Below are 72,089 nucleotides of genomic sequence, written 5' to 3' on the forward strand. Positions count from 1 at the left end.
AGACACCGAGTGACACAGATTGTAATGTGTGTCAGTGAACAGACCCGGAAAACAAAGTCCGAGAAAGGAAAGAAATAGAGAGATAGAAAAGAGTCATAAAAAGAAAGAAAACCCTTTCTCCACCCCAACAACAACAACAACTTGCATTTATATCGCGCCTTTAACGGAGTAAAACGTCCCAAGGCGCTTCACAGGAGCGATTATCAAACAAAATGTGACACGGAGCCACATAAGGAGATATTGGGACAGGTGAGGTAGGTTTTAAGTGTCTTCAGGGCGGAGAGAGAGGTGGAGAGGAGGGGAGGTTTAGGGAGGGAAATCCAGAGCTTTGGGCCCAGTCGGTTGAAGGCACGGCCGCCAATGGTGGAGCGATGAAAATCGTGGATGCGCAAGAGGCCTGAATTGGAGGAGCTCAGAGATCTCGGAGGGTTGTCGGGGTGGAGGAGGTTACAGAGATAGGGAGGGGCGAGGTCATGGAGGGATTTGTACACGAGGAGGAGAATTTAAAATTTGAGATGTTGGTGGACTGGGAGCCAATGTAGGTCAGCGAGCAGAGGGGTTCTCCTCCTGAACGGTGGTTTGAATGTTTGGGGGGCGGGGCTGTGATAAATATCTCGATTTAATATAATGATGCCACTTTTCAACTACCCCGAATTATTACAATGCTGACCTGGAACAATCTAGAACATACCGCAAAACAAGACATTAAGATCAATGGTCACTTTAGCAAGGAGTTTAAAAGATTCTTCTAAGAAGGAGAAGGCTCAAGAAACGGACTGTGAACATTTCATGACGGCCTATTTATTTGTGTCCAGGGAGAGGGATGAGACACATGAAATGTTTCACACATTTCAAATCTCCGCGGTCAGACTGCCGATTGTTTATTGATCAGGAAGATGGCTGGTATTAATCTGAGACCCAGTGAAAAGGTGAGAACAGAGCAGCAGGGAATGATCCCAGAACAATAGGAGCCAGCAGCTCACCGTCTGGTCCCTGTGTCAGGGACAATACACAACACCTCAGCTCCAGACCAGGAACAGAGAGCTGCTGTTAACGTGGCCCAGCCCTCGCAAACTGCTGCAACTGTGGGATGGAAATCAGACTTTGGGTCTCGGAGGCTGCTTTAGGGGCTCAGTGGCTCATCGAAAGAATAATTTCCATTAAAGAGCAGGGCTCTGCTCCATCGCAGACTGATACTGTACAGTACATGGCAGAGTAAAGCTCCCTCTACACTGTGCCATCAAACATTCCGGGGGCAGGTGCATCAAGGGTTAGATCAAGATTAAATCTCCCTCTACACTGTCACAGAGGATGTCATTTGTGACTTTGACAAGGGCCGTTTCAGTACAGTGGCAGGAGTGGAAACCTGATTGGAGGGATTCAAACATGGTGTTGTGGGAAAGATGGACATGGATTTGGGAGGTGACAAGACTTTGGAGAGGAAAGAGAGGTGGGAGATGGGGTGGTAGTTTACAAGGACACAGGTGTCAAGGGTGGGTCTTTTGAGAAGGAGGGTGATGACGGCAGATTTGATGGGGAGGGGGACAGTACCTGAGGAGAGGAGACCATTAACAATGTCAGCTAACATGGGGCCAGGAAGGGAGGTTGTGTGGTCAGCAATTTGGTGGGAATAGGGTTGAGGGAGCAGGAGGAGGGTCTCATGGTCAAGAGAGCTCAGAGAGGGCATGAGGGGAGTTAGGAGAGAAACTTGGTGAGCTCGGGGAAGGGAGGGGAGCGGCAGAGGCAGCTGAATGGATGGTCTCAATCTCAGTGACAAATAAGTCCGTGAGCTCCTCGCACTTTTTGTTGAAGGTGAGGGTGGAGGAGTGATGGGAGAGGGGTTTAAGAAGACGGTTTGTAGTGGAGAAGAGAAGTCGGGAGTTATCTTTACATTCCAGGATGATCCTGGAATAGTGAGCAGTTTTGTCAGAGGAGACAGGACCCGATAGTGCTTTATGTGGTCCAGCCAGATTTGGCGATGAATGGCCAAAGCAGTTGTCCACCATAAACTTTCAAAGCTGTGTCCCTTGGACTTAAGGAAGCAGAAATGAGGGCAGACCCAGGGGGATTGACCAGGGTGAGGGAGAGTGATGGCTTTAATGGGTACAAGGGCGTCAAAGGTGGAGGTGAGGGTGTGATTGAGCAAATCAGTAGCTGCAGAAATGTCGTGGTGAATGGAGGGACAAAGTCCAGAGAGTTGGGAATTTGAAAGTGCCGTTGTAAGTGACCTGGGGGAGGGTTTTTTCCAGGGATGAACACAGAAGGAAGTGGGTTAGTCCCACTCCCCGGCTCTTTCCCCACAGCCCTGCAATTTATTGCACGTCAACTATTTATCCAATTCCCTTTTGAAAGTTACCATTGAACCTGCTTCCACCTCCCTTTCAGGCAGTGCATTCCAGATCATAACAACTCGCTGTGTAAAAAAATCTCTCCAAATCCCCCAATGATTTCTTTCAATTTATCTGAAATCTGTGTCCTCTGGTTATTAACCATTCCATCACTGGAAACAATTTCTCTTTACACACTCTGTCAAAACCTTTCATAATTGTGAATACCTCCTTTGAATCGTCCGTTAACTTTCCGGTTGTAGTCTCAGTGCCCTTCCTGCTGGTGTTTTATTTCAGTTCCCATGTGGTCTAGCCGTTAGGATTCTTGGTTTTCACCCAGGCGGCACGGCTTCGATTCCCGGTGTGGGAATAGTTAACTTTTAGTTTCAGCCTCCCAATTTGCCTGCAGTCCAGGCTGTGGCTGCTGAGTTCATTCTATGATGTGCATTGGGGGAGGGGGACCAGCTGGATTGATCTTGCATGGAGCCAGTCAGGACTCGATGTGCCAAATGGCCTCAAACCATGCTGTGACCTTTCTATGATTCTCTGATTCCATGTGGGTGGAGAGGGTGACAAGGAAGTGATCAGAGATGGCCTTATCCATGATTGACACGATCAGGAGAAGAGAGACCACGTGAGATGGCAAGGTCGAGGGGGTGGCCATGAATATGGGTCGGGGAGTTTCTGTGCAGGGAGGATAAAGTATCACACAATAGACTTGTTAGCAAAATTGAAGCCCATGGGATTAAACGGACAATGGCAGCATGGATACAAAATTGGCGAAGGAGCAGAAAACAGAGAGTCGTGGTGAACGGTTGTTTTTCAGACTGGAGGCAAGTATACAGTGGTGTCCCCCAGGGCTCGGTATTAGGACCACTGCTCTTTTTGATATATATTAATGACCGGGACTTGGGAGTACAGGGTATAATTTCAAAGTTTGCAGATGACACGAAACTCAGAAATGTAATAAACAATGTTGAGGATGGTAACAGACTTCAGGAGGACATAGACAGACTGGTGAAATGGGCAGATGAAATTTAATGCAGAGAATTGTGAATTGATACATTTTGGTAGGAAGAATGAGGAGAGGCAATTTAAACGAAATGGCACAATTTTAAAGGGAGTGCAGGAATCGAGAGACCTGGGGGTGTAGTTACACAAATCTTGGAATGTGGCAGGACAAGTTGAGAAGGCAGTTAAAAAAGCAAATGGGGCCCTTTGCTTTATTAATTGAGGCATTGAATACAAAAGCAAGGAATTGATACAAAACCTTTATAAAACACTGGTGAGGCCTCAGCTGGAGTATTGTGTTTAATTCTGGGCACGTAACATGAAGAAGGATGTCAAGGCCTTAGAGAGGGTGCAGAGGAGATTTATTAGAATTGTACCAGGGATGAGGGACTTCAGTTTTGTGGAGAGACTGATTAAAGTTCCATCTGAACTGCCCCATCAAACACTCCCAGGACAGGTACAGCACGGGTTATATGCAGAATGAAGCTCCCTCCACACTGTCAAATCAAACAATCCCAGGGCAGGTACAACACGAGTTGGTTTCCTGGACACTCTGCTGGTGTCTCTCTGTCTCTCTGCACTCAGTTACACCGCTCTCTACCTCCCTCTGCTGGTGTCTCTCTGTATCTCTGTACCCAGTTGCACCGCTCTCTACCTCCCTCTGCTGGTGTCTCTCTGTATCTCTGTACTCAGTTACACCGCTCTCTACCTCCCTCTGCTGGTGTCTCTCTGTATCTCTGTACTCAGTTACACCGCTCTCTACCTCCCTCTGCTGGTGTCTCTCTGTATCTCTGTACTCAGTTACACCGCTCTCTACCTCCCTCTGCTGGTGTCTCTCTGTATCTCTGTACTCAGTTACACCGCTCTCTACCTCCCTCTGCTGTTGTGTCTCTGTATCTCTGTACTCAGTTACACCGCTCTCTACCTCCCTCTGCTGGTGTCTCTCTGTATCTCTGTACTCAGTTACACCGCTCTCTACCTCCCTCTGCTGGTGTCTCTCTGGATCTCTGTACGCAGTTACACCGCTCTCTACCTCCCTCTGCTGGTGTCTCTCTGTATCTCTGTACTCAGTTACACCGCTCTCTACCTCCCTCTGCTGGTGTCTCTCTGTATCTCTGTACTCAGTTACACCGCTCTCTACCTCCCTCTGCTGGTGTCTCTCTGCATCTCTGTACTCAGTTACACCGCTCTCTACCTCCCTCTGCTGGTGTGTCTCTGTATCTCTGTACTCAGTTACACCGCTCTCTACCTCCCTCTGCTGGTGTCGCTCTGTATCTCTGTACTCAGTTACACCGCTCTCTACCTCCCTCTGCTGGTGTCTCTCTGTATCTCTGTACTCAGTTACACGGCTCTCTACCTCCCTCTGCTGGTGTCTCTCTGTATCTCTGTACTCAGTTACACCGCTCTCTACCTCCCTCTGCTGGTGTCTCTCTGTACCTCTGTACTCAGTTACACCGCTCTCTACCTCCCTCTGCTGGTGTCTCTCTGTATCTCTGTACTCAGTGACACCGCTCTCTACCTCCCTCTGCTGGTGTCTCTCTGTATCTCTGTACTCAGTTACACCGCTCTCTACCTCCCTCTGCTGGTGTCTCTCTGTATCTCTGTACTCAGTTACACCGCTCAGTCTGTCCCCGCAGCTCCTTCGGGAGTTTAATGATTTTGAAATTAAGTCTTTTTCCTCTGTGACTTGTGAAGTTTTGATCAGTGAAATGTTTGAGAAAGAGATGGAATGAGAGCTTTAAGTGTGGGACAGAAGTTGTTTAACGGAGAAGGCACACGATGCCTTAAATTGAGCAGTGGTTTCCCTCGTGCAGCGGTTATCATGTTGACATCACTCATGAAAGGTCTCTGATTCAATCCCGGGCGGGACCATTATTTGGGAAATTGCTCCGCGTGAATCTCCAGGATGAGTTTCTTCTCCTGTGAAAAGCGGGCGATAATTGGCTTTTCCTGTTAAATTTGGCAACCGCTGCACCACATTCCTTTCAGGGAGAAGGGATGATGGAAGAAAGTGCCCACGAACCTGATTAAATGAGGCCAAACACAAGATAATATTAAGATATCATCAGCTGAACATTAACATAACCTGAGCTCCGAGATCTGATCGGGTCCCATTCCCCCAGAGTGAGGAATGAGCGGGAGGGGAAATTCCACCCGGTTTATATTTTTGTCCAAGGTGATGTCACAAAGTCCAATTTACAGTGGAGTCGCAATAGTTGAGTTTGGAGAGCGTGAGATTGAAGATCGAAAGGTCTCTGGGTTTGATTCTGTGTTCGGTGATTTTTGTTGCTCTGTTCTCGTTCTTTGAGTCGATTCTCGCATTTATTTCACTGAAATTTTAACCGGCACAGAAAGGTTAGGGAAGAAATAGACAGGCATCAAGAATGGGAAATATTGACAGTGTCTTTATTGAGTTTTTATTTCTCTTTTCTCTTCTGCCTTTTTCTCTGGAATTTCTCTCTCTCGGTGCCGGGAGACCATTTGATTTGAGGCATTTGTCCTGAACTGATGTCTTTTCCACATCTCGGGGCGGTCAGACCCGCTCTGTCTGTTACTACTTGTGACCATTGACGGGAACAGGCCGCGAGTGAAACGTTTATTAGCAAACCGACAGAGAGATAACACAACGGGAATCAAACCCATTGGGCATAATTTTATCGAGGAGGGGGGTCACGGGGGTCATGAGGTCATGGGTGGGTCAGTCATCGGGGGCATCGGCGAGTCAGTCATCGGTGGTCAAGGGTCATCGCGGGGGTCGGAGATCATGGGGTTCGTAGCTCGTGCAGGGGTGTCGGTGATTTGGAGGGGGTCGGCCGATCGCCTGTGTGGGATCACGGCCGGTTGGCTTGTTGGGCCAGGGGGAAGCACTCCTGCTCCTCCGGGCCCACAAGCTGTGCGATAAAGGCATTTACCTGCTGTTTCGGGCCTTCTCGCCTCCTCTCATGTGGTGTGAAGGAGAAGGCCCAGGAATCCCGGCCCCCAAGAGTTTAAAATAAAAAAGCTGGAAAAATGGAAGCCCACATGCTAGCTACATAAACACTCACACACAGACATATACAGACCAATAACCTGAAAGTAACACAGGACTACTTGACAAACAGTGGAAGCAGCATGCTGTAGACAGAGCTAAACGATCCCACAAACAACGGATCAGATCAAAGCTCTGCAGTCCTGCCACACCCATTTGTGAATGATGGTGGATAATTAAACAACTAATGGGAAGAGGCTCAATGAAAATTCCCATCCTCAATGATGGTAAAGCCCAGCATGTGAGTGCAAAGTTTTAGAAACCGTCTTCAGCCAGAAGTGCCGAGTGGATGATCCATCTCGGCCTCCTCCCGAAATCCCCACCATCACAGAAACCAGTCGAACATCGAGGTGAAGAGTGAAGCTGAGAGCAGATTTTAAAACCGCTGGAATATCAGTGAAATTAAATCGGGGAAAGTGGGAAACTCCGAGTCAGTTTTACACTGTATATTCCGCATCGAATATTAGAGATAAATGAGAGAAAAAGCTTGAAAAGGCGGCAAGAGTTTAATCTCCAGTCGGGGAATTGAACCCCGGTCTCCCGCGTGACAGGCGGGGATACTCACCACTATACTAACGAGGAACTGCTGCATTGACTGTGCACTCATCCCAGATGGTGTTAGACATGCTTCACGTATCAGTGCATTTCTTTTAACTATTTATTTGATGACAGTTTGTTTCATTTTCCACGGGCCACTCTTGAAAGAACCATTTACATTTCCATCTCTTTGTTAGACAACGACAACTGACTCTGTCTTTCTCTCTTATCGTGGTGAGTTGCCCCACCTTAGTCCGGGGTTTAATACCCCGACTGGGAGGTAGCAGTTTTCAGACGCTAACTTTTAATTTTATGTCTTCGCCGACCTTCTTCCTAAACAAAAAGTACAGAGCAAAAAAACAGGTGATTGTCACTTTCAGAATATTATTGTACGGAGACTATTTGAGGACTGGATGCAGAGCAATTGTGATGTTTACTAACTGGTGGGTCAGGTGACAGATTCGAAATTCATTCATTTCCCCCGCGCAGGTTCAAATCTGACAGACTTCAGATCCCGTCATTCATCAACCTGTTTCATCTCTGCGTTTCAAAATTCAACAAGTTTCTTGTAGAATTAATAATTCTTAAGTGAATTAAAATTCCACAGCATTGAGTACCTCGAGTTTTATGCTCATTTTAATTGATCTGCAAGATTTCACGAAATCTACGACAGAAATGGAACAAAAATCAGCCAAATTATCCATATTCTGACTCTCAGTATTTCTGAGTCAATCCATGTGTATGTGTGTCTGTGTCTGTCTGTCTGTCTGTGTATGTGCCTCATATTTTCTATATTTTCCTGAGAAGATCTGTCTCACTCTCTCCCGCGTTACCCACATCATGATCCAACATGAGATGGAAAAGTGGTCGGTAATTCTTCTTTCAACAGTGGTCCGTGGAAAGTTAAACAAACTGTCATCAAATGAACAGTTCAAACAGATTCACTGAAACGTGAAGCATCTGTGGTGAATATACGGCAAATGTCTGCACGCATTCCTCGTTAGTATAGTGGTGAGTATCCCCGCCTGTCACGCGGGAGACCGGGGTTCAATTCCCCGACGAGCAGGTTATTGCTGCTTTCGAAGCTTCACTTTAATTTATCTGCAATATTGGATGTTGAAAATACAATGAAAAACTGACTCGGCCTTTCCCACTTCCACAAATTGATTTCACAGCGATTTTAAAAATCTGCTTTCTGCCTCACGCTTCAGCTCGATGTGAGAACCACAATGATGGGCAAGAAATGAAACGCAGAATCGCGCTGTCACCAGCCCGAAACAGAGAGAGACAGGTCTCGGAACAGGCGCAGACATGAAAGATCTCACATACAGCAATGAAAAGGATGCATGTTTCAGTGAATCTATTTTAACGACTTCTTTGATGACAATTTGATTAACTTTCCACATGCCACTGTTGAAAGAAGACTTACTTTCTATCTCTTTGTTAGTCAAGGTCCAGAGAAAAATTATTTGGGGAGCAGGTTAAAAGTGACAGATAGAAAGAAAGAGAGGGACACTCAGAAACGCATATAACAAGTGAGACAGACATAGTCATATTCACACATACACAAACACACACATTCCGAGCTACATAAACACTCGCACACAGACATATACACACACCAATAACCTGAAAGTAACACAGGACTACTTGACAAACAGTGGAAGCAGCATGCTGTGGACAGAGCTAAACGATCCCACAAACAACGGATCAGATCAAAGCTCTGCAGTCCTGCCACACCCATTTGTGAATGATGGTGGATAATTAAACAACTAATGGGAAGAGGCTCTATGAACATCCCCATCCTCAATGATGGTAAAGCCCAGCGTGTGAGTGCAAAGTTTTAGAAACCGTCTTCAGCCAGAAGTGCCGAGTGGATGATCCATCTCGGCCTCCTCCCGAAATCCCCAACATCACAGAAACCAGTCGAACATCGAGGTGAAGAGTGAAGCTGAGAGCAGATTTTAAAACCGCTGGAATATCAGTGAAATTAAATCGGGGAAAGTGGGAAACTCCGAGTCAGTTTTACACTGTATATTCCGCATCGAATATTAGAGATAAATGAGAGAAAAAGCTTTAAAAGGCGGCAAATGTTTCATCTCCCCGTCGGGGAATTGAACCCCGGTCTCCCGCGTGACAGGCGGGGATACTCACCACTATACTAAGGAGAAACTACTGCATTGACTGTGCACTCATCCCAGATGGTGTTAGACATGCTTCACGTATCAGTGCATTTCTTTTAACTATTTATTTGATGACAGTTTGTTTCATTTTCCACGGGCCACTCTTGAAAGAACCATTTACATTTCCATCTCTTTGTTAGACAACGACAACTGACTCTGTCTTTCTTTCGTTCTTTCTCTCTTATCGTGGTGAGTTGCCCCACCTTAGTCCGGGGTTTAATACCCCGACTGGGAGGTAGCAGTTTTCAGACGCTAACTTTTAATTTTATGTCTTCGCCGAGCTTCTTCCTAAACAAAAACTACAGAGCAAAAAAACAGGTGATTGTCACTTTCAGAATATTATTGTACGGAGACTATTTGAGGACTGGATGCAGAGCAATTGTGATTTTTGCTGACTGGTGATTAAGGTGACAGATTCGAAATTCATTCATTTCCCCCGCGCAGGTTCAAATCTGACAGACTTCAGATCCCGTCATTCATCAACCTGTTTCATCTCTGCGTTTCAAAATTCAGCAAGTTTCTTCTAGAATTAATCATTCTTAAGTGAATTAAAATTCCACAGCATTGAGTACCTCGAGTTTTATGCTCATTTTAATTGATCTGCAAGATTTCACGAAATCTCCGACAGAAATGGAACAAAAATCAGCCAAATTATCCATATTCTGACTCTCAGTATTTCTGAGTCAATCCATGTGTATGTGTGTCTGTGTCTGTCTGTCTGTCTGTGCATGTGCCTCATATTTTCTATATTTTCCTGAGAAGATCTGTCTCACTCTCTCCCGCGTTACCCACATCATGATCCAACATGAGATGGAAAAGTGGTCGGTAATTCTTCTTTCAACAGTGGTCCGTGGAAAGTTAAACAAACTGTCATCAAATGAACAGTTCAAACAGATTCACTGAAACGTGAAGCATCTGTGGTGAATATACGGCAAATGTCTGCACGAATTCCTCGTTAGTATAGTGGTGAGTATCCCCGCCTGTCACGCGGGAGACCGGGGTTCAATTCCCCGACGAGGAGGTTATTGCTGCTTTCGAAGCTTCACTTTAATTTATCTGCAATATTGGATGTTGAAAATACAATGAAAAACTGACTCGGCCTTTCCCACTTCCACAAATTGATTTCACAGCGATTTTAAAAATCTGCTCTCTGCCTCACGCTTCAGCTCGATGTGAGAACCACAATGATGGGCAAGAAATGAAACGCAGAATCGCGCTGTCACCAGCCCGAAACAGAGAGAGACAGGTCTCGGAACAGGCGCAGACATGAAAGATCTCACATACAGCAATGAAAAGGATGCATGTTTCAGTGAATCTATTTTAACGACTTCTTTGATGACAATTTGATTAACTTTCCACATGCCACTGTTGAAAGAAGACTTACTTTCTATCTCTTTGTTAGTCAAGGTTCAGAGAAAAATTATTTGGGGAGCAGGTTAAAAGTGACAGATAGAAAGAAAGAGAGGGACACTCAGAAACGCATATAACAAGTGAGACAGACATAGTCATATTCACACATACACAAACACACACATTCCGAGCTACATAAACACTCGCACACAGACATATACACGTGTACACCAATAACCTGAAAGTAACACAGGACTACTTGACAAACAGTGGAAGCAGCATGCTGTGGACAGAGCTAAACGATCCCACAAACAACGGATCAGATCAAAGCTCTGCAGTCCTGCCACACCCATTTGTGAATGATGGTGGATAATTCAACAACTAATGGGAAGAGGCTCTATGAATATCCCCATCCTCAATGATGGTAAAGCCCAGCGTGTGAGTGCAAAGTTTTAGAAACCGTCTTCAGCCAGAAGTGCCGAGTGGATGATCCATCTCGGCCTCCTCCCGAAATCCCCAACATCACAGAAACCAGTCGAACATCGAGGTGAAGAGTGAAGCTGAGAGCAGATTTTAAAACCGCTGGAATATCAGTGAAATTAAATCGGGGAAAGTGGGAAACTCCGAGTCAGTTTTACACTGTATATTCCGCATCGAATATTAGAGATAAATGAGAGAAAAAGCTTTAAAAGGCGGCAAATGTTTAATCTCCCCGTCGGGGAATTGAACCCCGGTCTCCCGCGTGACAGGCGGGGATACTCACCACTATACTAACGAGGAACTGCTGCATTGACTGTGCACTCATCCCAGATGGTGTTAGACATGCTTCACGTATCAGTGCATTTCTTTTAACTATTTATTTGATGACAGTTTGTTTCATTTTCCGCGGGCCACTCTTGAAAGAACCATTTCCATTTCCATCTCTTTGTTAGACAACGACAACTGACTCTGTCTTTCTTTCGTTCTTTCTCTCTTATCGTGGTGAGTTGCCCCACCTTAGTCCGGGGTTTAATACCCCGACTGGGAGGTAGCAGTTTTCAGACGCTAACTTTTAATTTTATGTCTTCGCCGAGCTTCTTCCTAAACAAAAACTACAGAGCAAAAAAACAGGTGATTGTCACTTTCAGAATATTATTGTACGGAGACTATTTGAGGACTGGATGCAGAGCAATTGTGATTTTTGCTGACTGGTGATTAAGGTGACAGATTCGAAATTCATTCATTTCCCCCGCGCAGGTTCAAATCTGACAGACTTCAGATCCCGTCATTCATCAACCTGTTTCATCTCTGCGTTTCAAAATTCAGCAAGTTTCTTCTAGAATTAATAATTCTTAAGTGAATTAAAATTCCACAGCATTGAGTACCTCGAGTTTTATGCTCATTTTAATTGATCTGCAAGATTTCACGAAATCAACGACAGAAATGGAACAAAAATCAGCCAAATTATCCATATTCTGACTCTCAGTATTTCTGAGTCAATCCATGTGTATGTGTGTCTGTGTCTGTCTGTCTGTCTGTGTATGTGCCTCATATTTTCTATATTTTCCTGAGAAGATCTGTCTCACTCTCTCCCGCGTTACCCACATCATGATCCAACATGAGATGGAAAAGTGGTCGGTAATTCTTCTTTCAACAGTGGTCCGTGGAAAGTTAAACAAACTGTCATCAAATGAACAGTTCAAACAGATTCACTGAAACGTGAAGCATCTGTGGTGAATATACGGCAAATGTCGGCACGAATTCCTCGTTAGTATAGTGGTGAGTATCCCCGCCTGTCACGCGGGAGACCGGGGTTCAATTCCCCGACGAGGAGGTTATTGCTGCTTTCGAAGCTTCACTTTAATTTATCTGCAATATTGGATGTTGAAAATACAATGAAAAACTGACTCGGCCTTTCCCACTTCCACAAATTGATTTCACAGCGATTTTAAAAATCTGCTCTCTGCCTCACGCTTCAGCTCGATGTGAGAACCACAATGATGGGCAAGAAATGAAACGCAGAATCGCGCTGTCACCAGCCCGAAACAGAGAGAGACAGGTCTCGGAACAGGCGCAGACATGAAAGATCTCACATACAGCAATGAAAAGGATGCATGTTTCAGTGAATCTATTTTAACGACTTCTTTGATGACAATTTGATTAACTTTCCACATGCCACTGTTGAAAGAAGACTTACTTTCTATCTCTTTGTTAGTCAAGGTTCAGAGAAAAATTATTTGGGGAGCAGGTTAAAAGTGACAGATAGAAAGAAAGAGAGGGACACTCAGAAACGCATATAACAAGTGAGACAGACATAGTCATATTCACACATACACAAACACACACATTCCGAGCTACATAAACACTCGCACACAGACATATACACACACCAATAACCTGAAAGTAACACAGGACTACTTGACAAACAGTGGAAGCAGCATGCTGTGGACAGAGCTAAACGATCCCACAAACAACGGATCAGATCAAAGCTCTGCAGTCCTGCCACACCCATTTGTGAATGATGGTGGATAATTCAACAACTAATGGGAAGAGGCTCTATGAACATCCCCATCCTCAATGATGGTAAAGCCCAGCGTGTGAGTGCAAAGTTTTAGAAACCGTCTTCAGCCAGAAGTGCCGAGTGGATGATCCATCTCGGCCTCCTCCCGAAATCCCCAACATCACAGAAACCAGTCGAACATCGAGGTGAAGAGTGAAGCTGAGAGCAGATTTTAAATCCGCTGGAATATCAGTGAAATTAAATCGGGGAAAGTGGGAAACTCCGAGTCAGTTTTACACTGTATATTCCGCATCGAATATTAGAGATAAATGAGAGAAAAAGCTTTAAAAGGCGGCAAATGTTTAATCTCCCCGTCGGGGAATTGAACCCCGGTCTCCCGCGTGACAGGCGGGGATACTCACCACAACACTAACGAGGAACTGCTTCATTGACTGTGCACTCATCCCAGATGGTGTTAGACATGCTTCACGTATCAGTGCATTTCTTTTAACTATTTATTTGATGACAGTTTGTTTCATTTTCCGCGGGCCACTCTTGAAAGAACCATTTACATTTCCATCTCTTTGTTAGACAACGACAACTGACTCTGTCTTTCTTTCGTTCTTTCTCTCTTATCGTGGTGAGTTGCCCCACCTTAGTCCGGGGTTTAATACCCCGACTGGGAGGTAGCAGTTTTCAGACGCTAACTTTTAATTTTATGTCTTCGCCGAGCTTCTTCCTAAACAAAAACTACAGAGCAAAAAAACAGGTGATTGTCACTTTCAGAATATTATTGTACGGAGACTATTTGAGGACTGGATGCAGAGCAATTGTGATTTTTGCTGACTGGTGATTAAGGTGACAGATTCGAAATTCATTCATTTCCCCCGCGCAGGTTCAAATCTGACAGACTTCAGATCCCGTCATTCATCAACCTGTTTCATCTCTGCGTTTCAAAATTCAGCAAGTTTCTTCTAGAATTAATAATTCTTAAGTGAATTAAAATTCCACAGCATTGAGTACCTCGAGTTTTATGCTCATTTTAATTGATCTGCAAGATTTCACGAAATCAACGACAGAAATGGAACAAAAATCAGCCAAATTATCCATATTCTGACTCTCAGTATTTCTGAGTCAATCCATGTGTATGTGTGTCTGTGTCTGTCTGTCTGTCTGTGTATGTGCCTCATATTTTCTATATTTTCCTGAGAAGATCTGTCTCACTCTCTCCCGCGTTACCCACATCATGATCCAACATGAGATGGAAAAGTGGTCGGTAATTCTTCTTTCAACAGTGGTCCGTGGAAAGTTAAACAAACTGTCATCAAATGAACAGTTCAAACAGATTCACTGAAACGTGAAGCATCTGTGGTGAATATACGGCAAATGTCGGCACGAATTCCTCGTTAGTATAGTGGTGAGTATCCCCGCCTGTCACGCGGGAGACCGGGGTTCAATTCCCCGACGAGGAGGTTATTGCTGCTTTCGAAGCTTCACTTTAATTTATCTGCAATATTGGATGTTGAAAATACAATGAAAAACTGACTCGGCCTTTCCCACTTCCACAAATTGATTTCACAGCGATTTTAAAAATCTGCTCTCTGCCTCACGCTTCAGCTCGATGTGAGAACCACAATGATGGGCAAGAAATGAAACGCAGAATCGCGCTGTCACCAGCCCGAAACAGAGAGAGACAGGTCTCGGAACAGGCGCAGACATGAAAGATCTCACATACAGCAATGAAAAGGATGCATGTTTCAGTGAATCTATTTTAACGACTTCTTTGATGACAATTTGATTAACTTTCCACATGCCACTGTTGAAAGAAGACTTACTTTCTATCTCTTTGTTAGTCAAGGTTCAGAGAAAAATTATTTGGGGAGCAGGTTAAAAGTGACAGATAGAAAGAAAGAGAGGGACACTCAGAAACGCATATAACAAGTGAGACAGACATAGTCATATTCACACATACACAAACACACACATTCCGAGCTACATAAACACTCGCACACAGACATATACACACACCAATAACCTGAAAGTAACACAGGACTACTTGACAAACAGTGGAAGCAGCATGCTGTGGACAGAGCTAAACGATCCCACAAACAACGGATCAGATCAAAGCTCTGCAGTCCTGCCACACCCATTTGTGAATGATGGTGGATAATTCAACAACTAATGGGAAGAGGCTCTATGAACATCCCCATCCTCAATGATGGTAAAGCCCAGCGTGTGAGTGCAAAGTTTTAGAAACCGTCTTCAGCCAGAAGTGCCGAGTGGATGATCCATCTCGGCCTCCTCCCGAAATCCCCACCATCACAGAAACCAGTCGAACATCGAGGTGAAGAGTGAAGCTGAGAGCAGATTTTAAAACCGCTGGAATATCAGTGAAATTAAATCGGGGAAAGTGGGAAACTCCGAGTCAGTTTTACACTGTATATTCCGCATCGAATATTAGAGATAAATGAGAGAAAAAGCTTTAAAAGGCGGCAAATGTTTAATCTCCCCGTCGGGGAATTGAACCCCGGTCTCCCGCGTGACAGGCGGGGATACTCACCACTATACTAACGAGGAACTGCTGCATTGACTGTGCACTCATCCCAGATGGTGTTAGACATGCTTCACGTATCAGTGCATTTCTTTTAACTATTTATTTGATGACAGCTTGTTTCATTTTCCGCGGGCCACTCTTGAAAGAACCATTTCCATTTCCATCTCTTTGTTAGACAACGACAACTGACTCTGTCTTTCTTTCGTTCTTTCTCTCTTATCGTGGTGAGTTGCCCCACCTTAGTCCGGGGTTTAATACCCCGACTGGGAGGTAGCAGTTTTCAGACGCTAACTTTTAATTTTATGTCTTCGCCGAGCTTCTTCCTAAACAAAAAGTACAGAGCAAAAAAACAGGTGATTGTCACTTTCAGAATATTATTGTACGGAGACTATTTGAGGACTGGATGCAGAGCAATTGTGATTTTTACTAACTGGTGGGTTCGGTGACAGATTCGAAATTCATTCATTTCCCCCGCGCAGGTTCAAATCTGACAGACTTCAGATCCCGTCATTCATCAACCTGTTTCATCTCTGCGTTTCAAAATTCAACAAGTTTCTTGTAGAATTAATAATTCTTAAGTGAATTAAAATTCCACAGCATTGAGTACCTCGAGTTTTATGCTCATTTTAATTGATCTGCAAGATTTCACGAAATCTACGACAGAAATGGAACAAAAATCAGCCAAATTATCCATATTCTGACTCTCAGTATTTCTGAGTCAATCCATGTGTATGTGTGTCTGTGTCTGTCTGTCTGTCTGTGTATGTGCCTCATATTTTCTATATTTTCCTGAGAAGATCTGTCTCACTCTCTCACGCGTTACCCACATCATGATCCAACATGAGATGGAAAAGTGGTCGGTAATTCTTCTTTCAACAGTGGTCCGTGGAAAGTTAAACAAACTGTCATCAAATGAACAGTTCAAACAGATTCACTGAAACGTGAAGCATCTGTGGCGAATATACGGCAAATGTCTGCACGAATTCCTCGTTAGTATAGTGGTGAGTATCCCCGCCTGTCACGCGGGAGACCGGGGTTCAATTCCCCGACGAGGAGGTTATTGCTGCTTTCGAAGCTTCACTTTCATTTATCTGCAATATTGGATGTTGAAAATACAATGAAAAACTGACTCGGCCTTTCCCACTTCCACAAATTGATTTCACAGCGATTTTAAAAATCTGCTCTCTGCCTCACGCTTCAGCTCGATGTGAGAACCACAATGATGGGCAAGAAATGAAACGCAGAATCGCGCTGTCACCAGCCCGAAACAGAGAGAGACAGGTCTCGGAACAGGCGCAGACATGAAAGATCTCACATACAGCAATGAAAAGGATGCATGTTTCAGTGAATCTATTTTAACGACTTCTTTGATGACAATTTGATTAACTTTCCACATGCCACTGTTGAAAGAAGACTTACTTTCTATCTCTTTGTTAGTCAAGGTCCAGAGAAAAATTATTTGGGGAGCAGGTTAAAAGTGACAGATAGAAAGAAAGAGAGGGACACTCAGAAACGCATATAACAAGTGAGACAGACATAGTCATATTCACACATACACAAACACACACATTCCGAGCTACATAAACACTCGCACACAGACATATACACACACCAATAACCTGAAAGTAACACAGGACTACTTGACAAACAGTGGAAGCAGCATGCTGTGGACAGAGCTAAACGATCCCACAAACAACGGATCAGATCAAAGCTCTGCAGTCCTGCCACACCCATTTGTGAATGATGGTGGATAATTCAACAACTAATGGGAAGAGGCTCTATGAACATCCCCATCCTCAATGATGGTAAAGCCCAGCGTGTGAGTGCAAAGTTTTAGAAACCGTCTTCAGCCAGAAGTGCCGAGTGGATGATCCATCTCGGCCTCCTCCCGAAATCCCCACCATCACAGAAACCAGTCGAACATCGAGGTGAAGAGTGAAGCTGAGAGCAGATTTTAAAACCGCTGGAATATCAGTGAAATTAAATCGGGGAAAGTGGGAAACTCCGAGTCAGTTTTACACTGTATATTCCGCATCGAATATTAGAGATAAATGAGAGAAAAAGCTTTAAAAGGCGGCAAATGTTTAATCTCCCCGTCGGGGAATTGAACCCCGGTCTCCCGCGTGACAGGCGGGGATACTCACCACTATACTAACGAGGAACTGCTGCATTGACTGTGCACTCATCCCAGATGGTGTTAGACATGCTTCACGTATCAGTGCATTTCTTTTAACTATTTATTTGATGACAGTTTGTTTCATTTTCCGCGGGCCACTCTTGAAAGAACCATTTCCATTTCCATCTCTTTGTTAGACAACGACAACTGACTCTGTCTTTCTTTCGTTCTTTCTCTCTTATCGTGGTGAGTTGCCCCACCTTAGTCCGGGGTTTAATACCCCGACTGGGAGGTAGCAGTTTTCAGACGCTAACTTTTAATTTTATGTCTTCGCCGAGCTTCTTCCTAAACAAAAAGTACAGAGCAAAAAAACAGGTGATTGTCACTTTCAGAATATTATTGTACGGAGACTATTTGAGGACTGGATGCAGAGCAATTGTGATTTTTACTAACTGGTGGGTTAGGTGACAGATTCGAAATTCATTCATTTCCCCCGCGCAGGTTCAAATCTGACAGACTTCAGATCCCGTCATTCATCAACCTGTTTCATCTCTGCGTTTCAAAATTCAACAAGTTTCTTGTAGAATTAATAATTCTTAAGTGAATTAAAATTCCACAGCATTGAGTACCTCGAGTTTTATGCTCATTTTAATTGATCTGCAAGATTTCACGAAATCTACGACAGAAATGGAACAAAAATCAGCCAAATTATCCATATTCTGACTCTCAGTATTTCTGAGTCAATCCATGTGTATGTGTGTCTGTGTCTGTCTGTCTGTCTGTGTATGTGCCTCATATTTTCTATATTTTCCTGAGAAGATCTGTCTCACTCTCTCCCGCGTTACCCACATCATGATCCAACATGAGATGGAAAAGTGGTCGGTAATTCTTCTTTCAACAGTGGTCCGTGGAAAGTTAAACAAACTGTCATCAAATGAACAGTTCAAACAGATTCACTGAAACGTGAAGCATCTGTGGTGAATATACGGCAAATGTCTGCACGAATTCCTCGTTAGTATAGTGGTGAGTATCCCCGCCTGTCACGCGGGAGACCGGGGTTCAATTCCCCGACGAGGAGGTTATTGCTGCTTTCGAAGCTTCACTTTAATTTATCTGCAATATTGGATGTTGATAATACAATGAAAAACTGACTCGGCCTTTCCCACTTCCACAAATTGATTTCACAGCGATTTTAAAAATCTGCTCTCTGCCTCACGCTTCAGCTCGATGTGAGAACCACAATGATGGGCAAGAAATGAAACGCAGAATCGCGCTGTCACCAGCCCGAAACAGAGAGAGACAGGTCTCGGAACAGGCGCAGACATGAAAGATCTCACATACAGCAATGAAAAGGATGCATGTTTCAGTGAATCTATTTTAACGACTTCTTTGATGACAATTTGATTAACTTTCCACATGCCACTGTTGAAAGAAGACTTACTTTCTATCTCTTTGTTAGTCAAGGTCCAGAGAAAAATTATTTGGGGAGCAGGTTAAAAGTGACAGATAGAAAGAAAGAGAGGGACACTCAGAAACGCATATAACAAGTGAGACAGACATAGTCATATTCACACATACACAAACACACACATTCCGAGCTACATAAACACTCGCACACAGACATATACACACACCAATAACCTGAAAGTAACACAGGACTACTTGACAAACAGTGGAAGCAGCATGCTGTGGACAGAGCTAAAAGATCCCACAAACAACGGATCAGATCAAAGCTCTGCAGTCCTGCCGCACCCATTTGTGAATGATGGTGGATAATTAAACAACTAATGGGAAGAGGCTCGATGAACATCCCCATCCTCAATGATGGTAAAGCCCAGCGTGTGAGTGCAAAGTTTTAGAAACCGTCTTCAGCCAGAAGTGCCGAGTGGATGATCCATCTCGGCCTCCTCCCGAAATCCCCACCATCACAGAAACCAGTCGAACATCGAGGTGAAGAGTGAAGCTGAGAGCAGATTTTAAAACCGCTGGAATATCAGTGAAATTAAATCGGGGAAAGTGGGAAACTCCGAGTCAGTTTTACACTGTATATTCCGCATCGAATATTAGAGATAAATGAGAGAAAAAGCTTTAAAAGGCGGCAAATGTTTAATCTCCCCGTCGGGGAATTGAACCCCGGTCTCCCGCGTGACAGGCCGGGATACTCACCACTATACTAACAAGGAACTGCTGCATTGACTGTGCACTCATCCCAGATGGTGTTAGACATGCTTCACGTATCAGTGCATTTCTTTTAACTATTTATTTGATGACAGTTTGTTTCATTTTCCACGGGCCACTCTTGAAAGAACCATTTCCATTTCCATCTCTTTGTTAGACAACGACAACTGACTCTGTCTTTCTTTCGTTCTTTCTCTCTTATCGTGGTGAGTTGCCCCACCTTAGTCCGGGGTTTAATACCCCGACTGGGAGGTAGCAGTTTTCAGACGCTAACTTTTAATTTTATGTCTTCGCCGAGCTTCTTCCTAAACAAAAAGTACAGAGCAAAAAAACAGGTGATTGTCACTTTCAGAATATTATTGTACGGAGACTATTTGAGGACTGGATGCAGAGCAATTGTGATTTTTACTAACTGGTGGGTTCGGTGACAGATTCGAAATTCATTCATTTCCCCCGCGCAGGTTCAAATCTGACAGACTTCAGATCCCGTCATTCATCAACCTGTTTCATCTCTGCGTTTCAAAATTCAACAAGTTTCTTGTAGAATTAATAATTCTTAAGTGAATTAAAATTCCACAGCATTGAGTACCTCGAGTTTTATGCTCATTTTAATTGATCTGCAAGATTTCACGAAATCTACGACAGAAATGGAACAAAAATCAGCCAAATTATCCATATTCTGACTCTCAGTATTTCTGAGTCAATCCATGTGTATGTGTGTCTGTGTCTGTCTGTCTGTCTGTGTATGTGCCTCATATTTTCTATATTTTCCTGAGAAGATCTGTCTCACTCTCTCCCGCGTTACCCACATCATGATCCAACATGAGATGGAAAAGTGGTCGGTAATTCTTCTTTCAACAGTGGTCCGTGGAAAGTTAAACAAACTGTCATCAAATGAACAGTTCAAACAGATTCACTGAAACGTGAAGCATCTGTGGTGAATATACGGCAAATGTCTGCACGAATTCCTCGTTAGTATAGTGGTGAGTATCCCCGCCTGTCACGCGGGAGACCGGGGTTCAATTCCCCGACGAGGAGGTTATTGCTGCTTTCGAAGCTTCACTTTAATTTATCTGCAATATTGGATGTTGATAATACAATGAAAAACTGACTCGGCCTTTCCCACTTCCACAAATTGATTTCACAGCGATTTTAAAAATCTGCTCTCTGCCTCACGCTTCAGCTCGATGTGAGAACCACAATGATGGGCAAGAAATGAAACGCAGAATCGCGCTGTCACCAGCCCGAAACAGAGAGAGACAGGTCTCGGAACAGGCGCAGACATGAAAGATCTCACATACAGCAATGAAAAGGATGCATGTTTCAGTGAATCTATTTTAACGACTTCTTTGATGACAATTTGATTAACTTTCCACATGCCACTGTTGAAAGAAGACTTACTTTCTATCTCTTTGTTAGTCAAGGTCCAGAGAAAAATTATTTGGGGAGCAGGTTAAAAGTGACAGATAGAAAGAAAGAGAGGGACACTCAGAAACGCATATAACAAGTGAGACAGACATAGTCATATTCACACATACACAAACACACACATTCCGAGCTACATAAACACTCGCACACAGACATATACACACACCAATAACCTGAAAGTAACACAGGACTACTTGACAAACAGTGGAAGCAGCATGCTGTGGACAGAGCTAAAAGATCCCACAAACAACGGATCAGATCAAAGCTCTGCAGTCCTGCCGCACCCATTTGTGAATGATGGTGGATAATTAAACAACTAATGGGAAGAGGCTCGATGAACATCCCCATCCTCAATGATGGTAAAGCCCAGCGTGTGAGTGCAAAGTTTTAGAAACCGTCTTCAGCCAGAAGTGCCGAGTGGATGATCCATCTCGGCCTCCTCCCGAAATCCCCACCATCACAGAAACCAGTCGAACATCGAGGTGAAGAGTGAAGCTGAGAGCAGATTTTAAAACCGCTGGAATATCAGTGAAATTAAATCGGGGAAAGTGGGAAACTCCGAGTCAGTTTTACACTGTATATTCCGCATCGAATATTAGAGATAAATGAGAGAAAAAGCTTTAAAAGGCGGCAAATGTTTAATCTCCCCGTCGGGGAATTGAACCCCGGTCTCCCGCGTGACAGGCCGGGATACTCACCACTATACTAACAAGGAACTGCTGCATTGACTGTGCACTCATCCCAGATGGTGTTAGACATGCTTCACGTATCAGTGCATTTCTTTTAACTATTTATTTGATGACAGTTTGTTTCATTTTCCACGGGCCACTCTTGAAAGAACCATTTACATTTCCATCTCTTTGTTAGACAACGACAACTGACTCTGTCTTTCTTTCGTTCTTTCTTTCTCTCTTATCGTGGTGAGTTGCCCCACCTTAGTCCGGGGTTTAATACCCCGACTGGGAGGTCGCAGTTTTCAGACGCTAACTTTTAATTTTATGTCTTCGCCGATCCTCTTCCTAAACAAAAAGTACAGAGCAAAAAAACAGGTGATTGTCACTTTCAGAATATTATTGTACGGAGAACTATTTGAGGACTGGATGCAGAGCAATTGTGATTTTTACGAACTGGTGGGTTAGGTGACAGATTCGAAATTCATTCATTTCCCCCGCGCAGGTTCAAATCTGACAGACTTCAGATCCCGTCATTCATCAACCTGTTTCATCTCTGCGTTTCAAAATTCAACAAGTTTCTTGTAGAATTAATCATTCTTAAGTGAATTAAAATTCCACAGCATTGAGTACCTCGAGTTTTATGCTCATTTTAATTGATCTGCAAGATTTCACGAAATCTACGACAGAAATGGAACAAAAATCAGCCAAATTATCCATATTCTGACTCTCAGTATTTCTGAGTCAATCCATGTGTATGTGTGTCTATGTCTGTCTGTCTGTCTGTGTATGTGCCTCATATTTTCTATATTTTCCTGAGAAGATCTGTCTCACTCTCTCCCGCGTTACCCACATCATGATCCAACATGAGATGGAAAAGTGGTCGGTAATTCTTCTTTCAACAGTGGTCCGTGGAAAGTTAAACAAACTGTCATCAAATGAACAGTTCAAACAGATTCACTGAAACGTGAAGCATCTGTGGTGAATATACGGCAAATGTCTGCATGAATTCCTCGTTAGTATAGTGGTGCGTATCCCCGCCTGTCACGCGGGAGACCGGGGTTCAATTCCCCGACGAGGAGGTTATTGCTGCTTTCGAAGCTTCACTTTAATTTATCTGCAATATTGGATGTTGAAAATACAATGAAAAACTGACTCGGCCTTTCCCACTTCCACAAATTGATTTCACAGCGATTTTAAAAATCTGCTCTCTGCCTCACGCTTCAGCTCGATGTGAGAACCACAATGATGGGCAAGAAATGAAACGCAGAATCGCGCTGTCACCAGCCCGAAACAGAGAGAGACAGGTCTCGGAACAGGCGCAGACATGAAAGATCTCACATACAGCAATGAAAAGGATGCATGTTTCAGTGAATCTATTTTAACGACTTCTTTGATGACAATTTGATTAACTTTCCACATGCCACTGTTGAAAGAAGACTTACTTTCTATCTCTTTGTTAGTCAAGGTCCAGAGAAAAATTATTTGGGGAGCAGGTTAAAAGTGACAGATAGAAAGAAAGAGAGGGACACTCAGAAACGCATATAACAAGTGAGACAGACATAGTCATATTCACACATACACAAACACACACATTCCGAGCTACATAAACACTCGCACACAGACATATACACACACCAATAACCTGAAAGTAACACAGGACTACTTGACAAACAGTGGAAGCAGCATGCTGTGGACAGAGCTAAACGATCCCACAAACAACGGATCAGATCAAAGCTCTGCAGTCCTGCCGCACCCATTTGTGAATGATGGTGGATAATTAAACAACTAATGGGAGGAGGCTCGATGAACATCCCCATCCTCAATGATGGTAAAGCCCAGCGTGTGAGTGCAAAGTTTTAGAAACCGTCTTCAGCCAGAAGTGCCGAGTGGATGATCCATCTCGGCCTCCTCCCGAAATCCCCACCATCACAGAAACCAGTCGAACATCGAGGTGAAGAGTGAAGCTGAGAGCAGATTTTAAAACCGCTGGAATATCAGTGAAATTAAATCGGGGAAAGTGGGAAACTCCGAGTCAGTTTTACACTGTATATTCCGCATCGAATATTAGAGATAAATGAGAGAAAAAGCTTTAAAAGGCGGCAAATGTTTAATCTCCCCGTCGGGGAATTGAACCCCGGTCTCCCGCGTGACAGGCGGGGATACTCACCACTATACTAACGAGGAACTGCTGCATTGACTGTGCACTCATCCCAGATGGTGTTAGACATGCTTCACGTATCAGTGCATTTCTTTCAACTATTTATTTGATGACAGTTTGTTTCATTTTCCACGGGCCACTCTTGAAAGAACCATTTACATTTCCATCTCTTTGTTAGACAACGACAACTGACTCTGTCTTTCTTTCGTTCTTTCTTTCTCTCTTATCGTGGTGAGTTGCCCCACCTTAGTCCGGGGTTTAATACCCCGACTGGGAGGTTGCAGTTTTCAGACGCTAACTTTTAATTTTATGTCTTCGCCGACCTTCTTCCTAAACAAAAAGTACAGAGCAAAAAAACAGGTGATTGTCACTTTCAGAATATTATTGTACGGAGACTATTTGAGGACTGGATGCAGAGCAATTGTGATTTTTGCTGACTGGTGATTCAGGTGACAGATTCGAAATTCATTCATTTCCCAAGCGCAGGTTCAAATCTGACAGACTTCAGATCCCGTCATTCATCAACCTGTTTCATCTCTGCGTTTCAAAATTCAGCAAGTTTCTTCTAGAATTAATAATTCTTAAGTGAATTAAAATTCCACAGCATTGAGTACCTCGAGTTTTATGCTCATTTTAATTGATCTGCAAGATTTCACGAAATCTACGACAGAAATGGAACAAAAATCAGCCAAATTATCCATATTCTGACTCTCAGTATTTCTGAGTCAATCCATGTGTATGTGTGTCTGTGTCTGTCTGTCTGTCTGTGTATGTGCCTCATATTTTCTATATTTTCCTGAGAAGATCTGTCTCACTCTCTCCCGCGTTACCCACATCATGATCCAACATGAGATGGAAAATTGGTCGGTAATTCTTCTTTCAACAGTGGTCCGTGGAAAGTTAAACAAACTGTCATCAAATGAACAGTTCAAACAGATTCACTGAAACGTGAAGCACCTGTGGTGAATATACGGCAAATGTCTGCACGAATTCCTCTTTAGTATAGTGGTGAGTATCCCCGCCTGTCACGCGGGAGACCGGGGTTCAATTCCCCGACGAGGAGGTTATTGCTGCTTTCGAAGCTTCACTTTAATTTATCTGCAATATTGGATGTTGAAAATACAATGAAAAACTGACTCGGCCTTTCCCACTTCCACAAATTGATTTCACAGCGATTTTAAAAATCTGCTCTCTGCCTCACGCTTCAGCTCGATGTGAGAACCACAATGATGGGCAAGAAATGAAACGCAGAATCGCGCTGTCACCAGAGAGGGACAGGTCTCGGAACAAGCGCAGACATGAAAGATCTCACATACAGCAATGAAAAGGATGCATGTTTCAGTGAATCTATTTTAACTACTTCATTGATGACAATTTGATTAACTTTCCACATGCCACTGTTGAAAGAAGACTTACTTTCTATCTCTTTGTTAGTCAAGGTCCAGAGAAAAATTATATGGGGAGCAGGTTAAAAGTGACAGATAGAAAGAAAGAGAGGGACACTCAGAAACGCATATAACAAATGAGACAGACATAGTCATATTCACACATACACAAACAAACACATTCCGAGCTACATAAACACTCGCACACAGACATATACACACACCAATAACCTGAAAGAAACACAGGACTACTTGACAAACAGTGGAAGCAGCATGCTGTAGACAGAGCTCAACGATCCCACAAACAACGGATCAGATCAAAGCTCTGCAGTCCTGCCACACCCATTTGTGAATGATGGTGGATAATTAAACAACTAATGGGAAGAGGCTCTATGAACATCCCCATCCTCAATGATGGTAAAGCCCAGCGTGTGAGTGCAAAGTTTTAGAAACCGTCTTCAGCCAGAAGTGCCGAGTGGATGATTCATCTCGGCCTCCTCCCGAAATCCCCAACATCACAGAAACCAGTCGAACATCGAGGTGAAGAGTGAAGCTGAGAGCAGATTTTAAAACCGCTGGAATATCAGTGAAATTAAATCGGGGAAAGTGGGAAACTCCGAGTCAGTTTTACACTGTATATTCCGCATCGAATATTAGAGATAAATGAGAGAAAAAGCTTTAAAAGGCGGCAAAAGTTTAATCTCCCCGTCGGGGAATTGAACCCCGGTCTCCAGCGTGACAGGCGAGGATACTCACCACGAAAGTAACGAGGAACTGCTGCATTGACTGTGCACTCATCCCAGATGGTGTTAGACATGTTTCACGTATCAGTGCATTTCTTTTAACTATTTATTTGATGACAGTTTGTTTCATTTTCCACGGGCCACTCTTGAAAGAACCATTTACATTTCCATCTCTTTGTTAGACAACGACAACTGACTCTGTCTTTCTTTCGTTCTTTCTTTCTCTCTTATCGTGGTGAGTTGCCCCACCTTAGTCCGGGGTTTAATACCCCGACTGGGAGGTAGCAGTTTTCAGACGCTAACTTTTAATTTTATGTCTTCGCCGACCTTCTTCCTAAACAAAAACTACAGAGCAAAAAAACAGGTGATTGTCACTTTCAGAATATTATTGTACGGAGACTATTTGAGGACTGGATGCAGAGCAATTGTGATTTTTACTAACTGGTGGGTTCGGTGACAGATTCGAAATTCATTCATTTCCCCGCGCAGGTTCAAATCTGACAGACTTCAGATCCCGTCATTCATCAACCTGTTTCATCTCTGCGTTTCAAAATTCAACAAGTTTCTTGTAGAATTAATAATTCTTAAGTGAATTAAAATTCCACAGCATTGAGTACCTCGAGTTTTATGCTCATTTTAATTGATCTGCAAGATTTCACGAAATCTACGACAGAAATGGAACAAAAATCAGCCAAATTATCCATATTCTGACTCTCAGTATTTCTGAGTCAATCCATGTGTATGTGTGTCTGTGTCTGTCTGTCTGTGTATGTGCCTCATATTTTCTATATTTTCCTGAGAAGATCTGTCTCACTCTCTCCCGCGTTACCCACATCATGATCCAACATGAGATGGAAAAGTGGTCGGTAATTCTTATTTCAACAGTGGTCCGTGGAAAGTTAAACAAACTGTCATCAAATGAACAGTTCAAACAGATTCACTGAAACGTGAACCATCTGTGGTGAATATACGGCAAATGTCTACACGAATTCCTCGTTAGTATAGTGGTGAGTATCCCCGCCTGTCACGCGGGAGACCGGGGTTCAATTCCCCGACGAGGAGGTTATTGCTGCTTTCGAAGCTTCACTTTAATTTATCTGCAATATTGGATGTTGAAAATACAATGAAAAACTGACTCGGCCTTTCCCACTTCCACAAATTGATTTCACAGCGATTTTAAAAATCTGCTCTCTGCCTCACGCTTCAGCTCGATGTGAGAACCACAATGATGGGCAAGAAATGAAACGCAGAATCGCGCTGTCACCAGCCCGAAACAGAGAGAGACAGGTCTCGGAACAGGCGCAGACATGAAAGATCTCACATACAGCAATGAAAAGGATGCATGTTTCAGTGAATCTATTTTAACGACTTCTTTGATGACAATTTGATTAACTTTCCACATGCCACTGTTGAAAGAAGACTTACTTTCTATCTCTTTGTTAGTCAAGGTCCAGAGAAAAATTATTTGGGGAGCAGGTTAAAAGTGACAGATAGAAAGAAAGAGAGGGACACTCAGAAACGCATATAACAAGTGAGACAGACATAGTCATATTCACACATACACAAACACACACATTCCGAGCTACATAAACACTCGCACACAGACATATACACACACCAATAACCTGAAAGTAACACAGGACGACTTGACAAACAGTGGAAGCAGCATGCTGTGGACAGAGCTAAACGATCCCACAAACAACGGATCAGATCAAAGCTCTGCAGTCCTGCCGCACCCATTTGTGAATGATGGTGGATAATTAAACAACTAATGGGAAGAGGCTCGATGAACATCCCCATCCTCAATGATGGTAAAGCCCAGCGTGTGAGTGCAAAGTTTTAGAAACCGTCTTCAGCCAGAAGTGCCGAGTGGATGATCCATCTCGGCCTCCTCCCGAAATCCCCAACATCACAGAAACCAGTCGAACATCGAGGTGAAGAGTGAAGCTGAGAGCAGATTTTAAAACCGCTGGAATATCAGTGAAATTAAATCGGGGAAAGTGGGAAACTCCGAGTCAGTTTTACACTGTATATTCCGCATCGAATATTAGAGATAAATGAGAGAAAAAGCTTTAAAAGGCGGCAAATGTTTAATCTCCCCGTCGGGGAATTGAACCCCGGTCTCCCGCGTGACAGGCGGGGATACTCACCACTATAATAACGAGGAACTGCTGCATTGACTGTGCACTCATCTCAGATGGTGTTAGACATGCTTCACGTATTAGTGCATTTCTTTCAACTATTTATTTGATGACAGTTTGTTTCATTTTCCACGGGCCACTCTTGAAAGAACCATTTACATTTCCATCTCTTTGTTAGACAACGACAACTGACTCTGTCTTTCTTTCGTTCTTTCTTTCTCTCTTATCGTGGTGAGTTGCCCCACCTTAGTCCGGGGTTTAATACCCCGACTGGGAGGTAGCAGTTTTCAGACGCTAACTTTTAATTTTATGTCTTCGCCGACCTTCTTCCTAAACAAAAAGTACAGAGCAAAAAAACAGGTGATTGTCACTTTCAGAATATTATTGTACGGAGAACTATTTGAGGACTGGATGCAGAGCAATTGTGATTTTTACTAACTGGTGGGTTAGGTGACAGATTCGAAATTCATTCATTTCCCCCGCGCAGGTTCAAATCTGACAGACTTCAGATCCCGTCATTCATCAACCTGTTTCATCTCTGCGTTTCAAAATTCAACAAGTTTCTTGTAGAATTAATAATTCTTAAGTGAATTAAAATTCCACAGCATTGAGTACCTCGAGTTTTATGCTCATTTTAATTGATCTGCAAGATTTCACGAAATCTACGACAGAAATGGAACAAAAATCAGCCAAATTATCCATATTCTGACTCTCAGTATTTCTGAGTCAATCCATGTGTATGTGTGTCTGTGTCTGTCTGTCTGTCTGTGTATGTGCCTCATATTTTCTATATTTTCCTGAGAAGATCTGTCTCACTCTCTCCCGCGTTACCCACATCATGATCCAACATGAGATGGAAAAGTGGTCGGTAATTCTTCTTTCAACAGTGGTCCGTGGAAAGTTAAACAAACTGTCATCAAATGAACAGTTCAAACAGATTCACTGAAACGTGAACCATCTGTGGTGAATATACGGCAAATGTCTACACGAATTCCTCGTTAGTATAGTGGTGAGTATCCCCGTCTGTCACGCGGGAGACCGGGGTTCAATTCCCCGACGAGGAGGTTATTGCTGCTTTCGAAGCTTCACTTTAATTTATCTGCAATATTGGATGTTGAAAATACAATGAAAAACTGACTCGGCCTTTCCCACTTCCACAATTTGATTTCACAGCGATTTTAAAAATCTGCTCTCTGCCTCACGCTTCAGCTCGATGTGAGAACCACAATGATGGGCAAGAAATGAAACGCAGAATCGCGCTGTCACCAGCCCGAAACAGAGAGAGACAGGTCTCGGAACAGGCGCAGACATGAAAGATCTCACATACAGCAATGAAAAGGATGCATGTTTCAGTGAATCTATTTTAACGACTTCTTTGATGACAATTTGATTAACTTTCCACATGCCACTGTTGAAAGAAGACTTACTTTCTATCTCTTTGTTAGTCAAGGTCCAGAGAAAAATTATTTGTGGAGCAGGTTAAAAGTGACAGATAGAAAGAAAGAGAGGGACACTCAGAAACGCATATAACAAGTGAGACAGACATAGTCATATTCACACATACACAAACACACACATTCCGAGCTACATAAACACTCGCACACAGACATATACACACACCAATAACCTGAAAGTAACACAGGACGACTTGACAAACAGTGGAAGCAGCATGCTGTGGACAGAGCTAAACGATCCCACAAACAACGGATCAGATCAAAGCTCTGCAGTCCTGCCGCACCCATTTGTGAATGATGGTGGATAATTAAACAACTAATGGGAAGAGGCTCGATGAACATCCCCATCCTCAATGATGGTAAAGCCCAGCGTGTGAGTGCAAAGTTTTAGAAACCGTCTTCAGCCAGAAGTGCCGAGTGGATGATCCATCTCGGCCTCCTCCCGAAATCCCCAACATCACAGAAACCAGTCGAACATCGAGGTGAAGAGTGAAGCTGAGAGCAGATTTTAAAACCGCTGGAATATCAGTGAAATTAAATCGGGGAAAGTGGGAAACTCCGAGTCAGTTTTACACTGTATATTCCGCATCGAATATTAGAGATAAATGAGAGAAAAAGCTTTAAAAGGCGGCAAATGTTTAATCTCCCCGTCGGGGAATTGAACCCCGGTCTCCCGCGTGACAGGCGGGGATACTCACCACTATAATAACGAGGAACTGCTGCATTGACTGTGCACTCATCTCAGATGGTGTTAGACATGCTTCACGTATTAGTGCATTTCTTTCAACTATTTATTTGATGACAGTTTGTTTCATTTTCCACGGGCCACTCTTGAAAGAACCATTTACATTTCCATCTCTTTGTTAGACAACGACAACTGACTCTGTCTTTCTTTCGTTCTTTCTTTCTCTCTTATCGTGGTGAGTTGCCCCACCTTAGTCCGGGGTTTAATACCCCGACTGGGAGGTAGCAGTTTTCAGACGCTAACTTTTAATTTTATGTCTTCGCCGACCTTCTTCCTAAACAAAAAGTACAGAGCAAAAAAACAGGTGATTGTCACTTTCAGAATATTATTGTACGGAGAACTATTTGAGGACTGGATGCAGAGCAATTGTGATTTTTACTAACTGGTGGGTTAGGTGACAGATTCGAAATTCATTCATTTCCCCCGCGCAGGTTCAAATCTGACAGACTTCAGATCCCGTCATTCATCAACCTGTTTCATCTCTGCGTTTCAAAATTCAACAAGTTTCTTGTAGAATTAATAATTCTTAAGTGAATTAAAATTCCACAGCATTGAGTACCTCGAGTTTTATGCTCATTTTAATTGATCTGCAAGATTTCACGAAATCTACGACAGAAATGGAACAAAAATCAGCCAAATTATCCATATTCTGACTCTCAGTATTTCTGAGTCAATCCATGTGTATGTGTGTCTGTGTCTGTCTGTCTGTCTGTGTATGTGCCTCATATTTTCTATATTTTCCTGAGAAGATCTGTCTCACTCTCTCCCGCGTTACCCACATCATGATCCAACATGAGATGGAAAAGTGGTCGGTAATTCTTCTTTCAACAGTGGTCCGTGGAAAGTTAAACAAACTGTCATCAAATGAACAGTTCAAACAGATTCACTGAAACGTGAACCATCTGTGGTGAATATACGGCAAATGTCTACACGAATTCCTCGTTAGTATAGTGGTGAGTATCCCCGTCTGTCACGCGGGAGACCGGGGTTCAATTCCCCGACGAGGAGGTTATTGCTGCTTTCGAAGCTTCACTTTAATTTATCTGCAATATTGGATGTTGAAAATACAATGAAAAACTGACTCGGCCTTTCCCACTTCCACAATTTGATTTCACAGCGATTTTAAAAATCTGCTCTCTGCCTCACGCTTCAGCTCGATGTGAGAACCACAATGATGGGCAAGAAATGAAACGCAGAATCGCGCTGTCACCAGCCCGAAACAGAGAGAGACAGGTCTCGGAACAGGCGCAGACATGAAAGATCTCACATACAGCAATGAAAAGGATGCATGTTTCAGTGAATCTATTTTAACGACTTCTTTGATGACAATTTGATTAACTTTCCACATGCCACTGTTGAAAGAAGACTTACTTTCTATCTCTTTGTTAGTCAAGGTCCAGAGAAAAATTATTTGTGGAGCAGGTTAAAAGTGACAGATAGAAAGAAAGAGAGGGACACTCAGAAACGCATATAACAAGTGAGACAGACATAGTCATATTCACACATACACAAACACACACATTCCGAGCTACATAAACACTCGCACACAGACATATACACACAACAATAACCTGAAAGTAACACAGGACTACTTGACAAACAGTGGAAGCAGCATGCTGTGGACAGAGCTAAACGATCCCACAAACAACGGATCAGATCAAAGCTCTGCAGTCCTGCCGCACCCATTTGTGAATGATGGTGGATAATTAAACAACTAATGGGAAGAGGCTCGATGAACATCCCCATCCTCAATGATGGTAAAGCCCAGCGTGTGAGTGCAAAGTTTTAGAAACCGTCTTCAGCCAGAAGTGCCGAGTGGATGATCCATCTCGGCCTCCTCCCGAAATCCCCACCATCACAGAAACCAGTCGAACATCGAGGTGAAGAGTGAAGCTGAGAGCAGATTTTAAAACCGCTGGAATATCAGTGAAATTAAATCGGGGAAAGTGGGAAACTCCGAGTCAGTTTTACACTGTATATTCCGCATCGAATATTAGAGATAAATGAGAGAAAAAGCTTTAAAAGGCGGCAAATGTTTAATCTCCCCGTCGGGGAATTGAACCCCGGTCTCCCGCGTGACAGGCGGGGATACTCACCACTATACTAACGAGGAACTGCTGCATTGATTGTGCACTCATCTCAGATGGTGTTAGACATGCTTCACGTATTAGTGCATTTCTTTTAACTATTTATTTGATGACAGTTTGTTTCATTTTCCACGGGCCACTCTTGAAAGAACCATTTACATTTCCATCTCTTTGTTAGACAACGACAACTGACTCTGTCTTTCTTTCGTTCTTTCTTTCTCTCTTATCGTGGTGAGTTGCCCCACCTTAGTCCGGGGTTTAATACCCCGACTGGGAGGTAGCAGTTTTCAGACGCTAACTTTTAATTTTATGTCTTCGCCGATCCTCTTCCTAAACAAAAAGTACAGAGCAAAAAAACAGGTGATTGTCACTTTCAGAATATTATTGTACGGAGAACTATTTGAGGACTGGATGCAGAGCAATTGTGATTTTTACTAACTGGTGGGTTCGGTGACAGATTCGAAATTCATTCATTTCCCCCGCGCAGGTTCAAATCTGACAGACTTCAGATCCCGTCATTCATCAACCTGTTTCATCTCTGCGTTTCAAAATTCAACAAGTTTCTTGTAGAATTAATAATTCTTAAGTGAATTAAAATTCCACAGCATTGAGTACCTCGAGTTTTATGCTCATTTTAATTGATCTGCAAGGTTTCACGAAATCTACGACAGAAATGGAACAAAAATCAGCCAAATTATCCATATTCTGACTCTCAGTATTTCTGAGTCAATCCATGTGTATGTGTCTGTCTGTCTGTCTGTGTATGTGCCTCATATTTTCTATATTTTCCTGAGAAGATCTGTCTCACTCTCTCCCGCGTTACCCACATCATGATCCAACATGAGATGGAAAAGTGGTCGGTAATTCTTCTTTCAACAGTGGTCCGTGGAAAGTTAAACAAACTGTCATCAAATGAACAGTTCAAACAGATTCACTGAAACGTGAAGCACCTGTGGTGAATATACGGCAAATGTCTGCACGAATTCCTCGTTAGTATAGTGGTGAGTATCCCCGCCTGTCACGCGGGAGACCGGGGTTCAATTCCCCGACGAGGAGGTTATTGCTGCTTTCGAAAATTCACTTTAATTTATCTGCAATATTGGATGTTGAAAATACAATGAAAAACTGACTCGGCCTTTCCCACTTCCACAAATTGATTTCACAGCGATTTTAAAAATCTGCTCTCTGCCTCACGCTTCAGCTCGATGTGAGAACCACAATGATGGGCAAGAAATGAAACGCAGAATCGCGCTGTCACCAGCCCGAAACAGAGAGAGACAGGTCTCGGAACAGGCGCAGACATGAAAGATCTCACATACAGCAATGAAAAGGATGCATGTTTCAGTGAATCTATTTTAACGACTTCTTTGATGACAATTTGATTAACTTTCCACATGCCACTGTTGAAAGAAGACTTACTTTCTATCTCTTTGTTAGTCAAGGTCCAGAGAAAAATTATTTGGGGAGCAGGTTAAAAGTGACAGATAGAAAGAAAGAGAGGGACACTCAGAAACGCATATAACAAGTGAGACAGACATAGTCATATTCACACATACACAAACACACACATTCCGAGCTACATAAACACACGCACACAGACATATACACACACCAATAACCTGAAAGTAACACAGGACGACTTGACAAACAGTGGAAGCAGCATGCTGTGGACAGAGCTAAACGATCCCACAAACAACGGATCAGATCAAAGCTCTGCAGTCCTGCCACACCCATTTGTGAATGATGGTGGATAATTCAACAACTAATGGGAAGAGGCTCTATGAACATCCCCATCCTCAATGATGGTAAAGCCCAGCGTGTGAGTGCAAAGTTTTAGAAACCGTCTTCAGCCAGAAGTGCCGAGTGGATGATCCATCTCGGCCTCCTCCCGAAATCCCCAACATCACAGAAACCAGTCGAACATCGAGGTGAAGAGTGAAGCTGAGAGCAGATTTTAAAACCGCTGGAATATCAGTGAAATTAAATCGGGGAAAGTGGGAAACTCCGAGTCAGTTTTACACTGTATATTCCGCATCGAATATTAGAGATAAATGAGAGAAAAAGCTTTAAAAGGCGGCAAATGTTTAATCTCCCCGTCGGGGAATTGAACCCCGGTCTCCCGCGTGACAGGCGGGGATACTCACCACTATAATAACGAGGAACTGCTGCATTGACTGTGCACTCATCTCAGATGGTGTTAGACATGCTTCACGTATTAGTGCATTTCTTTCAACTATTTATTTGATGACAGTTTGTTTCATTTTCCACGGGCCACTCTTGAAAGAACCATTTACATTTCCATCTCTTTGTTAGACAACGACAACTGACTCTGTCTTTCTTTCGTTCTTTCTTTCTCTCTTATCGTGGTGAGTTGCCCCACCTTCGTCCGGGGTTTAATACCCCGACTGGGAGGTAGCAGTTTTCAGACGCTAACTTTTAATTTTATGTCTTCGCCGACCTTCTTCCTAAACAAAAAGTACAGAGCAAAAAAACAGGTGATTGTCACTTTCAGAATATTATTGTACGGAGACTATTTGAGGACTGGATGCAGAGCAATTGTGATTTTTACTAACTGGTGGGTTAGGTGACAGATTCGAAATTCATTCATTTCCCCCGCGCAGGTTCAAATCTGACAGACTTCAGATCCCGTCATTCATCAACCTGTTTCATCTCTGCGTTTCAAAATTCAACAAGTTTCTTGTAGAATTAATAATTCTTAAGTGAATTAAAATTCCACAGCATTGAGTACCTCGAGTTTTATGCTCATTTTAATTGATCTGCAAGATTTCACGAAATCTACGACAGAAATGGAACAAAAATCAGCCAAATTATCCATATTCTGACTCTCAGTATTTCTGAGTCAATCCATGTGTATGTGTCTGTCTGTCTGTCTGTGTATGTGCCTCATATTTTCTATATTTTCCTGAGAAGATCTGTCTCACTCTCTCCCGCGTTACCCACATCATGATCCAACATGAGATGGAAAAGTGGTCGGTAATTCTTCTTTCAACAGTGGTCCGTGGAAAGTTAAACAAACTGTCATCAAATGAACAGTTCAAACAGATTCACTGAAACGTGAAGCATCTGTGGTGAATATACGGCAAATGTCTGCACGAATTCCTCGTTAGTATAGTGGTGAGTATCGCCGCCTGTCACGCGGGAGACCGGGGTTCAATTCCCCGACGAGGAGGTTATTGCTGCTTTCGAAGCTTCACTTTAATTTATCTGCAATATTGGATGTTGAAAATACAATGAAAAACTGACTCGGCCTTTCCCACTTCCACAAATTGATTTCACAGCGATTTTAAAAATCTGCTCTCTGCCTCACGCTTCAGCTCGATGTGAGAACCACAATGATGGGCAAGAAATGAAACGCAGAATCGCGCTGTCACCAGCCCGAAACAGAGAGAGACAGGTCTCGGAACAGGCGCAGACATGAAAGATCTCACATACAGCAATGAAAAGGATGCATGTTTCAGTGAATCTATTTTAACGACTTCTTTGATGACAATTTGATTAACTTTCCACATGCCACTGTTGAAAGAAGACTTACTTTCTATCTCTTTGTTAGTCAAGGTCCAGAGAAAAATTATTTGTGGAGCAGGTTAAAAGTGACAGATAGAAAGAAAGAGAGGGACACTCAGAAACGCATATAACAAGTGAGACAGACATAGTCATATTCACACATACACAAACACACACATTCCGAGCTACATAAACACTCGCACACAGACATATACACACACCAATAACCTGAAAGTAACACAGGACTACTTGACAAACAGTGGAAGCAGCATGCTGTGGACAGAGCTAAACGATCCCACAAACAACGGATCAGATCAAAGCTCTGCAGTCCTGCCGCACCCATTTGTGAATGATGGTGGATAATTAAACAACTGATGGGAAGAGGCTCGATGAACATCCCCATCCTCAATGATGGTAAAGCCCAGCGTGTGAGTGCAAAGTTTTAGAAACCGTCTTCAGCCAGAAGTGCCGAGTGGATGATCCATCTCGGCCTCCTCCCGAAATCCCCACCATCACAGAAACCAGTCGAACATCGAGGTGAAGAGTGAAGCTGAGAGCAGATTTTAAAACCGCAGGAATATCAGTGAAATTAAATCGGGGAAAGTGGGAAACTCCGAGTCAGTTTTACACTGTATATTCCGCATCGAATATTAGAGATAAATGAGAGAAATTGAACCCCGGTCTCCCGCGTGACAGGCGGGGATACTCACCACTATACGAACGAGGAACTGCTGCATTGACTGTGCACTCATCCCAAATGGTGTTAGACATGCTTCACGTATCAGTGCATTTCTTTTAACTATTTATTTGATGACAGTTTGTTTCATTTTCCACGGGCCACTCTTGAAAGAACCATTTACATTTCCATCTCTTTGTTAGACAACGACAACTGACTCTGTCTTTCTTTCGTTCTTTCTTTCTCTCTTATCGTGGTGAGTTGCCCCACCTTAGTCCGGGGTTTAATACCCCGACTGGGAGGTAGCAGTTTTCAGACGCTAACTTTTAATTTTATGTCTTCGCCGACCTTCTTCCTAAACAAAAACTGCAGAGCAAAAAACAGGTGATTGTCACTTTCAGAATATTATCGTACGGAAACTATTTGAGGACTGGATGCAGAGCAATTGTGATTTTTACTAACTGGTGGGTTAGGTGACAGATTCGAAATTCATTCATTTCCCCCGCGCAGGTTCAAATCTGACAGACTTCAGATCCCGTCATTCATCAACCTGTTTCATCTCTGCGTTTCAAAATTCAACAAGTTTCTTGTAGAATTAATAATTCTTAAGTGAATTAAAATTCCACAGCATTGAGTACCTCGAGTTTTATGCTCATTTTAATTGATCTGCAAGGTTTCACGAAATCTACGACAGAAATGGAACAAAAATCAGCCAAATTATCCATATTCTGACTCTCAGTATTTCTGAGTCAATCCATGTGTATGTGTCTGTCTGTCTGTCTGTGTATGTGCCTCATATTTTCTATATTTTCCTGAGAAGATCTGTCTCACTCTCTCCCGCGTTACCCACATCATGATCCAACATGAGATGGAAAAGTGGTCGGTAATTCTTCTTTCAACAGTGGTCCGTGGAAAGTTAAACAAACTGTCATCAAATGAACAGTTCAAACAGATTCACTGAAACGTGAAGCACCTGTGGTGAATATACGGCAAATGTCTGCACGAATTCCTCGTTAGTATAGTGGTGCGTATCCCCGCCTGTCACGCGGGAGACCGGGGTTCAATTCCCCGACGAGGAGGTTATTGCTGCTTTCGAAGCTTCACTTTAATTTATCTGCAATATTGGATGTTGAAAATACAATGAAAAACTGACTCGGCCTTTCCCACTTCCACAAATTGATTTCACAGCGATTTTAAAAATCTGCTCTCTGCCTCACGCTTCAGCTCGATGTGAGAACCACAATGATGGGCAAGAAATGAAACGCAGAATCGCGCTGTCACCAGCCCGAAACAGAGAGAGACAGGTCTCGGAACAGGCGCAGACATGAAAGATCTCACATACAGCAATGAAAAGGATGCATGTTTCAGTGAATCTATTTTAACGACTTCTTTGATGACAATTTGATTAACTTTCCACATGCCACTGTTGAAAGAAGACTTACTTTCTATCTCTTTGTTAGTCAAGGTCCAGAGAAAAATTATTTGGGGAGCAGGTTAAAAGTGACAGATAGAAAGAAAGAGAGGGACACTCAGAAACGCATATAACAAGTGAGACAGACATAGTCATATTCACACATACACAAACACACACATTCCGAGCTACATAAACACACGCACACAGACATATACACACACCAATAACCTGAAAGTAACACAGGACGACTTGACAAACAGTGGAAGCAGCATGCTGTGGACAGAGCTAAAAGATCCCACAAACAACGGATCAGATCAAAGCTCTGCAGTCCTGCCGCACCCATTTGTGAATGATGGTGGATAATTAAACAACTAATGGGAAGAGGCTCGATGAACATCCCCATCCTCAATGATGGTAAAGCCCAGCGTGTGAGTGCAAAGTTTTAGAAACCGTCTTCAGCCAGAAGTGCCGAGTGGATGATCCATCTCGGCCTCCTCCCGAAATCCCCACCATCACAGAAACCAGTCGAACATCGAGGTGAAGAGTGAAGCTGAGAGCAGATTTTAAAACCGCTGGAATATCAGTGAAATTAAATCGGGGAAAGTGGGAAACTCCGAGTCAGTTTTACACTGTATATTCCGCATCGAATATTAGAGATAAATGAGAGAAAAAGCTTTAAAAGGCGGCAAATGTTTAATCTCCCCGTCGGGGAATTGAACCCCGGTCTCCCGCGTGACAGGCGGGGATACTCACCACTATAATAACGAGGAACTGCTGCATTGACTGTGCACTCATCTCAGATGGTGTTAGACATGCTTCACGTATTAGTGCATTTCTTTCAACTATTTATTTGATGACAGTTTGTTTCATTTTCCACGGGCCACTCTTGAAAGAACCATTTACATTTCCATCTCTTTGTTAGACAACGACAACTGACTCTGTCTTTCTTTCGTTCTTTCTTTCTCTCTTATCGTGGTGAGTTGCCCCACCTTAGTCCGGGGTTTAATACCCCGACTGGGAGGTAGCAGTTTTCAGACGCTAACTTTTAATTTTATGTCTTCGCCGACCTTCTTCCTAAACAAAAAGTACAGAGCAAAAAAACAGGTGATTGTCACTTTCAGAATATTATTGTACGGAGACTATTTGAGGACTGGATGCAGAGCAATTGTGATGTTTACTAACTGGTGGGTTAGGTGACAGATTCGAAATTCATTCATTTCCCCCGCGCAGGTTCAAATCTGACAGACTTCAGATCCCGTCATTCATCAACCTGTTTCATCTCTGCGTTTCAAAATTCAACAAGTTTCTTGTAGAATTAATAATTCTTAAGTGAATTAAAATTCCACAGCATTGAGTACCTCGAGTTTTATGCTCATTTTAATTGATCTGCAAGATTTCACGAAATCTACGACAGAAATGGAACAAAAATCAGCCAAATTATCCATATTCTGACTCTCAGTATTTCTGAGTCAATCCATGTGTATGTGTGTCTGTGTCTGTCTGTCTGTCTGTGTATGTGCCTCATATTTTCTATATTTTCCTGAGAAGATCTGTCTCACTCTCTCCCGCGTTACCCACATCATGATCCAACATGAGATGGAAAAGTGGTCGGTAATTCTTCTTTCAACAGTGGTCCGTGGAAAGTTAAACAAACTGTCATCAAATGAACAGTTCAAACAGATTCACTGAAACGTGAAGCATCTGTGGTGAATATACGGCAAATGTCTGCACGAATTCCTCGTTGTTATAGTGGTGAGTATCCCCGCCTGTCACGTGGGAGACGAGGAGGTTATTGCTGCTTTCGAAGCTTCACTTTAATTTATCTGCAATATTGGATGTTGAAAATACAATGAAAAACTGACTCGGCCTTTCCCACTTCCACAAATTGATTTCACAGCGATTTTAAAAATCTGCTCTCTGCCTCACGCTTCAGCTCGATGTTGGAACCACAATGATGGGCAAGAAATGAAACGCAGAATCGCGCTGTCACCAGCCCGAAACAGAGAGAGACAGGTCTCGGAACAGGCGCAGACATGAAAGATCTCACATACAGCAATGAAAAGGATGCATGTTTCAGTGAATCTATTTTAACGACTTCTTTGATGACAATTTGATTAACTTTCCACATGCCACTGTTGAAAGAAGACTTACTTTCTATCTCTTTGTTAGTCAAGGTCCAGAGAAAAATTATTTGGGGAGCAGGTTAAAAGTGACAGATAGAAAGAAAGAGAGGGACACTCAGAAACGCATATAACAAGTGAGACAGACATAGTCATATTCACACATACACAAACACACACATTCCGAGCTACATAAACACTCGCACACAGACATATACACACACCAATAACCTGAAAGTAACACAGGACTACTTGACAAACAGTGGAAGCAGCATGCTGTGGACAGAGCTAAACGATCCCACAAACAACGGATCAGATCAAAGCTCTGCAGTCCTGCCGCACCCATTTGTGAATGATGGTGGATAATTAAACAACTAATGGGAAGAGGCTCGATGAACATCCCCATCCTCAATGATGGTAAAGCCCAGCGTGTGAGTGCAAAGTTTTAGAAACCGTCTTCAGCCAGAAGTGCCGAGTGGATGATCCATCTCGGCCTCCTCCCGAAATCCCCACCATCACAGAAACCAGTCGAACATCGAGGTGAAGAGTGAAGCTGAGAGCAGATTTTAAAACCGCTGGAATATCAGTGAAATTAAATCGGGGAAAGTGGGAAACTCCGAGTCAGTTTTACACTGTATATTCCGCATCGAATATTAGAGATAAATAGCTTTTCAAGGCTGCGAAAGTTTCATCTCCCCGTCGGGGAATTGAACCCCGGTCTCCCGCGTGACAGGCGGGGATACTCACCACTATACTAACGAGGAACTGCTTCATTGATTGTGCACTCATCCCAGATGGTGTTAGACATGCTTCATGTATCAGTGCATTTCTTTCAACGATTTGTTTGATGACAGTTTGTTTCATTTTCTGCGGGCCACTCTTGAAAGAACCTTTTACATTTCCATCTCTTTGTTAGACAACGAACAACTGACTCTGTCTTTCTTTCTTTCTTTCTTTCTCTCTTATCGTGGTGAGTTGCCCCGCCTTCGTCCGGGGTTTATTTCCCCGACGGGGAGGAAGCATTTATAAGACGCCAACTTTTAATTTTATGTCTTCCCCGAGCTTCTTCCTAAAAATAAACTACAGAGCAAAAAAACAGGTGATTGTCACTTTCAGAATATTATTGTACGGAGACTATTTGAGGACTGGATGCAGAGCAATTGTGATTTTTGCTGACTGGTGATTGAGGTGACAGATTCGAAATTCATTCATTTCCCCCGCGCAGGTTCAAATTTGACAGACTTCAGATCCCGTCATTCATCAACCTATTTCATCTCTGCGTTTCAAAATTCAACAAGTTCCTTGTCGAATTAATAATTCTTAAGTGAATTGAAATTCCACGATGTTGAACATCTCGAGTTTTATGCTCATTTTAATTGATCTGCAAGATTTCACGAAATCTACGACAGAAATCGAACAAAAATCAGCCAAATTATCCATGTTCTGTATCTCTGTATTTCTGAGTCACTCCATGTGCATGTGTGTCTGTTTCTGTGTGTCTGTGTCTGTTTGTCTGTGTATTTGCCTCATCGTTTCTATGTTTTCCTGCGTCGGTCTCTGTCTCTTTCTCTCTGAACAGAGTGAGACAGAAAACTGCTCACTATTCCAGGATCATCCTGGAATCCAAAGATATCCCCTGTATCTCTTCTCGACCACAAACCGTCTTCTTGCACCCCCTGCCTCTTCCACCCTCACCAAAAAAATTGCGAGGAGCTCCTGGACTATTCTGTCACAAAGATTGAGACCATCCGTTCAGCTGCCGCTCCAGTGGAAAGCTCTCCACTGGATCGGCATACCGAGCACAAAAGAAGATGGAGTGGTTGTTGGAGGCCAATCATCTCAGCCCCAGGACATTGCTGCTGGAGTTCCTCAGGGCAGTGTCTTTGGCCCAACCATCTTCAGCTGCTTCATCAATGACCTTCCTTCCATCATAAGGTCAGAAATGGGGATCTTTGCTGACGATTGTGCAGTGTTCAGTTCCATTCGCAACCCCACAGATAAGATGCAGTCAGTGCCCACATGCAGCAAGACCTGGACAACATCCAGGCTTGGGCTGATAAGTGGCAAGTAACATTCACGCAAGACAATTGCCAGGCAATGACAATCTCCAACACGAGAGAATCGAACCACCTCCCCTTGACATCCAATGGCATTACCATCGCCGAATCCCCCACCATCAACATCCTGGGGGTCACCATTGACCAGAAACTTAACTGGACCAGCCATATAAATACTGTGGCTACAAGAGTAGGCCAGAATCTGGGTATTATGTGGTGAGTGACCCACCTCTGGACTCCCCAAAGCCTTTCCACCATCTGCGAGGCACAAGTAAGGAGTGTGATGGAATACTCTCCACTTGCCTGGATGAGTGCAGCTCCAACAATATTCAAGAATCTCGACACCATCCAGGACAAAGTAGCCCACTTGATTGGCATCCCATCCACCACCCGAAACATTCACTCCCTTCACCACCGGCGCACCGTGGCTGCAGTGTGTACCATCCACAGGATGCACTGCAGCAACTCGCCAAGGCTTCTTCGACAGCACCTCCCAAACCCGCAACCTCTAACAGCTAGAAGGACAATGGCAGCAGGCACATGGGAACAGCACCACCTGCACGTTCCCCTCCAATTCACACACCATCCCGACTTGGAAAAAAATCACCGTTCCTTCAGCGTTGCTCAGTCAAAATCCTGGAACTCCCTACCTAACAGCACATTGGGAGAACCTTCACCACACGGACTGCAACGGTTCAAGAAGGCCGCTCACCACCACCTTCTCAAGGGCAATTAGGGATGGGCAATAAATGGTGGCCTTGCCAACGACGCCCACATCCCATGAACGATTAAAATAATACAATAATGGCGCGGGTGGGATACAAAACCATGGGTGCAGAGCACAGTGGATTAGCAGTCCGTTCCCGTAACCACTCGGCCACCTTGTCGCATGAACAGTGCAAAGAAAGCCCTTTTATTTTATTCTTTCAAGGCAAAAGTCTTGGACTGAAAGGTCAGTGTAAGAAAGCCGCTTTTCAATCACCAGTTCCCAGATTCTGAAAGCAGTAGAGGTGATATGGTAGTGTGGCTGAGCGGTTGAAGGCGCTGGATTTAGGTCCAGTCTCTGTGGGCCGTGGGTTTAAATCCCACCGCTGCTACAATTTGAGGTGCTGGTTGTTTTGGCCTCATCGCTCAGAATCCTTCTTTTCGAAGCAGCGCCATTGCTGTTGTTCGGGCACAACTGCCACACCTGATGTCCCTCGTCGTGATCGTTTTGTGGTTAATATTCTGCGTTGTGGTCGCAGTCACCTCCGTGCGAATCCGAGTCTCCACAGAGTGTCATTTACCGATTTTCTCCTTTGCCACATATGCTGAGAGAATGCAGCAAGAAATCAATCTTCAGAACAAGAAATAATATTATTTTGGTGAAACCTTTTAATTCCGTCAAATCCCAGCACTCTCACATGCCTGTACTTGATGTTCCACAGTTCAAACTCGCCTCTTCTCCTCCCTTTTTCTTCCTTCAAAGGTCAATTGGCCGCCTTTACTTTCCTCCCTCTATTTCATGGACACTTTCCTGCTCCATTGCCGACTCTAACATTCACTTTCTCGATCTCACGCCTTTAAGTTTGTTCTGCTCCGACCGCTGTTTCTATTGGGCACATGTCCCATTCGCACCAATGTTCATTTGTGCCTTGAAATCAGTCGATACATTTCGATCTGCGTGACCGCTTGACAGACAAACACGACGAAAGCAGGGCTGGTCTCTGGAAAGACAGCCGCCCGAATGTTCACGAAATTTACTTGTGGAATCTTGTGATCCAGGGGATGGTAACTGAAGAACTGGTTTTTGTTTTGATGCTTGTTGGCTCTTTTCTCTCAGCAGTTGAGTTGCGTGAGCGACGGGCAGCGCTACAGAGCTGCGAATGGCGGTTGAAAGGTGCACATTTGGCAAGTTGGGGCGGTGCAGTAAGATCGGAAGTGTTCCGCCTTGATCTTAATAGTTCTGTTGAAACATGCGTTTGAATCGAGTCGAGGATAAATGTAAAGAGCGCCTGTGGGGAAAAAGGGGCGATTACAGGCCATGAGCCGAAGGTCTTTCAAATTCTCGTGGCGCAGGACGCTGTGTGCGGAAACGGCAGATTTTAAAGCGCGTGTGTCGGAAAGTAAAGTGTGATCTTGTGTGTGAGAAGAGCACAAGAAAGTTGTGCTTGAAGCTGCGCCCTTGAGGCAAGTTGCAGATTGTCAGGAAAACTGCAATAGTGAAAGCACAAAAATAAACCCAGAAACTGCTGGTAACACTCAGCAGGTCATGTTCACATTTGGCAAGTTGAGGCGGTGCGTTAATATCCGATGAGAGATACTCGCTTTACCGGGGCGTCATTGTGCACTTTGATTGATACTTCACGTTATTCACATCTTACACTCGCAACACCTCCGGCCGCCAATCAGGACTTTGCTGATTTGAGCAGAGTTCAGCGAGCAATGCAAAATTCATCCACCGTGGCTTCGGATTGGACTGAAAACAAGACTCCTGGTTGAATATAAGGAAGGAATCAACACATCAAACGGTAAATGCAATAATGGCGCGGATGGGATAAAAACCATGCCTGGAGAGAGAGGTCGAGAGTGAGCATGTGGCGGTGCGTGGCGTTGAGCGTGGATCTCAGGAAGCGGCGGGAGCAGTGGTTGGAGGAACGCTGAATATCATGGAGATATCTGGAATCATGGGTGGATCCGAAACATGAAGGGTGGGATTTAAGTTGGAATCCACGTGGAATAAGTCGGAGCCGGACACAGTTGCTGAGGAAGGAGATGTGTCTGTGAAAGTGAGTTTTAGTAGAAACCTGATCAAACACTCTGTCTTCAGCAGCACCGACTCTCTCTCTACTTCAGAGCTGTCCTGGTCCGCAGTTCCATTTCATCCTTCGCCTCATCTGGCGCTTTAACAAAAAACTTTTTTTCTTCCTTTCAGGTGTCAAGGACCGCAAGTTTCAACAACTCTTAGATACCAACACCCCTCCCGATCCTTCTTCCCCTTCACTTTCCTCTGATCCCATCCCTCCCTCCAATCTCTTTGTCGTGTTTTCACCATTCACTCTGACCTTCCCCTCTCTGACCCCAAACGTCAGTCCTCAGCAAAGGCCTCAGCTTCATCCCCTTACGCCCCCACCTCAATGAGTTTCGAGCTGGACTCGATGCTGAGCTCTTCTTCCGTCGCCTTCACCTCCGCACCCATTTCATTGACCGCACAGCGGACCCTGTCTCCCATCTTCAGAATTCTCGGTCCACCTGGACCCCTCCCTCTGGCCCCTTACCCTCTCTTGATCTTTTCATTGGGAACTGCCGGCGTGATATCGGCCGTCTCAATTTCTTTACTCCCCTCACTCACTCCAACCTCCCTCCCTCTGAACTCGCAGCACTCCGTTCTCTCGGGTCCAACCCTGACATTGTCATTAAACCTGCTGACAAGGGCGGCTCTGTTGTTGTTGTGAGGTGAACAGACCTCGAACTAGTGGAGGCTGAACAGCCACTCTCTGACACCCCATCCTCCTCTCCACCCGATCAGAGACCTTCCCTTTTGTTCTTTCCTCCCCTCACCTTCCGCCCCCATCCCTTTCCCTGACTCTGTCCTTGCTTAAAAACTGTTCAATCTTCAACTTTTTCCAGTTCTGACGAAGGATCATCGACCTGAAACATTAACTCTGTTTCTCTCTCCACAGACGCTGCCTGACTTGATGAGTATTTACAGCATTTTCTGTTTTTATTTCAGATTTCCAGCATCCGCAGTATTTTGCTTCTAATATCTCCTTCTGTGGCTCGGTGTCAAATTTTGTTTGAAAAAGCTCCTGTGAAGCCCCTTGGGACGTTTTGCTACGTTAAATGTGCGATATAAATGGACGTTGTATTTGTAGTTGTTGTTGTTGAAACTGATTAAAGTTTCTCTGTCACCCAGTGTCCATGTCAGTGTTTCTGTCAGTCTGCAGCAGAAAGTTATCGGTTGATCAATGGCGATTACAACAATTATTCATCTTTCACAGAGTTTCATTAATTTTCTGTAATTAATATAATCAGGTTCTTGTCGCTGCAACCTCAAACTTTAGCTCGTTCATGGTTTAATTTGGAACAAGTCGTGTTACCTGCGCAAAGCAGCCGCACAGGAGTTCCAAATCCACCCTCTCGCCACTCGGCAATCACATTAACTGAACTTTACTCTGGCCCAGTGTCACCGCGCTGAAATCGCGTCTTTCTCCGGCAGATGATTTTAACATCAGGGTTGCTGGTTTACGAGTGAAAATGATCCCGCTCCACTCTATGGGCATTGGACAACGTTGGAGATGCCGTGCAGCGGTCCAAGTAAAGGATCAGCACAGATAATGCCAAGAACAAATTAAAAAGTAGCAAAAGTTAATGAAACTTGTAATGGTGAAAATGCTGGGTGGATATTTAAAGGATGGATCATGGGGAGGGCTGTACCCCTATTCTGCCACAATTTGAGGCGCTGCTTATTTTGGCCTCTTCACCAAAAACTCTTCTTTTCTCAGCACTGCAGGGCGTGCCATTGCCGTGGTTCGGGCAGCGGTTTTATGGCCGATATGTGGTGCTGTGATTGTCTAGTGTTTAGTACTGTGTGTTGTGGTCGCAGCAACCTCGGTTGGAATCGGCACAGCTCACTGAACCTCTTTTCCCCTCTGCCACATATGCTAATAGAATGCAGCTAGAAATCAATATTTAGCCCATGAAAGAAATATTTTTTATTGGTGGTGAAAACCTATTAACTCCTTCAAATCCTAGCATTCTCACATGCCTGTTCTTGATGTTTCATAATTCAAACCCGCCTATTCGCGCACGTTTTTTTTTCCTTACATAACCAATCGACCTCCTCTACTTTCCTCCTTCCATTTCATTGACACTTTCCTGCGACATTTCCTGCTCTAACATTTACTTTCACGTTCTTATGACTTTAAGTTTGCTCTGCCTGGACCGCTGTTTCTAGGGAGCACGAGTCCCATTCGCACCAATGTTCATTTGTGCCTTGAAATCAGTCGATACATTTAGATCCCTATGACCGCTCGACAGACAAACACGATGAAAGCAGGGCTGGCCTCTGGAAAGACAGCCGCCCGATTTTTAATGAAATTTCCTTGGGGAATCTTGTGATCAAGGGGATGGTAACTGAAGAACTGGTTTTCGTTTTGTTCGTAGTTGGCTCTTTTTTCTGAGCAGTTGTGGTGCGTGAGTGTCAGTAATGTAAGTACAGATTTATATTTTTATGACATTTGGAAGAGTATTTGGAAAACTCTCGACTGTCGGTGGTTGAAGATTTATGATCATTTTATTTACTAACCGAGGGTCAGAACTGTCTCAGCAGATGTTGGAATGGAAGAAAATAGAATAATAAAAAATCAGGAACAGGGGTGGAGTTCCAGCTCACTTTAGCTCACTGCCAGCACTCTCGTCTCTGAGTCAGAAAATCGTCTCTATCTAATGTAAAGTGTCTAATTACTTTATTCACTTGACCATTGTGGACACGGAACCACAGTAAATAACGGTGGATATCAGTGCCTGAAGTGGGAATGCTTTTTTGCGCACATTCTCTCATTTTCCATGTTTGCGTTCTCCCCTCCCAGTCTCTACATGATACGATTTACAAACATCATAAATCTACCTGTGAAAAGCGATGAAAACGTTTGGTAACTCACGTTCTCTCTCTCACAAACACTTTTCCATTATTCCCCCTTGTTGTTTGTTCCTCCCTCTATTGCTATTTCTCGTTTCTATTTTCTCTCTTTTTTCTCTCATTCCACTCCCTCGTCATCCAGACCTATTCTCTCCTTTCCCTTTTGTCTTCTCTTTTTATCCTCTATCTTTTTATTTTTTATTGCATATTCAGCCTTTCTTATACCCATCCCTTCCCTCGTTAGTTTTTGCTTTCTCTCTCTCTCCTATTTCGGTTTCTTATTATTTTCCCTTGGGGTAGATGAAGGCGAGGGGGTGAAGGAATGAAAGCGAGAAGAAACAGGTGAATGGGAGAGGAGGGAGAATGAGAAGAATCAAGAGTAGAGAAAGAGGTCAAAGATGCAGAAACAGAGAGGGGACGTGATAGACGGACAGAAAAATACTCGAGAATAGATCGAGGGACATTCAGAGACAAAGGAAGCGATACAGAAACAAGACAACGAGGGAAGTACAATAAGGAAAAAAGGATCACGAAATACAGACTGAATGAGAAACAATGCGAGGGGATGGAGATACAGGAAGAGAAATAAAACGAAGAGTGAGAGAAATTTAAAAATTAAACTAGAGTGGGAGGAGAATACTGGGAGGAAATACTAATATAGAAATAGTGTAAAATAGAGAAGGGTGTAAGGAAGTACAAAAAGGAGAACTAGAGGTAAAGAGATGGAAAGATGAACAGACAGGAGAAATACAGAACTAGAAACCGAAAGACACAGAAAGATGGCAAGAGACGGGTAGTCAATAAAAATCAATAATAACTTCAGGAACGTTTTATTTACCCAACAGTACAGAGTGTCAGGTGATAAAGAGATTTGCTGGGCAAAAAATCTTCATCTTCTGTGTTGGAATTCCGGGATTTCCTTCAGTTGGGAATTGCTGCCTTTATTATTGTTTTGTCTAAACTTCTATTGTCCTTATAACAAAATGTGACACTTGTCAATCAAAGTAGCGAGATGGCTCGAACCACAATGGCTGCTTTGCTCCTGAATATATCTTAAGATCTCGAGCGATTCCTGGTGTAATTCAGAGGAGGAAAGTTTAGGGATAAATACCGGATTAATGAACCGGAAACACTGGATACTACCTCTGGGCAGAGTTCAGTTGTTTTTATTATTCATTAATTTAACAATTAGGGTAACCGGATATTTCACCGCGCTCTTGAACTGCTCTCTGAATTTGGTCTGAGTCACCCCATAAATAAATGTGTTTGTGCAGCAACTTAAATTCCGCAGTATATATCCGACTTGTTCAAAGATATATAAAGAGTCATTGTGATCATAGTTATTTGTTTTTGTAATGGTATAATAGAAGAATTCGATAACATATAAAAGCCACAAAAGTATGAAACTCCCTGATATGGTGAAGAGTAAAATCACAGACTTCCTTCTGCTCTCCATCTCTGGGTCGTTGTGATTCTCTCCCTTGCTCTGACCCTTCAGTCCCTTACGGACTCGACTGGCCACTAAAATATACCTGACGGTCAGAGCATTGAGCAACAAAATTAAAGCAAATGGGAGCAATGGGGTTACAATCGTATCAATCCAGTCAAATCCCACCCATCCGGGCTCAGGATAATAGCTTGATTTTGTAGCACAAAACCACGGTACGTTGTCGATTATCTCTCCGGGTTTATATGTGAAATAGAAGGGAACATTTTTCAAACAGAGCAGAGTGCAGGTTGTGGCTATAACCACAGCCGCGGTTTTCTCGGTGCAATATTTTGTTTTCAGCTTCTGGCAACAAATGGCAGCAAAGCGATCAAAGGAGAAAGTGACAGTTAACCAGACAGAGTTGTCTATGGATGCACGACGCAGGACTTTAATAAGACTACACACAGGGGTGATGAGCAGGAAAGATCCCGGGAAGAAGTAGGAACTGATCCGATTCAAGATAACCTCAGTGATAATGACCAGTTGATCCGAGGCTGCCATGGCCACCAGGTAGCGTGTGATGCAATTGGAGAGTCCGCACTTTCCTCGGGACAGGATCACAATCGCCACTAAATTAACTGTAAGATAAAGGGAAAGTGACGGCAAAGTACTGATCAAACTCAAGAACCATTCTCCAAGTCTGAGCCCAGACACTAAGTATTTGAGTGTGGGGATGTCCCAGTATTCTCACCCCAGGTACACACACCTGTCGTTTGCAGCAGGGTCACTGCACAGGGATCAGGGACAGGAACCTGGGAGGATTTTCCCTTCCCAGTCCAGAGTCTCTGAGCTCACTGCCCCATCCCCAAACCCTGCCTGGGCTGATTGACATGACCTTGTACGAAATTCAAAGCTTTGCGGCTGCATCCAAGGAGGGGATTTAGTTTTGCTGCATGTGGCAGCAAGGACTTGTAATCTTAGTGTAAAAATTAACAACGGGGTGGTCATTGGTGAACAAAAATCAAACGGGATAAAATAAAATATAACAAGGGGGCGAGGCGTTCCAGCGGGAATGGAGTGAAGGAAAACCAACCAGTAAATCCGAAGTGGGGCCCTCGGAATGTACCAGTGGGGGAGGGAGGAGGGAAACTGGCCGGGCACCGACCTCATGGTGTCCAGCCCGTGAGATACCATCCGCTGTGAGTTTGATGGAAGCGCGCAATTACAGGACTTTGGACCAGAGAGGGGGGGAGGGGGGGTGACATAAGCAGAAATATAAATGGATGTCTAGAGCGGAGCAGCTTCCTCAAAAGGAAGGAAGTCCTAGCTATTATGGGAGTCGGGGCAGGATTTGAATACAACAACTGTGCGAACCTGCTGATTAAATAGTTAACGTAGGTTTATGTTGATGCGGTGAACAAGTAACAGCCCAGCATCAATGCATTTCGGTTTGCACTCCACAACATTCATTGTGTGAATTGTACACCGAGTATAATTCTTCAATGACGGATATTTCCAGTAATACCAGGTCCTTGGAGAGTTGCCTGCACTGAGCTCTGCTGCAAGATTACAAGGATTTCCACTTAAAGCAATAACTTGATAATTTATTGTGACTAATGGCTTTTAAAAGTATTATATTTCCCGTTAAGGCAACGGACTAAAAGGGCAGAATTTAAAAAAATCATATTGATTGAAATTATATCACTTATCCAGTTACTGTATAAAGGACACAAACAGACCAACATTTAACAGTATCAGGAACAGAGCAGCTCACACACAGATTTACACAAATGATTCAAGTCACTTACCAGGGACACCAATCACTGCAAGGGTCACGTAACATATTTTTCTGATGCTGCGAAATGTTTCAATCATTTTCGGTGTGGTGATGATGTCCCTTCGTGCTTCAGGCAATCGCTCCGAATTAAACTCTGAGGCGATACATTCCCAGAGCCTTTAATTTATACCATGTGGGATCTCCACTGGGACTATCAGATTGCAAAACCGTTCAAATTAGTTTTAGTTATTTGAACAAACAGATTTGGACGGCCGATTTCAGTCCCTGAGCATATATTAAAATAGAAATTGCCGGGATTAAAGGGAAAAGCACCAAAGTCTGGACAATTGTGGTAATATTTATGATCTTAAATTAAAATTGGAAGCGTTTTATCTCAGCAATGGTGTAGTTCCTTTCATGCTCATCTATAGATCTCATATTGTTACAGTGATGTCCTGTACTCTTCTGTGTTAATTCAAGGCAATATAGCAACTCAACCCAACCCCCAAATCAAACCAACCCCCAAAATCAAACCAACCCCAGCTCAAACCAACCCCAGCTCAAACCAACCCCTTAATGCAAACTAACACACCAAAGGTAGGGTGTGGGACTAAATTGGACAGGTCTTTCAATGAGCCAGCACAGGCACGATGGGCCAAATGGCCTCCTCCTGTGCTGTTAGATCCTGTGATTCTATGAACGCAAATCAACCCCCAGATCGAACGAACCACCCAAGACAAAACAATATTTCAATTCAAATTACAAGAAGACTTTAATAAACTTGTAGAATGGGCGTCCAAATTAGTTTTAATATAGATAAATGTGAAGTGGTGCATTTTGTTCCGAGGAATAATGAGGCCACATACTCTAAATAGGTTAGAGGAGCAAGGAGATCTAGGGGTACACATTCAGAAATCATTAAAAGTAGCAACGCAAATTAACAGGCCATAACAAGTGCAAACAAAGCACTGGGGTTCATTTGTAAAGGAATAGAACTGAAAAGCAGGGAAGTTATGTTAAACTTGTATCGAGCGTTGGTTGCAACACACTTCGAGTAATGTGAACAGTTCTGGCCTTCATATTACAAAAAGCAAATAGAGGCACTGGGAAAGGTGCAAAAACCAATTAAAAGAATGATACCAGAGCTGAGAAGTTATAACTGTCAGGAAAGACTGAATAAGCTGGGCCTCTTTTCTCCAGAAAAGAGAAGGCTGAGGGGTGACCTAATAGAGCTCTTTAAATTTATGAAGGGGATTGATAGGGTAGATGCAGAGAAGATGTTTCCTCTTGTGTGGGGTTCAAAACTAGAGGCCATAAATATAAGATGGGATAGTCAATAATAAATCCAATAAAGGATTCAGGACAAACTTCTTTACCCAGTGAGTGGTTAGAATGTGAAACTTGCTACCACGTGGAGTAGTTGAGGCGAATAGCATAGATGCCTTTAACGAGAACCTTAACATGAGGATGAAAGGAATAAAAGGGTATGCAGATAGGGTTAGATGAAGTAGTGTGGGAGGAGGGTCATAGAATCATAGAATCATCGAAGTTTACAACATGGAAACAGGCCCTTCGGCCCAACATGTCCATGTCGCCCAGTTGATACCACTAAGCTAGTCCCAATTGCCTGCACTTGGCCCATATCCCTCTATACCCATCTTACCCATGTAACTGTCCAAATGCGTTTTAAAAGACAAAATTGTACCCGCCTCTACTACTGCCTCTGGCAGCTCGTTCCAGACACTCACCACCCTTTGAGTGAAAAAATTGCCCCTCTGGACCCTTTTGTATCTCTCCCCTCTCACCTTAAATCTATGCCCCCTCGTTATAGACTTCCCTACCTTTGGGAAAAGATTTTGACTATCGACCTTATCTATGCCCCTCATTATTTTATAGACTTCTATAAGATCACCCCGAAACCTCCTACTCTCCAGGGAAAAAAGTCTCAGTCTATCCAACCTCTCCCTATAAGTCAAACCATCAAGTCCCGGTAGCATCCTAGTAAATCTTTTCTGCACTCTTTCTAGTTTAATAATATCCTTTCTATAATAGGGTGACCAGAACTGTACACAGTATTCCAAGTGTGGCCTTACTAATGTCTTGTACAACTTCAACAAGACATCCCAACTCCTGTATTCAATATTCTGACCAATGAAACCAAGCATGCCGAATGCCTTCTTCACCACCCTATCCACCTGTGACTCCACTTTCAAGGAGCTATGAACCTGTACTCCTAGATCTATTTGTTCTATAACTCTCCCCAACGCCCTACCATTAACGGAGTAGGTCCTGGCCCGATTCGATCTACCAAAATGCATCACCTCACATTTATCTAAATTAAACTCCATCTGCCATTCATCGGCCCACTGGCCCAATTTATCAAGATCCCGTTGCAATCCTAGATAACCTTATTCACTCTCCACAATGCAACCAATCTTGGTGTCATCTGCAAACTTACTAACCATGCCTCCTAAATTCTCATCCAAATCATTAATATAAATAACAAATAACAGCGGACCCAGCACCGATCCCTGAGGCACACCGCTGGTCACAGGCCTCCAGTTTGAAAAACAACCCTCTACAACCACCCTCTGTCTTCTGTCGTCAATCCAATTTTGTATCCAATTGGCTACCTCACCTTGGATCCCGTGAGATTTAACCTTATGTAACAACCTACCATGTGGTACCTTGTCAAAGGCTTTGCTAAAGTCCATGTAGACCACGTCTACTGCACAGCCCTCATCTATCTTCTTGGTTACCCCTTGAAAAAACTCAATCAAATTCGTGAGACATGATTTTCCACTCACAAAACCATGCTGACTGTTCCTAATCAGTCCCTGCCTCTCCAAATGCCTGTAGATCCTGTCTCTCAGAATGCCCTCTAACAACTTACCCACTGCAGATGTCAGGCTCACCGGTCTGTAGTTCCCAGGCATTTCCCTGCCACCCTTCTTAAACAAAGGCACAACATTTGCTACCCTCCAATCTTCAGGCACCTCACCTGTAGCTGTCGATGATTCAAATATCTCTGCTAGGGGACCCGCAATTTCCTCCCTAACCTCCCATAACGTCCTGGGATACATTTCATCAGGTCCCGGAGATTTATCTACCTTGATGCGCGTTAAGACTTCCAGCACCTCCCTCTCTGTAATATGTACACTCCTCAAGACATCACTATTTATTTCCCCAAGTTCCCTAACATCCATGCCTTTCTCAACCGTAAATACCGATGCGAAATATTCATTTAGGATCTCACCCATCTCTTGTGGTTCCACACATAGATGACCTTGTTGATCCTTAAGAGGCCCTACTCTCTCCCTAGTTACCCTTTTGCCCTTTATGTATTTGTAGAAGCTCTTTGGATTCTCCTTTGCCTTATCTGCCAAAGCAATCTCATGTCCCCTTTTTGCCCTCCTGATTTCTCTCTTAACTCTACTCCGGCAATCTCTATACTCTTCAAGGGATCCATTTGATCCCAGCTGCCTATGCATGTCATATGCCTCCTTCTTCTTTTTGACTAGGGCCTCAATCCCCCGAGTCATCCAAGGTTCCCTACTTCTACCAGCCTTGCCCTTCACTTTATAATGATTGTGCTTACACTGAACCCTGGTTAACACACTTTTGAAAGCCTCCCACTTACCAGACGTCCCTTTGCCTGCCAACAGACTCTCCCAATCAACTTCTGAAAGTTCCTGTCTAATACCATCAAAATTGGCCTTTCCCCAATTTAGAATTTTAACTTTTGGGCCAGACCTATCATTCTCCATAGCTATCTTAAAACTAATGGAATTATGATCACTGGTCCCAAAGTGATGCCTCACTAACACTTCTGTCACCTGCCCTTCCTTATTTCCCAAGAGGAGGTCCAGTTTTGCCCCTTCTCTCGTCGGGCCATCCACATACTGAATGAGAAATTCCTCCTGAATACACTCAACAAATTTCTCTCCATCCAAGCCCCTAATGCTATGGCTGTCCCAGTCAATGTTGGGAAAGTTAAAGTCCACTACTATTACCACCCTATTTTTCTTGCAGCTGTCTGTAATCTCCTTACATATTTGCTCCTCAATTTCCCGTTGACTATTTGGGGGCCTGTCGTACAATCCTATCAAAGTGATCTCTCCCTTCTTAGTCTTCAGTTCTACCCATATAGACTCAGTGGGCGAACCCTCGGATATATCCCCTCTCACTACTGCCGTGATGTTCTTCCTAACCAAGAACGCAACTCCCCCTCCTCCCTTACCTCCTGCTCTATCTTTCCTATAGCATCTGTACCCTGGAACATTGAGCTGCCAGTCCTGCCCCTCCCTTAGCCATGTTTCAGTAATAGCTATAACATCCCAGTCCCATGTACCCATCCATGCCCTGAGTTCATCTACCTTGCCCATCAGACTTCTTGCATTGAAATAAATGCAGTTTAATCTAGACTTCCCTTGGTCTTTGCCCTGCTTTCTCAGACCATCTGTCCGGTCATGTTGAGCATAACCACCAGCACAGACCAGTTGGACCGAATGGCCTGTTTCTGTGCTGCAAATTAAATGTAATTCTGTGTAAAAACTAACGCCACAATTCAACATAACACACCCAGGCAACTAATCCCCCAATTCAATCGAACCCCTCAATTCAAACCAACCACGAATACAGAAATACAAAAAAATACCAAATTAAATCAATCGCCTAATCCAAACTAGCACACTGACTCAAAACAACCCACAGTGTGTATCAACCCCCAACTCAAAACAACCTACAGTGCAAACCAACCCCCAACTCAAACCAACCCACAGTGTGAACCAGCTACCAAATCAAACCAAACCACAGTGTGAACCAACCCACAACTCAAACCAACCCACAGTGTGAACCAGCTCCCAAATCAAACCAACCCACAGTGTGAACCAGCTCCCAAATCAAACCAACCCACAGTGTGAACCAGCCCCCAAATCAAACCAAACCACAACATGAATCAACCCCAACTCAAACCAACCCACAGTGTGAAGCAGCCCCCAACTCAAACCAACCCACAGTGTGAACCAACCCCCAACTCAAACCAACTCACAGTGCGAACCAGCCCCCAAATCAAACCAAACCACAGTGTGAACCAGACCCCAAATCAAACCAAACCACAGTGTGAACCAACCCCCAACTCAAACCAACTCACAGTGCGAACCAGCCCCCAAATCAAACCAAACCACAGCATGAATCAACCCCAACTCAAACCAACCCACAGTGTGAACCAGCCCCCAAATCAAACCAAACCACAGCATGAATCAACCCCAACACAAACCAACCCACAGTGTGAACCAACCCCAACTCAAATCAGCCCACAGTGTGAACCAACCCCCAACTCAAACCAACCCACAGTGTGAACCAACCCCCAACTCAAACCAACCCACAGTGTGAACCAACCCCAACTCAAACCAACCCACAGTGTGAACCAACCCCCAACTCAAACCAACCCACAGTGTGAACCAACCCCAACTCAAACCAACCCACAGTGTGAACCAACCCCAACTCAAACCAACCCACAGTGTGAACCAGCTCCCAAATCAAACCAACCCACAGTGTGAACCAGCCCCCAACTCAAACCAACCCACAGTGTGAACCAACCCCCAACTCAAATCAGCCCACAGTGAGAACCAACCCCCAACTCAAACCAACCCACAGTGTGAACCAGCCCCCAACTCAAACCAACCCAGAGTGTGAACCAGCCCCCAACTCAAACCAACCCACAGTGTGAACCAACCCCAACTCAAACCAACCCACAGTGTGAACCAACCCCCAACTCAAACCAACCCACAGTGTGAACCAACCCCCAACTCAAACCAACCCACAGTGTGAACCAACCCCAACTCAAACCAACCCACAGTGTGAACCAGCCCCCAACTCAAACCAACTCACAGTGTGAACCAGCCCCCAACTCAAAACAACTCACAGTGTGAACCAGCCCCCAACTCAAACCAACCTACAGTGTGAAACAACCCCCAACTCAAACCAACCCACAGTATGAACCAACCCCCAACTCAAACCAACCCACAGTGTGAACCAGCCCCCAACTCAATCCAACCCACAGTGTGAACCAACCCCCAACTCAAACCAACCTACAGTGTGAACCAGCCCCCAACTCAAACCAACCCACAGTGTGAACCAATCCCAACTCAAACCAACCCACAGTGTGAACCAACCCCAACTCAAACCAACCCACAGTGTGAACCAATCCCAACTCAAACCAACTCACAGTGTGAACCAGCCCCCAACTCAAACCAACCCACAGCGTGAACCAGCCCCCAACTCAAACCAACCCACAGTCTGAACCAACCCCAACTCAAACCAACCCACAGTGTGAACCAACCCCCAACTCAAACCAACCCACAGTGTGAACCAACCCCAACTCAAACCAACCCACAGTGTGAACCAGCCCCCAACTCAAACCAACCCACAGTGTGAACCAACCCCCAACTCAAACCAACCCACAGTGTGAACCAACCCCCAACTCAAACCAACCCACAGTGTGAACCAACCCCCAACTCAAACCAACCCACAGTGTGAACCAACCCCCAACTCAAACCAACTCACAGTGTGAACCCAACCCCAACTCAAACCAACCCACAGTGTGAACCAGCCCCCAACTCAAACCAACTCACAGTGTGAACCAGCCCCCAACTCAAACCAAACCACAGTGTGAACCAACCCCCAACTCAAACCAACCCACAGTGTGAACCAACCCCCAACTCAAACCAACCCACAGTGTGAACCAACCCCAACTCAAACCAACCCACAGTGTGAACCAATCCCAACTCAAACCAACTCACAATGTGAACCAGCCCCCAACTCAAACCAACCCACAGCGTGAACCAGCCCCCAACTCAAACCAACCCACAGTGTGAACCAGCCCCCAACTCAAACCAACTCACAGTGTGAACCAGCCCCCAACTCAAACCAACCCACAGTGTGAACCAACCCCCAACTCAAACCAACCCACAGTGTGAACCAACCCCCAACTCAAACCAACCCACAGTGTGAACCAACCCCAACTCAAACCAACCCACAGTGTGAACCAATCCCAACTCAAACCAACTCACAATGTGAACCAGCCCCCAACTCAAACCAACCCACAGCGTGAACCAGCCCCAACTCAAACCAACCCACAGTGTGAACCAACCCCAACTCAAACCAACCCACAGTGTGAACCAATCCCAACTCAAACCAACTCACAGTGTGAACCAGCCCCCAACTCAAACCAACCCACAGCGTGAACCAGCCCCCAACTCAAACCAACCCACAGTGTGAACCAACCCCAACTCAAACCAACCCACAGTGTGAACCAATCCCAACTCAAACCAACTCACAGTGTGAACCAGCCCCCAACTCAAACCAACCCACAGCGTGAACCAGCCCCCAACTCAAACCAACCCACAGTCTGAACCAACCCCAACTCAAACCAACCCACAGTGTGAACCATCCCCAACTCAAACCAACCCACAGTGTGAACCAACCCCAACTCAAACCAACCCACAGTGTGAACCAGCCCCCAACTCAAACCAACCCACAGTGTGAACCAACCCCCAACTCAAACCAACCCACAGTGTGAACCAACCCCCAACTCAAACCAACCCACAGTGTGAACCAACCCCCAACTCAAACCAACCCACAGTGTGAACCAACCCCCAACTCAAACCAACTCACAGTGTGAACCCAACCCCAACTCAAACCAACCCACAGTGTGAACCAGCCCCCAACACAAACCAACTCACAGTGTGAACCAGCCCCCAACTCAAACCAAACCACAGTGTGAACCAACCCCCAACTCAAACCAACCCACAGTGTGAACCAACCCCCAACTCAAACCAACCCACAGTGTGAACCAACCCCAACTCAAACCAACCCACAGTGTGAACCAATCCCAACTCAAACCAACTCACAATGTGAACCAGCCCCCAACTCAAACCAACCCACAGCGTGAACCAGCCCCCAACTCAAACCAACCCACAGTGTGAACCAGCCCCCAACTCAAACCAACTCACAGTGTGAACCAGCCCCCAACTCAAACCAACCCACAGTGTGAACCAACCCCCAACTCAAACCAACCCACAGTGTGAACCAACCCCCAACTCAAACCAACCCACAGTGTGAACCAACCCCAACTCAAACCAACCCACAGTGTGAACCAATCCCAACTCAAACCAACTCACAATGTGAACCAGCCCCCAACTCAAACCAACCCACAGCGTGAACCAGCCCCCAACTCAAACCAACCCACAGTGTGAACCAACCCCAACTCAAACCAACTCACAGTGTGAACCAACCCCAACTCAAACCAACCCACAGTGTGAACCAACCCCAACTCAAACCAACCCACAGTGTGAACCAACCCCAACTCAAACCAACCACAGTGTGAACCAATCCCAACTCAAACCAACCCACAGTGTGAACCAACCCCAACTCAAACCAACCCACAGTGTGAACCAACCCCAACTCAAACCAACCACAGTGTGAACCAACCCCAACTCAAACCAACCCACAGTGTGAACCAACCCCAACTCAAACCAACCACAGTGTGAACCAACCCCAACTCAAACCAACCCACAGTTTGAACCAATCCCAACTCTAACCAACCCACAGCGTGAACCAGCCCCCAACTCAAACCAACCCACAGTGTGAACCAACCCCAACTCAAACCAACCCACAGTCTGAACCAACCCCCAACTCAAACCAACCCACAGTGTGAACCAACCCCCAACTCAAATCAACCCACAGTGTGAACCAGCCCCCAACTCAATCCAACCCACAGTGTGAACCAACCCCAACTCAAACCAACCCACAGTGTGAACCAACCCCAACTGAAACCAACCCACAGTGTGAACCAACCCCCAACTCAAACCAACCCACAGTGTGAACCAACCCCCAACTCAAACCAACCCACAGTGTGAACCAACCCCCAACTCAAACCAACTCACAGTGTGAACCCAACCCCAACTCAAACCAACCCACAGTGTGAACCAGCCCCCAACTCAAACCAACTCACAGTGTGAACCAGCCCCCAACTCAAACCAACCCACAGTGTGAACCAACCCCCAACTCAAACCAACCCACAGTGTGAACCAACCCCCAACTCAAACCAACCCACAGTGTGAACCAGCCCCCAACTCAAACCAACCCACAGTGTGAACCAACCCCCAACTCAAACCAACCCACAGTGTGAACCAACCCCAACACAAATCAACCCACAGTGTGAACCAATCCCAACTCAAACCAACTCACAGTGTGAACCAGCCCCCAACTCAAACCAACCCACAGTGTGAACCAACCCCAACTCAAACCAACCCACAGTGTGAACCAACCCCCAACTCAAACCAACCCACAGTGTGAACCAGCCCCCAACTCAAACCAACCCACAGTGTGAACCAATCCCAACTCAAACCAACCCACAGTGTGAACCAATCCCAACTCAAACTAACCCACAGTGTGAACCAATCCCAACTCAAACCAACCCACAGTGTGAACCAGCCCCCAACTCAAACCAACTCACAGTGTGAACCAGCCCCCAACTCAAACCAACCCACAGTGTGAACCAACCCCCAACTCAAACCAACCCACAGCGTGAACCAACCCCCAACTCAAACCAACCCACAGTGTGAACCAGCCCCCAACTCAAACCAACCCACAGCGTGAACCAACCCCCAACTCAAACCAACCCACAGTGTGAACCAGCCCCCAACTCAAACCAACCCACAGTGTGAACCAACCCCAACTCAAACCAACCCACAGTGTGAACCAATCCCAACTCAAACCAACTCACAGTGTGAACCAGCCCCCAACTCAAACCAACCCACAGCGTGAACCAGACCCCAACTCAAACCAACCCACAGTTTGAACCAACCCCAACTCAAACCAACCCACAGTGTGAACCAACCCCCAACTCAAACCAACCCACAGAGTGAACCAGCCCCCAACTCAAACCAACCCACAGTGTGAACCAACCCCAACTCAAACCAACCCACAGTGTGAACCAACCCCAACTCAAACCAACCCACAGTGTGAACCAACCCCCAACTCAAACCAACCCACAGTGTGAACCAACCCCAACTCAAACCAACCCACAGTGTGAACCAACCCCCAACTCAAACCAACCCACAGTGTGAACCAGCCCCCAACTCAAACCAACCCACAGTGTGAACCAACCCCCAACTCAAACCAACTCACAGTGTGAACCCAACCCCAACTCAAACCAACCCACAGTGTGAACCAACCCCCAACTCAAACCAACTCACAGTGTGAACCCAACCCCAACTCAAACCAACCCACAGTGTGAACCAACCCCAACTCAAACCAACCCACAGTGTGAACCAACCCCCAACTCAAACCAACCCACAGTGTGAACCAACCCCCAACTCAACCACTCCCCTAATTCGAATCAATCCGTCAAATCAACTCAACACACCAATTTGAATAACCCTCTACTCAAACCAACCCCCCATTGAGAGCAAACCTCCAACTCAAACCAACACCACAAATAAACCAAACCACAATTTAAACCAACTCCCAACTCACCCAACCTGCAATTCAAACCGACTCCGACTCAAACTAACGCCCAAATCAAACCAACTCATCAACTCAAAGCAAACTCCCAATTCAAACCACCTCCCCAGTTTTAAAAAATGACAATTTAAAATAACTCAGCATTTCACAGTGAGGCAACAGCACAAAATAATCCTGCCCCTCAAAGTAACAGAACATGCAGCGCCTCAAACTGCTTCAACGACTACAGCCAAACCAGCAATTCAAAGAAAAGAGCACTTCGAACTAACCCGGCAGATTAAACTATTACAGCACATAAAATTTAAAAATTGGCCCACTCTAACACTGTACAATAAACAAACGCACCACTTTAAACCAGCACAATACCTCAAACTAACGCATTACTTCAATGCAATGCTACAGCTCAAACTAATAGAGTTCTGCAAACAAAACACATGAAGCTAATGAACAGCTCAAACTCATACAGCACATCAAACTAAATCAGCACATCAAACTAATATAGCACCAAAAACTAAAACAGCACCTCAAACGAATGCAGCACCACCGACAAATACAGCATCTCAAACTAATAGAGCAGCACAAAATAAAATAGAATCTCATACTAAGATAGAATCTCAAACTAATACAGCTCCTCAAACTACTGCGCAATTATCAACCAATGCAGCATTTCAAATTAATGCAGTGCTTTAAACTTATACAGTACCTCAAACTAATGCAGTGCCTCACCTAAATCCAGCTCCTCAAACTAATATATCAGTATAAATTAATACAGCACCTCAACCTAATACAGCATATCAAACTAATACTGCACCTCACATTAATACAGTACTCCAACTAATACAATACCTCAATCTAATACAGCACCTCAAACTGATACAGTACCTCAATCTAACACAGCATCTCACACTAATACAGTACCTCAATCTAACACAGCATCTCACATTAATACAGTACATCAGTCTAATACAGCATCTCAAACTAATATATCATCACAAACTACTACAGCACCTCAAATTAATACAGTAGCTCAAACTAATACAGCACCTCAAACTGATACAGTACCTCAAACTAATATCAGCATCTCAAACAAATACAGTATCGCAAACTAATACAGCATTGCAAACTGATACAGGACCTCAAACTAATATCAGCATCTCAAACAAATACAGCATCTCAAACTAATACAATATCTGAAACGAATATATCATCTCAAATTAGAATCATAGAATCATAGAATCGTTACAGCACAGAAGAAGGCCATTCGGACCATCGACCTTGTGCCGGCTCTTTGTAAGAGCAATCCAGTTAGTCGCATTCCCTGCTCTTTCCTCGTAGTCCTGCAATTTTCTTCCTTTCAAGTATTTATCCAATTCTGTTTCGGAAGCCATGATTGAAACTTAGTTTTTATTCGTTCATGGGATATGTCCGTCACTGGTAAGGCCAGCATTTATTGTCCATTCCTTGTTGCCCTTGAGAAGGTGGTGGTGAGCCACCTTTTTGAACCGCTCAAGTCCGTATGGTGAAGATTCTCCCACAGTCTGCATCGACCACCCTTTCAGGCAATGCATTCCAGATCATAAATACTCGATGTGTAAAAAAGTTTTTCATCACGTCGACTTTGTTTCTTTTGCCAATCACCTTAAATCTGTGTCGTCTGCTTCTCGACATGGTCTATCCACGTAACTGAAGTCCCTCATCCCTGGAACCATTCTAGCAAATCTATTCTGTACCCTCTCTATGGCCTTCACATCCTCCCCAAAGTGCGGCACCCAGAAGATTCAACATAACTTCCTTGTTTTTGTAATCTATGCCTCTATTTATAAAGCCCAGGATGCCGTATGCTTCCTCAACCTGTTCTGCCACCTTCAAAGCTTTGTGCACATATACCCCCAGGTCTCTCTGTTCCTGCACCCCCTTTAGAATTGTACCATTTGGTTTATATTGCCTCTCCTCGTTCTTCCTGCCAAAATGTATCACTTCGCACTTCTCTTCATTAAATTTCATCTGCCATGTGTCCGCCCATTCCACCAGCCTGCCTAAATCCTCTTGAAGTCTATCACTATCCTCCTCACTGTTTACTACACTTCCAAGTTTTGTGTCATCTACAAATTTTGAAATAGTGCCCTGTACACCCAAGTCTAAGTCATTAATTTATATCAAAAAATCAGTGGTCCTAGTACCGACTCCTGGAGAACACCACTGTATACCTTCCTCCAGTCCAAAGAAACACCGTTCACGACTACTCTCTATTTCCTGTCACTTAGCCAATTTTGTATCCATGCTGCCACTGTTCCTTTTATTCCATGGGCTTCAATTTTGCTGACAATCCTATTATGCGGCACTTTATAAAACGACTTTTGAAAATCCATATACACCACATCAACCGCATTCCCCTCGTCAATCCTTTCTGTTACCTCATCAAAAATCTCAATCAAGTTAGTTAAACACGATTTGCCTTTAACAAATCCGTGCTGACTTTCCATTATTAATTCACACTGGTCCAAGTGACTATGAATTTTGTCCCAGATTATCGTTGCTAAAAGCTTCCCACACCGAGGGTAAACTGACTTGCCTGTAGTTGCCGGGTTTATCCTTACACCCTTAATTGAACAAGCGTGTAACATTTGCAATTCTCCAGGACTCTGGCAGCACCCCCATATTTAAGGAGGATTGGAAGATTATGGCCAGCATCTCTGCAATTTCCACCCTTACTTCACTCAGCAACGTAGGATGCATCCCATTCGGACCGGGTGAGTTATCTACTTTAAGCATACCCAGCCTTTCTAGTACCTCCTCTTTATCAATTTTCACCCCATCCAGTATCTCAACTCCCTTCCCTTTTACTGTGACTTTGGCAGCATCTTCTCCCTTGGTAAAGAAAGATGCAAAGTCCTCCTTTAGTACCTCAGCGATACCCTCTGCCTCCATGCATTTCGTCCATAATCGGCCCCACTCCTCCTCTTACTACCCGTTTACAATTTATATGCCAATAGATGATTTTTGGATTTCCTTTTATGTTGGCCACCAGTCTATTCTCATATTCTCTCTTCGCCCCTCTTATTTCTTTTTCACTTCTCTACACTTTCAATATTCAACCTAGTTCTCACTTGTATTATCAACGTCATATCTGTCATACGCACTATTTTTCTGCTTCATCTTACTCTCTATCTCTTTCGTCATCCAGGGAGCTCTGGCTTTGGTTGTCCTACCTTTTCCCCTTGTGGGAATGTACCTAGACTTTATCCGAACTATCTCCTCTTTAGAGAATGCCCATTGTTCGATTACAGTTTTGCCTGCCAATCTTGGATTCCAATTTACCCAGGCCAGATTCACTCTCAACCCACTGAAATTAGCCCTCCTCCAATTAAGTATTTTTACTCTAGATTGCTCCTTGTCCTTTTCTATAACTGATCTAAACCTTATGATCACTGTTCCCTAAATATTCCCCCACTGGCACTTGCTCCATTTGACACAAATTAACACAGCATCACAAACTAATACAGTACCTCAAACTAATAGAGCATCTCAAACTAATATAGCACCTCAAACTAATACTGTGCCACAAACTAACACAGCACCTTAAAATAAAACAGCATCGCAAACTAATATAGCATCTCAAACTAATACAGCACCTCAAGCTAACACAGCACCCTAAACTAATACAGCACCTCAAACTACTGCAGCGCCTCAAACTAATGCAGCACCTGAAACGAATATGTCAGCACACACTAGTACACTATCTAAAACGAATACAGCATCTCAAACCAATACAGCACCTCAATCTAAAACAGCACCTCAAACTAATACAGCGTCTCAAACTAATATAGTACCTCAAACTAATACAGCGTCTCAAACTAATACAGTCCCTCAAACTAATACAACACCTCAAACTAATATAGTACCTCAAACTAATACAGCACCTCAAACTAATGCAACAGCTCAGATAAATGCAGCGCCTCAAATTAATGCAACAGGTCAGAACAATGCAGCACCTCAAACTAATACAATAGGTCAGATCAATGCAGCACCTCAAACTAATGCAACAGCTCTGATCAATGCTGCTGTTCAAACTAACGCCAGGGTTCAAATTAATGCATAAGATCAGACATAGGCAGCAAGTCAAACTGCAACAACTATAGCTAACCTAGCATTAAAAAAACACTTTAAACTAACCCAGCAGATCAAACTAATACAGCACGTCAACTTAAAACAATTGGCTCACGCTAACATTGCACCATAAACAAACACACCACTTTAAACCAACACATTACCTCAAACTAACGTAGTACTTCTAAGCAATGCTACACCTCAAATGAATAGAATACTGCAAACAAGGCACATCAAGCCAATAAACACCTCAAATTCATACAGCACACGAAACTAATACAGCACCTCAAACTAATGCAGCATCTCAAACGAATGCAGTACCTCAAACTAACGCAGCACCACAAACTAATACAGCGCCTCAAATTAATACAGCACCTCAAACGAATGCAGTACCTCAAAATAATACAGCATCTCAAACTAAGACAGCAGCTCAAAGTAAAGCAGCACCTCAAACTAATACAACACCTCAAACTAATACAGTGCCCCAAACTAACCCAGCACCACAAACTAATACAGCACCTCAAACTAATACAACATCTCAAATTAATACAGCACCTCAAACGAATGCAGTACCTCAAAATAATACAGCATCTCAAACTAAGACAGCAGCTCAAAGTAAAGCAGCACCTCAAACTAATACAGCGTCTCAAACTAATAAAGTACCTCAAACTAATACAACACTACAAAATAATATAGTATCACAAACTAATACAGCATCTAAAACTAATTCAGTACCTCAAACTACTGTAGCACTGAAGTTAAATTATGTTAAATTCATCGGTAAAATGATAGGCAGGCACCTTGTTTCTTGTCTTGCCTTTATTTCATTGTTACAGTGCGATAAGTAGGATGCAGTCAAACCCGGGCATGAACTCTTCAGACAGTAGCCCCTTACACAACCAAAGTGTGGTCCCTTTATGCTACCTTTTCCTCATACCCTGGATACACCTAGCGAAACTTATTTAATACACATGGATTGATTTGTCTCTGCCATTCAAACACCACTTAAAGGCAACTGGCTTTGAAACAGCCATTTCCTTATAAAGATTTTGTGTCTTTATTCACCTCAATTAGGTGTGAGTTTTCTCCCACCAAAACTTGATCTTGCACAGATCACTGTGTAGTGACATGTACTTTCCCTGTATTTGACTGATCTTTGTTTCCTAGACTGGCTGTCTCCGTTTGTCAATCACCAATTCAAAGCTAATTATTTTATGTATATTTTCCTGGGCATTGAGTACTACCCAATTTGCATCTGTACAATGGGAAGTCAATTGCTAGCAAGGACATGCCTTGTTGGGTGTCTTTAGTTGGGTGGCGGTTCCACCCTATCAGTCTTCACACTGTTTCTTCCCCTAATGCATGCCTCAATACTCGATTGATCAGGACCTGAATATCATCGTCCTTGGAATATGGAAGGATAAATATTTGTCTGATCTGTCTGTGGAAAAAGATTTCAAACATCAGTGTGACTGGAAAAGCACCGAGACACACACACACACGAGTGAGAGTGTTCCAGTGCACTGTCTGTGGAAAGAGCTTTTACCCGTTACACAACCTGAAAACACATCGCACCACCCACAGTGGGGAGGAACCGTAAACGTGTTCTGTGTGTGGACGAGGCTTCAGCGGATCATCCAATCTGGAGAGACACCAGGACACCCGCACCAGGGAGAAACCGTGTAAATGTGGTGACTGTGGGAAGGGATTCAATGAACCATCTGAGCTGGAAACTCATTGACGCATTCACACTGGGGAGAGGCCGTTCACACGTGTTTGAAGGGATTCATGGAGTCATCCACGCTGTGGACGCAGCAGGTGATTCATACTGGGGAGAGGCTGTTCTCCTGCACTGAGTGTGGGGAGGGATTCACTGCTTCATCCAGCCTGCTGACGCATATGTTTGGGGGACAGGCCGTTCACCTGCTCTGTGTGTGGGAAGCCATTCACTTGTTCATCCAGCCTCATTGACAACCAATGTGTGCACTCTGAGAAGTGACCTTTTAAATGTTCTGACTGTGAGAAGAGCTTTAAAAGCACAAAGTATCGACAGACACACCCACGTACTCACAGCGGGGAGAGGCCGGTCACCTGCTCCGTGTGTGCGAATGGTTTCACTGTCACACCATTTGCTGAGACACCAGTGAGTTCACACTGGAGAGAGGCTGTTCACATGTTCCTTGTGTGGTAGAGATTCACATAGTCATCCAAGCTGCATACAGCGTGTTCACACTGGTGAGTCCTTCTAGATAGTCTGACTGGGAGAAGAACTTTAAAAGCAAAAAGGATTTGCTGAACCACCAACGCACTCACACTGGGAGGAGGTGTTCACCTACTCTGTGTATAAGGAGGGATTCACTCAATCATCCACCCTGCTGGAACACCAGCGAGTTCACATGTGACTACAGTCGTTGGATTCTGCTATTAATTTCATCCAGGACTGAACCATATTTATTTTGGCAGTTTGGATTTGTTCTTGCTGATGTTCATAACTGAGCAGGATTTTAATATTTTGTATAAATGTCAAATAAATCAGCTTTGTTTCAAACACACAGTTTGTCGACTGCTTGATTTCTCCATGATTAGAGGAGACTAATTGATGTCCTGTTGCCGACTGTTCCATTTTTGTACCTTTTCTACTTCCGTACTCTGGATTATTTCAGTTCTCATACCTTTGGCGGCGCTCGTTGATAAATCCCAGCTCCCCATTCTTTCCAGAGTGCCTCTCCCAGTCTAGGCATCCAGGGAAGGGATCAGGAACGTGCCCGGGATCACTAAACACAAAACCCAGTCTGTTAATCACTTGCAGTCAATGGGTTTAGAGTTTGTCCCAGAGCATCTCTCTCACGGTCGATACGTGAAAAGAGCATCACGTCTGCAAACCTCGTTATGAATTTAAATCCACTCAGAAAATGTATTTAGCAAAAGACGTACAAGTAAACGCAGCACGACCCAATAATCCAGCTCTATATTCACAGGAGAAAGTCTGTTGTCCAACTCCTCGAGTGGACAAAATTTTAAAAATCCCAACTCTAAGGACCCTTGAATCCTTTTTAAATACATTTCATATCCTGTCAGGTTCCTTCCTTCTTTTGGAATTCCTAATCCCTGTGGGAGCAGTTATTGGGCAAAACTGATCCTTGGAAATTTCTGACTTATTTTTCTCTTTCAGGAGTTTCACCCTTCTTTCATAGAATCTCCAAGGTGATTCTTAGATTTAAACACAGCACTTTTATATCCCAGAATATAGTTACCTGGATTTTGAATACCTGAGCACTCATGGAGGTCATGGAGGGATTTGGACACCAGAATAAGACTTTTACACTTCAGGTGTTGGAGGAACAGGAGGCAAAGTAGGTCAGCGAGGACAGGGGTGATGGTCGAGCGGGACGGTGCAGGAATGAATACAGGCAACAGAGTTTTGGATGAACTGAAACACCCAGAGGGAAATGGGTGGGAGGTCGGCCAGGAGAGCATTGGAATAGCCATATTGGAAGGTGAGACAAGAATGGATGAGGGTTTCGGCAGCAGATGGGCTGAGGTAGGGGTGCAGACTAGCGATGTTACAGAGATGGTAGGCGGTCTTTGTGATGGAGAGGATATAGGGTCAGAATCTCAGTGAGGGATGATTAGGGCACTTGGCCTGGTTCATCGGAACAGGTGGAAGGGCATTGAGCCCCTCGAGCCTTCTCCGCCATTCAATTAGATCATGGCTGATCTGTACCTCAACTCTATTTACTCACCTTTGCTCCCTATCCCTTGGTACCCTTACCTAACAAAAATCTATCGCTCTCAATCGTGAAAGCTCCTATTGTCCCAGCATCCACAGCCTTTTGGGGGAGAAAATTTCAGATTTATACCAGCCTTCCTGTGAAAAAGTGATTCCTGATTTCCCTCCTAAATGGTACAAGAATATTGGGGATAGATACAAATTGACATCTTTTTCTTAAGGCTACGAACCGTCATGCTTTGCAAACTGTGCTGCTTTAATTTGCAAGTTGTGTTATTTTGATTTGCTGAATTGTAAACACGGACCATTGAATAATAACTGACCTTGATCATTTCCATTGTAAGGCAAGACAGCTATGGACAAAGACTCAGGAAAAGCAGCAGGGATGGTGAGAAGAACACGATGCGGGCAGGCAGCTCGATGTCTGAGGAGCAATCAGTGGTCACTTGGCCTCTGTGACAAACCATTTTGCAGAGGGTTTTATGACAAGATGAGTTAAGCTGAAGGATTTTGTGACCGGATGGGTCAAGCTGGCAACATTATATTTTGTGGTCAAATAACCTCATAAATCTAGAAGAGTTTTATGAATAAGAACGCCGTATATGTTGTGAGGCTCCTGCCATGGAGCTTTAAAAACCCAACATCTTTTCAGCCCAGGGTAGAGGACGGTGCAGAGCAATCAGCGAAGTTCACCCAGCTGTCAGAAGACTACAACCTCTGTCCAGAGATCGACCAAGCTGTAAAAATACTTCGAAACTGTCAGAAGACTTGAGAGGATTACACCGCCAACTTAATTACAAACTCTGCCCAGAGACCAAACGGTGTGATATTGTTTTAATCTCTGTATGATAATTGACTTCACTCTATTATTACTGTTTTATAATATTGGATACTTTCACATGTTTGATTTGACTATTAAAAATGAGACATTGATCACCATTTGGCGTCACATCCGAATCTGTTCGAATGGCTGAACACTAATTTTTAAAATTGTGTCTCCTCGTTCTTCATTCCGCCATCAGAGGAAATTGGTTCTCAATCTAATCTATCAAATCATTTTAACATTTTAAACACCTCAATTAGATCACCCCTCAAACTTCTATACCCAACGCAATACAAGCCACGTTTATGCAACCTGCCCTCATAACTTAACCCTCTCAGCCCGGGTATCATTATGGTGAATCTGCATTGCACCACCTCCAAGGCCAACACATCCTTCCGAGGATGTGGTGCCCAAAACTGAATGCAGTACTCCAGATGGGGTCTGACCAAAGCTCCATACAGCCTGTGAAAGTAGCCGGGAGGGGAATAGAAATGGTGGTGAGGATACGCGTTGGTGGCGGGGCTGAACACGATGGCTTCAGTCTTCGCAATGTTAAACTGGAGGAAATTGGGGCTCATCCAAGATTGGATGTCGGACAAGTATCCTGACCACACACAGGTAGTGGAGGTAGAGTTAATGCACATGGCTCGGGCTGAATTGGGCACGTTGCACACTGAATGTAACCGTGCTGAACTGGACCTGTCCACATAATACGCAGAGATGTGGGTTAAAGTGGGTGTACGGCCAGGATCGAGAAATTGGCTGCGTTTTCCGGTTGCAGAAGGAGAGTGTCTCTGATCAGTTATACCTTGTGCTGAGATCTGTTAATTCAGCATTAAGAGGTGTTTAAACCCGGGGTCTTCCTCGTGTACAAGGCTCACCCTCACCAATGGCAGCTGCCTGTCAAGCTTTTCATTATCTTTTCTGAAGAAATGTAATCGGGATCATACTGTGGTTTCTCGGTATTTCACTTTAGAGCTGTGTCAGATCCAATTTCATCAAAACAAAAACACGAGCCTGGCAACGGCTGCACTAATCTGTTTGTATCAATTACTGTAATTAATATAAAAGACCAAAGCACCGAATTGTCTCCCTGGAGGCTGACATCAGGTATAAAAGTGTCAACCCTTGAATGTAGAGCAGAGCTTCTTATAGAAATGCACGGTTCACCAAAAGGACTATTATTTGCCATTTATTATCCCATCCTTGCAGCTATCAGTGTTCCAGGTAAAGTAATGTAGTTAATTATTAGTTATGGAAATCGTTGTTTAACTGTATCACTGCTCTAGTTTACTGGTATCGTTTCTCCCTTTTAATTGTATCGTTTCTCCCCTTTAATTATATAATTTCTCCCCTTTACCGGTATAATTTCTTCTCTTTAACAGTATAATTTCTCTCCTTTAACTGTATAATTTCTCCCCTTTACCAATATTTCTCCCCTATAATAGTGCAACCTCTCCCCTTTAAATGTATAAATTCGCCACTTTTACTATCACTTCTCCCCTGTGACTGTGTAATTTCTCCCCTTCAACAGTATAAATATCTGCCTTTTATGTGTCACCTTTAATGATATCATTTCTGCTCTTTACCGGTGTAATTTATCCCTTTAATGGTATCATTTCTCCCCTTCAATGGTATAATTTCTCTCCTTAAACGGTATCATTTCTCTGCTTTAACTGTTTCGTTTCTCCCCTTTAACTGTG

At 44.0% G+C, this 72,089-nt stretch overlaps 2 protein-coding genes and 14 non-coding genes across 16 annotated transcripts in view; 9 read left to right on the forward strand and 7 right to left on the reverse strand.

Annotated features, from left to right (window-relative positions):
* The first annotated feature begins 10,035 nt into the window (after window positions 1-10,035).
* trnad-guc (transfer RNA aspartic acid (anticodon GUC)) lies at window positions 10,036-10,107 on the forward strand. Its single transcript has one exon. It is a non-coding gene; the product is annotated as a tRNA-Asp (tRNA).
* A 1,037-nt stretch (window positions 10,108-11,144) lies between these two features.
* On the reverse strand, window positions 11,145-11,216 carry trnad-guc (transfer RNA aspartic acid (anticodon GUC)). Its single transcript has one exon. It is a non-coding gene; the product is annotated as a tRNA-Asp (tRNA).
* Window positions 11,217-12,177: 961 nt separating this feature from the next.
* Window positions 12,178-12,249, forward strand: trnad-guc (transfer RNA aspartic acid (anticodon GUC)). The gene has a single exon. It is a non-coding gene; the product is annotated as a tRNA-Asp (tRNA).
* Window positions 12,250-14,315: 2,066 nt separating this feature from the next.
* On the forward strand, window positions 14,316-14,387 carry trnad-guc (transfer RNA aspartic acid (anticodon GUC)). The gene has a single exon. It is a non-coding gene; the product is annotated as a tRNA-Asp (tRNA).
* Window positions 14,388-15,420: 1,033 nt separating this feature from the next.
* On the reverse strand, window positions 15,421-15,492 carry trnad-guc (transfer RNA aspartic acid (anticodon GUC)). Its single transcript has one exon. It is a non-coding gene; the product is annotated as a tRNA-Asp (tRNA).
* A 961-nt stretch (window positions 15,493-16,453) lies between these two features.
* On the forward strand, window positions 16,454-16,525 carry trnad-guc (transfer RNA aspartic acid (anticodon GUC)). Its single transcript has one exon. It is a non-coding gene; the product is annotated as a tRNA-Asp (tRNA).
* A 1,033-nt stretch (window positions 16,526-17,558) lies between these two features.
* trnad-guc (transfer RNA aspartic acid (anticodon GUC)) lies at window positions 17,559-17,630 on the reverse strand. Its single transcript has one exon. It is a non-coding gene; the product is annotated as a tRNA-Asp (tRNA).
* Window positions 17,631-18,591: 961 nt separating this feature from the next.
* trnad-guc (transfer RNA aspartic acid (anticodon GUC)) lies at window positions 18,592-18,663 on the forward strand. The gene has a single exon. It is a non-coding gene; the product is annotated as a tRNA-Asp (tRNA).
* A 2,066-nt stretch (window positions 18,664-20,729) lies between these two features.
* On the forward strand, window positions 20,730-20,801 carry trnad-guc (transfer RNA aspartic acid (anticodon GUC)). The gene has a single exon. It is a non-coding gene; the product is annotated as a tRNA-Asp (tRNA).
* A 3,176-nt stretch (window positions 20,802-23,977) lies between these two features.
* Window positions 23,978-24,049, reverse strand: trnad-guc (transfer RNA aspartic acid (anticodon GUC)). Its single transcript has one exon. It is a non-coding gene; the product is annotated as a tRNA-Asp (tRNA).
* Window positions 24,050-27,141: 3,092 nt separating this feature from the next.
* On the forward strand, window positions 27,142-27,213 carry trnad-guc (transfer RNA aspartic acid (anticodon GUC)). The gene has a single exon. It is a non-coding gene; the product is annotated as a tRNA-Asp (tRNA).
* A 5,319-nt stretch (window positions 27,214-32,532) lies between these two features.
* On the reverse strand, window positions 32,533-32,604 carry trnad-guc (transfer RNA aspartic acid (anticodon GUC)). The gene has a single exon. It is a non-coding gene; the product is annotated as a tRNA-Asp (tRNA).
* Window positions 32,605-33,562: 958 nt separating this feature from the next.
* trnad-guc (transfer RNA aspartic acid (anticodon GUC)) lies at window positions 33,563-33,634 on the forward strand. Its single transcript has one exon. It is a non-coding gene; the product is annotated as a tRNA-Asp (tRNA).
* A 7,371-nt stretch (window positions 33,635-41,005) lies between these two features.
* On the reverse strand, window positions 41,006-41,077 carry trnad-guc (transfer RNA aspartic acid (anticodon GUC)). Its single transcript has one exon. It is a non-coding gene; the product is annotated as a tRNA-Asp (tRNA).
* Window positions 41,078-49,146: 8,069 nt separating this feature from the next.
* Window positions 49,147-51,294, reverse strand: LOC137302149 (probable G-protein coupled receptor 139). Its single transcript, XM_067971818.1, has 2 exons — window positions 51,228-51,294; window positions 49,147-50,057 (listed from the first exon to the last, which is right to left on the reverse strand). The coding sequence occupies exons 1-2, from the start codon at window positions 51,292-51,294 to the stop codon at window positions 49,147-49,149; spliced, it is 978 nt and encodes a 325-aa protein (XP_067827919.1).
* A 20,249-nt stretch (window positions 51,295-71,543) lies between these two features.
* LOC137302150 (probable G-protein coupled receptor 139) overlaps window positions 71,544-72,089 on the forward strand; it is a 3,787-nt gene continuing 3,241 nt past the window's right edge. Inside the window, exon 1 of the mRNA XM_067971819.1 lies at window positions 71,544-71,613. Coding sequence (XP_067827920.1) covers window positions 71,544-71,613 — 70 coding nt within the window. The remainder of the gene's footprint in view (window positions 71,614-72,089) is intronic.

Source organism: Heptranchias perlo, chromosome 35, assembly GCF_035084215.1.
Source record: "Heptranchias perlo isolate sHepPer1 chromosome 35, sHepPer1.hap1, whole genome shotgun sequence".
NCBI lineage: Eukaryota > Metazoa > Chordata > Chondrichthyes > Hexanchiformes > Hexanchidae > Heptranchias > Heptranchias perlo.

Excerpts from the sequence above, each read along its gene's own strand:
- LOC137302149 (XM_067971818.1), bottom strand. The coding sequence starts at position 51,294 with ATGATTGAAACATTTCGCAGCATCAGAAAAATATGTTACGTGACCCTT. Across the intron at positions 50,058-51,227 it reads TGCAGTGATTGGTGTCCCTG|TTAATTTAGTGGCGATTGTG; the intron begins GTAAGTGACTTG and ends TTTATCTTACAG.